At 42.5% G+C, this 72,089-nt stretch overlaps 1 protein-coding gene across 1 annotated transcript; it reads left to right on the top strand.

The window, feature by feature from the left end:
• Positions 1–12,317: 12,317 nt before the first annotated feature.
• LOC109888908 (carbohydrate sulfotransferase 8) lies at positions 12,318–71,010 on the top strand. Its single transcript, XM_031823120.1, has 4 exons — positions 12,318–12,543; positions 67,652–67,692; positions 67,825–68,234; positions 68,494–71,010. The coding sequence occupies exons 1-4, from the start codon at positions 12,345–12,347 to the stop codon at positions 69,200–69,202; spliced, it is 1,359 nt and encodes a 452-aa protein (XP_031678980.1). The 5' UTR covers positions 12,318–12,344; the 3' UTR covers positions 69,203–71,010.
• Positions 71,011–72,089: the final 1,079 nt, after the last annotated feature.

The raw sequence follows: 72,089 nt of genomic DNA, 5'->3' as shown, positions 1-72,089 counted from the left end.
GAATACACTATATATCTTATAAAGGAAAATAGCTTGGTTGAAATGATACATTTTTCAGAGTTCACGAAAGGGTACAAGCTGGGTACAAGGGTTCAAGTGCAACTTCTTTCAGATCAGGATGCTATACCATGTATGGAACTTGAGTGCAAGAAAAAGTGATGTTAAAATAGTATTTTCCAAAGCAATTTGATAACTGTGCCGCTTTCAATTTCCGCGCTCCCTTGGGAGCATGACATGACGCTAATTCACACTAACCTAATATAGCCAGGCGTACAAAAAACGCCTAAATCTAGATCCCCGACATTCTGGTCTTGACGAGAAGAGAGAAAAAAACTGTCAGGGGAGGTTCTCTTCTGAACTGTTCAGCCAATCCATTAAATGTGAAGGAGGAGTTAAGACGGAATGTAGCCTTCGAAACAGGCACTCTTCCATCCTGAAAACTGGAACTTACAGTTGTTGGCAACTCCGCTAAGGCTAATTCACAGTGATTTATTTCCCTTTTTCATTCCCCAACCTTATTTAGCATGGCTAAATGTTATTCAAAATCACATGTAATGGCAAAAATGATATGAGAGCTCATAGAAAGAATAATATAGCTGCAAGCAGCATTGAACTGAGCCCTTGTTCGGGCGGTGTTCGGCGCTCGACATCACCGACCTTCTAGCCATCGCTGATCCATTTTTCATTTTCCATTGGTTTTGTCTTGTTTTCCTTCGCACCTGGTTCCAATCCCATCAATTACATGTTGTGTATTTAACAATCTGTTTCCCCTCATGCCCCTGCAAGTTATGTTCTGGTGTGCGACGGGTTTTGCACCCACTTTTATTATTTTGTATATTTTGGTTTTCGGAGTTTTGTGAGCACTTATTAACTTCTTATGGTATAGGGGACGCTTGCGTCCCACTTGGCCAAAAGCCAGGAAAATGCAGCGCGGCAAATTCAAATAAAATTATATAAAAATCTAACTTTCATTAAATCACACATGTAAGATACTAAATTAAAGCTACACTCGTGAATCCAGCCAACATGTCAGATTTTAAAAAGGCTTTTCGGCAAAAGCATAAGAAGCCACTTAAAAAGATGAGAGAGGCCTGTAATTTTCATCATAGGTACACTTCAACTATGACAGACAAAAATGAGATTTTTTTTCTCCAGAAAATCACATTGTAGGATTTTTTATGAATTTATTTGCTAATTATCTACCCCTGCGTCAGGGGTACATTCGGTCCTCCACTTCACCTGCCTCCTCGAGTTTCTTTTCTGTGAAGAAGAAGGAGGGAGGTTTGCACCCGTGTATTGACTATCGGGGTCTGAATCAGATCACTGTGAGGTATACTTACCCGCTACCGCTCATAGCCACAGCGATAGAGTCAATGCACAGGGCGTGCCTCTTCACCAAATTAGATCTCAGGAGCGCTTACAACCTGGTGCGTATCCGAGAGGGAGACGAGTGGTAGACGGCTTTCAGGACCACCTCTGGGCACTATGAGTACCTTGTCATGCCGTACGGGTTGATGAATGTGCCATCAGTCTTCCAAGCCTTTGTAGACGAGATTTTCAGGGACCTGCAAGTGTAGTGGTGTATATTGATGACATTTTGATATACTCGCTACATGCGCTGAGCATGTGTCCCTGGTGCGCAGAGTGCTTGGTCACCTGTTGGAGCATGACCTGTACGTCAAGGCTGAGAAATGCCTGTTCTTCCAACAGTCCGTCTCCTTCCTAGGGTATCGCATTTCCACTACAGGGGTGGAGATGGAGAGTGACCACATTGCAGACGTGCGTAATTGGCCGACTCCCACCACGGTAAAGGAGGTGCATCGGTTCTTAGGGTTTGCCAACTACTACCGGAGGTTTATCCGGGGTTTTGGTCAGGTAGCGGCTCCCATTACCTCACTGCGCTTGCAGTGATCAGCTGAGGCGGACAGGGCTTTTAGTCACCAGAGGGCTCTGTTTACCTCGGCTCCCGTCCGAATCCCTCTTTGGCGTTCAGAGTGGAGGTGGACGTGTCTGAGGCTGGGATAGGAGCTGTGCTCTCTCAGCGCTCGGGTACGCCACTGATTCTCCGCCCCTGTGCATTCTTCTCGAAGATGCTCAGCCCGGCGGAGCGAAACTATGATGTGGGGACCGGGAGCTGTTGGCTGTCTTCAAGGCCTTGAAGGCGTGGAGACATTGGCTTGAGGGGGCTAGACACCCTTTTCTCATCTGGACTGACCACCGCAGTACATCCGGGCGGTGAGGAGACCGAACCCTCGCCAGGCAAGGTGGGCCATGTTTTTCACCCGTTTTGTGTTTACCCTTTCCTACAGACCAGGCTCCCAGAACATTAAGGCAGACGCATTGTCCCGGCTGTATGACACAGAGCAGCGGTCCATGGATCCTACTCCCGTACTCCACGCCTCTTGCCTGGTGGTGCCGGTAGTGTGGGAGCTGGATGCATCATCTGCTGTCCGCGACCGGCTGATCTATTGGGCCCACACGTCACCCTCCTCTGGTCATCCTAGGATCGGTCGGACGGTGCGCTGTCTTAGTGGGAAGTACTGGTGGCCCACTTTGGCTAAGGATGTGAGGGTTTATGTTTCCTCTTGCTCGGTGTGCGCCCAGTGTAAGGCTCCTAGGCACCTGCACAGAGGTAAGTTACAACCCTTACCCGTTCCACAACGGCCGTGGTCACACCTGTCGGTAGATTTCCTGACCGATCTTCCTCCTTCACAGGGTAACACCACGATCCTGGTAGTTGTGGATCGTCCCGTCGTGTCCTCCCTTTGTCCTCCCTACGGCCCTACAGACTGCGGAGGCCCTGTTTACACACGTCTTCCGGCGCTACGGGGTGCCTGAGTATATAGTGTCTGATAGGGGTCCCCAGTTCACGTCGAGGGTCTGGAGGGCGTTCATGGAATGTCTGGGGGTCTCGGTCAGTCTTACCTCAGGTTTTCACCCCGAGAGTAACGGGCAGGTGGAGAGAGTTAACCTCTCAAAAGCCAGTGAAAATGCAGAGCGCCAAATTCAAATAAATTACTATAAAAATCAAACTTTCATTAAATCACAAATCAAGAAAGCAAATTAAAGCTACACTTGTTGTGAATCCAGCCAACATGTCAGATTTCAAAAAGGCTTTTTTGGCGAAAGCAAATGATGCTATTATCTGAGGATAGCACCATAGTAAACAAAGAGAGAGAGGCATATTTCAACCCTGCAGGCGCGACACAAAACGCAGAAATAAAAATATAATTCATGCCTTACCTTTGACGAGCTTCTTTTGTTGGCACTCCAATATGTCCCATAAACATCACAAATGGTTCTTTTTTTGATTAATTCCATTGATATATATCCAAAATGTCCATCTATTTGGCACGTTTGATCCAGAAAAACACCGGTTCCAACTTGCGCAACTTGTCTTGCTGCTTTTTGTTTTATGCTGCTCTGTCTGTATGCTACGTCTTGCTTGTCCTATGTTGCTCTGTCTGTATGCTATGTCTTGCTTGTTCTATGTTGCTATTGTCTATATTGTAATTGTTTTTAATAACCTGCCCAGGGACTGCGGTTGAAAATTAGCCGGTTGGCTAAAACCGGCACTTTTACTGAAATGTTGATTAATGTGCACTGTCCCTGTAAAAATAAAAATAAACTCAAACTCAAACGTGACTACAAAATATCTCAAAAGTTACCTGTAAACTTTGCCAAAACATTTCAAACGACTTTTGTAATACAACTTTAGGTATTTTTTTACGTAAATAATCGATCAAATTGAATTGAGCATGCATTTCATCCAGACATGAAAATACTGCCCCCTGTCACCAAGAAGTTAACCAGGATGTGGGTCGTTTTCTGAGGTCTTATTGCCAGGACCGGCCGGGGGAGTGGGCAGCGTTCGTGCCCTGGGCAGAGATGGCCCAGAACTCGCTCCGCCACTCCTCCACTAATCTATCTCCCTTCCAGTGTGTACTGGGGTATCAGCCCATTCTGGCTCCTTGGCATCAGAGTCAGACCGAGGCTCCTGCGGTGGATGACTGGTTCCGGCGCACGGAGGAAACATGGGACGCCGCCCATGTCCACCTTCAGCGTGCCGTGCTGCGCCAGAAAGTTGGCGCAGACCATCACCGCAGTGAAGCCCATGTGTTTGCACCGGGGGACCGGGTCTGGCTCTCGACCCGAAACCTGCCACTCCGCCTGCCCTGCCGGAAGCTGGGTCCGCAGTTTGTGGGGCCATTTAAAGTCCAGAGGAGAGTGAACGAGGTTTGTACAGGTTACAGCTTCCGCCCGATTACCGCATTAACCCCTCGTTCCATGTGTCTCTCCTCAGGCCGGTGGTGGCTGACCCGCTCCAGGAGTCTGAGGTGCGGGAGGTTCCCTTCGTTCCATACTGGATTTGAGACATCCGGCGAGGGGCCTTCAGTACCTTGTGGACTGGGAGGGGTATGGTCCGGAGGAGAGATGCTGGGTTCCGGGGGAGGACGTGTTGGATCCTTCCATGCTGCGACAGTTCCACCGTCTCCATCCGGATCACCCTGCGCCTCGCCCTCTGGGTTGTCACCAAGGTCGGTGTCGACGCGCAGCTGGAGGGGGGGGGGTACTGTCACGAAGTCGGTCCCTCTCGTTGTTCGGGCGGTGTTCGGCGGTCGACGTCACCAACCTTCTAGCCATCGCTGATCCATTTTTCATTTCCATCCAGTACGCACCCATTACAGATGAAAGAGACAGTTGCATGGAAGCATTGAACATCCTCCCTCATATAAATCTAACAATTGAAAACACTAATGTGCAAGTTTCAAGTTGTTAGAGCAAATATAATTTGAGTTATTAGGGTTTAATATTTTTTTTTTTTACAAAGACTCGGTAGTGTCGGTAGTGCATTGATTCTCGAAGAATATAATTTATAAATGCCTCATGAGCTTAGTTCAACTGTCACACTCCTTGAGAACCCAAAATATGAGCTTGTTTATCTCCAATGTTTGTAAACATTGTAAATGTAAACAAACACTGTATAGCCTCATAACATGGTTAAAACAATACTTTTGATATCATGGATGGTCAGTCCTTGCATCTATAGCTCTGTCTATTAATCTGAGAGTGGTTACATTTCTCCAGCAGTTTTCAGTAGCGATCAAAGCATGCCATTCCATTTATTTTTCAACTCGAATCAATGAGCCCAATTAGTGACAACAAAACCCAAACTTGAGAACGGTAGTATATATATATATATATATCAAACAAGTAAAAAAAATGGATGTAGCAACTACAGATTGCCCCTTTAAGTCTATCAAAAGGGTGTGAGTTTGAGCATGTGTCCATTAGGCCTATGAATTTTTAAAATTTATTAGCGTGAATTAGATTGAGCAATAACCCCCCCACTTTTAATCCATTGGCTGGGATCTGCACAATGCAGCTGTTGCAATAGCGCATTTTCACTTGCTGTCCTCTGGTTTCAAAAACAATGATTGATTGGCAGTTTAATCTTCTTAAATTAAACCATTATTGGTTTCAAATACACATTTAGATTTGTGAACAGCCACCCACAACAATGTGATTCACATCAATGCGCTACGTAGATATCATTAATAAGTGATATCCATATCGCCATAGGCTACGCCACTGCGGTCATCCTTACCTCCAAGTTCTTTTTCAAATTGGATCATCTTTGGACCCCGACAGCAGTTGCACCATTGGAACACATAGCCTACAAAAGCCTGTTCCTGCGCTTTCCCACGATCGATCAAACACATTTGGTGTCGTGATAGTGGTCTATGACTTGTGGTCAGACTCGCTCAGGTGGAACAAATTTAAACTTGCAAATGTAGTCAATGCTGATTTGAATGTCATTGAGAAAAGTGTGTCAAACATTTTTTCTGAATGTAAAAGTAATCCTTGAACTAGTTTTTCAAAAGTATCTAATCTGATTGCAACATTTCTTTGCTCGTAATGTAACGGATTACAGTTACAGTTTTTCGTGTGATCCCTTACATGTAACGGATTATATCCGTTACTCCCCAACCCTGCCTAGCGGCGAACACTAAACAAAAACTCAAAATAATAATTATTCTATAAACTTCTCGTTCACCATAGAGGGTTTATTGGAGCTGTCTTTTGTGACTGTGATTTATAAAAGTGTGCTTCAAAACTATGTACATTTGTGATTGCAAGGCATAGAAATAAAGTTAATTCTTGATCTAGATCTAGTCCTTTTGCGGCTGGTAACTAGACCTTGTTTTAAGAGATCAAGAAGTAATCTTATTTCTATGCCTAGCAATCACAAATGTACATAGTTTTAAGCACACTTTTATAGATTTATGGTTGAACGAGAGGCTTGTATAATCATGATTCTTTCAAGTTGTTTGTTTATCGTTGGCCGTCAGGGGGCTGCAAGTGCTGTGAACGACTCTTGGCGGAACGCTTGACTGCCGCGAGGGAGATTAGCACAATGCCATTTGCAAACTGCAAGAAGGCCCCCAAACGATTAGTTCTCAAACTCAAGTTTGTTGAGCAGAGGCAGGCTGAATGTCCATCGATAACATTCAATAATCAATTAATTGCATTCATTCTGACACCATGTGATCAATTATCAGTTCCAAACATATCGATTTTCTTTTCTATGTTGCATGCAGCATGATCTAGTTTCCTGCACGCACATACTCTATGATAGACAGTTGGTACATACTGTATGATAGGCAGTTGGCGCAGACTGTATGTTAGACAGTTGGTGCATACTGTATGTTAGACAGTTGGCGCAGACTGTATGATAAACAGTTGGTGCATACTGTATGATAGACAGTTGGTGCATACCCTATGATAGATAGTTGGTGCATACTGCATGTTAGACAGTTGGTACATACTGTATGATAGACAGTTGGCGCATACTGTATGATAGATAGTTGGTGCGACCTGTATGATAGACTTTTGGAGCAGACTGTATGATAGACAGTTGATGCATACTGTATGATAGACAGTTTGTGCATACTGTATGATAGACAGTTGGTGCATACTCTATGATAGACAATTGGTGCATACTGTATGATATACAGTTGGTGCATACTCTATGATAGACCGTTGGTGCATACTGTATGATAGACAGTTGGTGCATACTCTATGATAGACAGTTGGTGCATACTGTATGATAGACAGTTGGTGCGACCTGTATGATAGACTGTTGGTGCATACTCTATGATAGACAGTTGGTGAATACTGTATGATAAACAGTTGGTGCATACTGTATGATAGACAGTTGGTGCATACTCTATGATAGATAGTTGGTGCGACCTGTATGATAGACTGTTGGAGCAGACTGTATGATAGACAGTTGGTGCATACTGTATGATAGACAGTTGATGCATACTGTATGATAGACAGTTTGTGCATACTGTATGATAGACTGTTGGTGCATACTCTATGATAGACAATTGGTGCATACTGCATGTTAGACAGTTGGTGCATACTGTATGATAGACAGTTGGTGCATACTGTATGATAGACAGTTGGTGCATACTGTATGTTAGACAGTTGGCGCAGACTGTATGATAGACAGTTGGTGCATAATATATGGTAGACAGTTGGTGCATACCCTATGATAGATAGTTGGTGCATACTGCATGTTAGACAGTTGGTACATACTGTATGATAGACAGTTGGCGCATACTGTATGTTAGACAGTTGGCGCAGACTGTATGATAAACAGTTGGTGCATACTGTATGATAGACAGTTGGTGCATACCCTATGATAGATAGTTGGTGCATACTGCATGTTAGACAGTTGGTACATACTGTATGATAGACAGTTGGCGCATACTGTATGATAGATAGTTGGTGCGACCTGTATGATAGACTTTTGGAGCAGACTGTATGATAGACAGTTGATGCATACTGTATGATAGACAGTTTGTGCATACTGTATGATAGACAGTTGGTGCATACTCTATGATAGACAATTGGTGCATACTGTATGATATACAGTTGGTGCATACTCTATGATAGACCGTTGGTGCATACTGTATGATAGACAGTTGGTGCATACTCTATGATAGACAGTTGGTGCATACTGTATGATAGACAGTTGGTGCGACCTGTATGATAGACTGTTGGTGCATACTCTATGATAGACAGTTGGTGAATACTGTATGATAAACAGTTGGTGCATACTGTATGATAGACAGTTGGTGCATACTCTATGATAGATAGTTGGTGCGACCTGTATGATAGACTGTTGGAGCAGACTGTATGATAGACAGTTGGTGCATACTGTATGATAGACAGTTGATGCATACTGTATGATAGACAGTTTGTGCATACTGTATGATAGACTGTTGGTGCATACTCTATGATAGACAATTGGTGCATACTGCATGTTAGACAGTTGGTGCATACTGTATGATAGACAGTTGGTGCATACTGTATGATAGACAGTTGGTGCATACTGTATGTTAGACAGTTGGCGCAGACTGTATGATAGACAGTTGGTGCATAATATATGGTAGACAGTTGGTGCGACCTGTATGATAGACTGTTGGCGCATACTCTATGATAGACAGTTGGTGCATACTGTATGATAGACAGTTGGTGCATACCCTATGATAGACAATTGGTGCATACCCTATGATAGACAATTGGTGCATACTGCATGTTAGACAGTTGGAGCAGACTGTTTGATAGATAGTTGGTGCATACTCTATGATAGACAGTTGGTGCATACCCTATGATAGACAGTTGGTGCATACTCTATGATAGACAGTTGGTGCATACTCTATGATAGACAGTTGGTGCAAACCCTATGATAGACAGTTGGTGCATACTGCATGTTAGACAGTTGGTGCATACTGTATGATAGACAGTTGGTGCATACTCTATGATAGACAGTTGGTGCATACTGTATGTTAGACAGTTGGCGCAGACTGTATGATAGACAGTTGGTGCATAATATATGTTAGACAGTTGGTGCGACCTGTATGATAGACTGTTGGCGCATACTCTATGATAGACAGTTGGTGCATACTGTATGATAAACAGTTGGTGCATACTGTATGATAGACAGTTGGTGCATACTCTATGATAGACAGTTGGTGCAAACCCTATGATAGACAGTTGGTGCAAACCCTATGATAGACAGTTGGTGCATACTGCATGTTAGACAGTTGGTGCATACTGTATGATAGACAGTTGGTGCATACTCTATGATAGACAGTTGGTGCATACTGTATGTTAGACAGTTGGCGCAGACTGTATGATAGACAGTTGGTGCATAATATATGTTAGACAGTTGGTGCGACCTGTATGATAGACTGTTGGCGCATACTCTATGATAGACAGTTGGTGCATACTGTATGATAAACAGTTGGTGCATACTGTATGATAGACAGTTGGTGCATACTCTATGATAGACAATTGGTGCATACTGTATGATAGACAGTTGGTGCATACTCTATGATATACAGTTGGTGCATACTCTATGATAGACTGTTGGCGCATACTCTATGATAGACAGTTGGTGCATACTGTATGATAAACAGTTGGTGCACACTGTATGATAGACAGTTGGTGCATACTCTATGATAGACAATTGGTGCATACTGTATGATAGACAGTTGGTGCATACTGTATGATATACAGTTGGTGCATACTCTATGATAGACTGTTGGCGCAGACTGTATGATAGACAGTCGGTGGTTGGAACGCATATTTATCCTGCTGTTTTCATTGCGGCCAGCAAAGGTCAAACAAACTACTAAAATGAACAAATCACTCGGAGAAGAGAAACATGACTATCAAGCCAGTAAAAAGAGTCGTTCAAAAATAACAAATTGTTTGCCAACTGCACATCACTAATGTCAGCTAAGGAAATTATGAATCCATCTTCATTCTCTGAACATATAATTTTACATTTCATGATGTGGAGCCCAGCTGCAAGTGATAGTACAGTACAGTACATTGTGCTCTGTATCCTCTATGTGCATGTTTATCTAGCAATATGTTTGTTGACCTCTAAATGAACTGAGGTGAGGTAAAGTTTACATTATGGCCAAGAATAGCAGAACGTAAGAACTGTGAATAAGCATCTAAACTGCAATTGTATCACTTTTTATTTTTTCCCTTCACGAGCAGTTAACTCTTAAAGGGGAACTCCAACCACAAACTACACTGTGAGATATAGGCTAGGCCTTCTTGCAGAGAAACAGGCTTCAAACCACTACTGTTGAGGAGTTTGTCATGAATTGACGATGGCGAATCACACAGGTTTGTCTTTTTTATTTTCTCTTGTTTTTCCTCCAATAGAGCTTTGTACACGGATCCAAACCAATAACTCATTGGTAGTATTGCAGCAGCAGACAGCACAAGCTGCGCTCATCGGACCCACCCATTTTGTTCTTCAAATCATAACAGTGAATGTCACAATATTGATACAGCAAACGTGTTCTGAGTGGTTCAATATGACCAATCGTTTCCTATTTCAGAGTGCTGATGATCCAACTCTGGGATATATGGTGCGGGGATCCGCTGTGTGAGCTGTGGTTGTCTGTAGGTCATGTCATCAGATAACCCCAGACCTTGGTGCGAAAACGATTCGAAATCATTTCAAAAACTTTATCGGGGCTTAATTGAGCTTGTCTGGTGCACCGGAACCAATATAACAGTCCAAAACAATGTACAAACCCTGCCCATCTGGTACTCCAGGCAGGCTAAAGCATACTCTGTGTGTGTGTGTGCGTGCGTGCATGTGCGTGTGTGTGTGGAGATGCAGGCTGGATTGTGTTTCTCTGTCTGTCAGGAGTTCTCCTTCAGGAGAACGTTATTACTCTAACATTGTCAGACTGTCTATTCAGTCTTGTAATGCTTACCTGTTAGACATTTATCACCTGACCCCCCCCCCCGCCCCCTCCTAATGTTTCTAATCACAGTTCATTATCATCATCATAATTATTAAATAATGCAATCAAAATAACATGTATTATGTATCAACTTAGTCACGTGACAGTATAATTACAATTTATATTATTTTACTATATGCTCTTTATGAGCTCAGTGCGCTGCCTGCTTATTGAAAATGAACTTAATCTTGTGCTGAGAAGAATAGTTGGTTCAGAGGTGCTACTTAATTAGCAGGATGAGATTGATTTCCATCGTCAAAGCTTTCTGCTCGATGACTGTGAAGGGTGGGTGCACACTGCACATTTCATTTGCATGAACAAAATAACTGGTATAGAGCTTGGATGTATTGTAAGGAAATTATGAAATATAATGATAAAATATGGGGGCAAAGCCATAACCATGTGAACGAATATTCAAAATACTAATTCTATCTAAGTATAAATGTAAATGTTCCTAGTGACTTAAACCATAGAGCTTAAATCAACAAAGCACAACCACATGGAGCTAATTAGTATAATTGCCAAATCCAACACCAAATGGCTCCTTGTCCATCCACCCGGGAGGGAACATTGACTTGAATGGGAATGCCCATTTGATCCATTTTAATCTATGGGCTACACAAGAGGGAAAAGCAATCACCACTAGAAGAAGAGGGTGGTTGGATTCCAGGGAAAAGCAATCAACACCCAATACAAAAAAACCTGATGAAGCATGGGATAGGTGTAGGGATGTTTTTTTTTTTACCCAGAATTGTCTCGTTTCAGGAGACATCCTAATCACACCTAGTTGAACGTCCATATGTGTGTGCCTATGCATGCCTGTGTGTGTGGGGGTGTTTGTGGACATCTGATTTGTAAAGCTAGTCACACCTGCTGAGTATTCTTTGAGTGTGCGCCAGAGAGACAGATGTGCTCTACCTGGCCTCTTGGGAATAAGAAGCCCGCAGTCAGCAGGACGTTCTTCAAGGTTCCTGGATAGTAAACACACACACCCACCCACACGGACACGTGCTGTATTACTAACAATATTCACTCTCGGCTCTAACCACCTCTTTTCCCTGCAGACTCAACTCTCACTGCATCCAACACCAATCTGTGAAAGTACTCACAGTATTCACACTGCCAATCTGCTTGTCGCAAATAAATAATTGCCTCTCTAGATTGTGTTTTAATTGGGCATCTCCAGTCTATTTGACCACAACCTTACTGTACGCTTTGTTTTTACAAATTACACTCCTGATCTATTTTCACAAACCAATGGTCTTTTTACAGTCTGTTGCTTCTGGTCATATCTGGTGTAATTCACTGCACTCGTTTGCAATTTGAATACACAGCGTTATTCATTTGCTGTTACCTATTACGTATTCATTGTGACTAACCTATTTGCTTTTCTGCTGTTGCCATGTCTTTTTTAAAAACTATGTGCCGTAAATAATGTAACTATTACTCTCTCCCCGCCACAGGTTCCCGTGGCAGGGCCGAGGCTGAGCAGGTATGCTCTTGGGGGAGTGTAGATGTACCAGTAGGCTACTGGAGGCTCTGTGTGGCAGGAGGAGGGTGAGGGTGTCGATCATGAAGCTTCCCTGCTCCTTCTACTGCTCCCTCTGGTTCCTCCTGCTTTTGGGGGCCGGGTCTTTACTCCTCCTCGTACACCTCCAGGACCTCTCAGACATGCTCCAACAGCAGACCCCAGGTAACTGTGTGGGTGAGTGGGGATGTAGGTGAAGGTGTGTATGTGTGTGTGCGCGTGTGTTTGTTAGTTTGTTTATTGGTATAGGCAGTAATGAAAGAGAGCATGGTAGAGACAGATACAAGTAGACATAGACAGGTGTAGGGTGCGTGATGCGGGTGTCGGTGTATCTCCACATAGCTTTACTGATCTCAGATTAGATCATGCCATTAGAGTTTAGTTGTTTTTTGTGTCACAAACAATCAACACAGGAAAAAAAAGATGGGTGTGCATACAAACTGAAACAGAAAATACATTGGGAAGCATGTTTGGTATCATAAATGTCCAGTAAATGATAGCTTCTGGCCAATAGGAATACCATTGTCGCAATAGGAATACCGTTGTCGGAGCAATCATGATAGATAAGCTATTTCAAATTTAATCAGTTTTGTGCTCTACTATATTGCTGTGCTGTACTATGTCTATTCCCTGCTGTGTAATCACAAGTGGATGCTATGATCTCTGTGGCAAAAGTGTCTCTAGTAATAACAGCCACTTACTGGGAGCCAGCTGAGATTTCTGGGGCTGATTTGTTTTACTTATTGTCTGACACAGATGGGTGACGTAGAACCCAGACAGAGTCGGAGTGGATATACAGTTGAAGTCGGAAGTTTACATACACTTAGGTTGGAGTCATTAAAACTTGTTTTTCAACCACTCCACAAATTTCTTGTTAACAAACTATAGTTTTGGCAAGTAGGTTAGGACATCTACTTTGTGCATTTTTCCCAAAATTGTTTACAGACAGATTATTGGGTCTTCCAAATGGACCCAAATGGGTCTTACTTCCAAAGTTGTAGCAAAATGGCTTAAGGACAACAACGTCAAGGCATTGGAGTGGCCATCACAAGGCCGTGACCTCAATCCTATGGAAAATTTGTGGGCAGAACTAAAAAAGTTTGTGCGAGCAAGGAGGCCTACAAACCTGACTCAGTTATACCAGCTCTGTCAGGAGGAATGGGCCAAAAGTCAAATCAAATCAAATCAAATCAAATTTTATTTGTCACATACACATGGTTAGCAGATGTTAATGCGAGTGTAGCAAAATGCTTGTGCTTCTAGTTCCGACAATGCAGTAATAACGAACAAGTAATCTAACTAACAATTCCAAAAAACTACTGTCTTATACACAGTGTAAAGGGATAAAGAATATGTACATAAGGATATATGAATGAGTGATGGTACAGAGCAGCATAGGCAAGATACAGTAGATGATATCGAGTACAGTATAACATATGAGATGAGTATGTAAACAAAGTGGCATAGTTAAAGTGGCTAGTGATACATGTATTACATAAGGATGCAGTCGATGATATAGAGTACATTATATATGTATGCATATGAGATGAATAATGTAGGGTAAGTAACATTATATAAGGTAGCATTGTTTAAAGTGGCTAGTGATATATTTACATCATTTCCCATCAATTCCCATTATTAAAGTGGCTGGAGTTGAGTCAGTGTCATTGACAGTATGTTGGCAGCAGCCACTCAATGTTAGTGGTGGCTGTTTAACAGTCTGATGGCCTTGAGATAGAAGCTGTTTTTCAGTCTCTCGGTCCCAGCTTTGTTGCACCTGTACTGAGCTCGCCTTCTGGATGACAGAAGGCGAGTCACCCAACTAATTGTGAGAAGCTTGTGGAAGGCTACCCGAAACGTTTGACCCAAGTTAAACAATTTAAAGGCAATGCTACCAAGTACTAATTGAGTATATCTAAACTTCTGACCTACTGGGAATGTGATGAAAGAAATAAAAGCTGAAATAAATAATTCTCTCTACTATTATTCTGACATTTCACATTCTTAAAATAAAGTGGTGATCCTAACTGACAGGGAATTTTTACTAGGATTTTATGTTAGGAATTGTGAAAACTGAGTTTAAATGTATTTGGCTAAGGTGTATGTAAACTTCCGACTTCAACTGTAACTCTCTTTGGTATTGAATCTGGCTCAGTGCTGTGCTTTTGGTATCTTTTGGTATCTTATATTTTGGTTAAGATGGCATACCTTGTTTGTGGAATAGAATAATAATATCTGTGTTTGTTGACAAGAAAAGGCTGAAAAGCAGATCAGTGAAAGAAAAATAAATTGGAAAATGGCCGAGTTAGTTAGTAAATTACATATCACAGATCAATATAATGGCATAAAAGAAGAAACTTTTCAGAATCCAGTAGAACCCAGACAGAGGACATGTTATACAGTACATTTATGTTTTTTTCAATAATATGCTAATTATATCCATAAATCACGGTTTACATAGAAGGTCATGGCTAAAAAATGCTACAACAATGCCTGGAGAAATTATGGTAACTCTGCCAGATAACAGAAATACACATCATAAACGTTGACTAAATATACATGTTCTACATATACTTAGAAAGATACACTTCTTCTTAATAAAACAGCTGTGTTACATTTATTTTTAACTTTACAGATTTCGTTCACTAGGCTATAATGTGAGTCGGCGCTCAGGAATTAGCATTTTGGCTCCTCCACAGAAACCCAAATTTAACACATAAATGTTCCCTTACCTTTGCTGTTCTTCCATCAGAAGACCTGGAAGGGTTTATACTTACCAAAAACAGCTTTAGTTTTGAAGTCTGTGTCTTTCGGTTATCAAACACGACATATTTCGGTTGAAATGCAGCCAAAAAGTAAAGTTAGTTCGCACCAAAACATCGAAATTACATATTATATGTCGACTAAACTTGTCAAACTTGGTTCAGAACACAGCGTTAGCATGCTATATAGCTTCACCGCAATTCTCAGGACAAAGAGAAACACACGCATCGTTTAATCAATCTTGGAAGAAAGACAGAATGCGCGTGAGAGTAACCTGTTTTCTCGCGCGACCGAAAGGTTTCGGCCCGTCATTACTCTCGTGAGCGTGCGATTCACACAATGAGAAGCCCCATTGAAAGCGGACACCGCGCTGAAGGCATAGGAACTGTTCCCAGGACTGTAGGTGCTTGGGAAGGGTGGGGGCGATGACGTCAAAGTTGGGCCAACTTTTTGGATGACAAGAGAGAGTTTGGGAGAATGAGTGCCCTGAGAGTTCTGCTTTACTTACAGACATAATTTAAACGGTTTTAGAAGCTTTAGAGTGTTTTCTATTCAATAATATTTATTATATGCATATATTAGCAATTTTTTACAGATTTCTTTTCTGTTTACTATGGGCACGCATTTCACCAACAGGGGCAGTATTCTGCCCTAGCCTTAAGTTAGTGAGGGAGATATAAGTCTCCAGCTTCAGTGATTTTTGCAATTCGTTTCAGTCATTGGCAGCAGAGAACTGGATGGAAAGGCGGCCAAAGGAGGAGTTGGCTTTGGAGATGACCAGTGAAGTATACTTGCTGGAGCACGAGCTACGGGTGGGTGTTGCTATGGTGACCAGTGAGCTGAGATAAGGCGGGGCTTTACCTAGCAAAGACGTATAGATGCCCTGGAGCCAGTGGGTTTCGCGATTAATATGAAGCGAGAGCCAGCCAACGAGAGCATACAGGTCGCAGTGGTGGGTAGTATATGGGGCTTTGGTGACAAAACGGATGGCACTCTGATAGACTATACCTAATTTGCTGAGTAGAGTGTTATAGGCTATTTTGTAAATGACATTGACGAAGTCAAGGATCGGTAGGATAGTGTGGTGGTTAATTTCTTTACTATCAAATGAGGAGAGACAAACTTATCACACAAGTCAGAGTTATACTTAAACTTAATCTTTAATCACTTATTAATAAGGGAGCAGGTCAATACAACACACGCACACATATCAAGTGAATCGATTGAGTGCTCTACGATAATGATGGCTGGTCATGGCTGGTCGACGATTCACACTCAGATGATTCGTTGAGAGCCCCTAGACAAAAGTACAAAGGTATTTTATAGTCAACCTACATGACGAACAACAGATATATAGAATGGGTCACAAGGTTAAGATTTGTATGAAAGATATAATACATAGCAGACAGTATCTGCTGTGTCAACAGTTTTCATTGTGTAGAGACCAGTGTCTGGCCCCATATAGAACAGAAACATTAACTCTCATATGCTCTGGATTGCTCTTTAGGTTTTATCATAAAAATACATCATAAATCTCCTGTCATCTCCCAGAGGCCCATCCTGAGTAGAACACACACACAATAGTTATAAGAATACTCTATTCTGTTGCATAAAAACAACCATTTGATGCAATAAAAGTATTATAACATAGTCTTGCAATTGTTCACCATAATAGTCAGTTTTACGAGGGTATGTTTAGCAGCAGGAGTGAAGGAGGCTTTTTTTGCGAAATAGGAAGCCGATTCTAGATTTAATTTTGAATTGTAGATGCTTAATGTGAGTCTGGAAGGAGAGTTTCCATTCTAACCAGACACCTAGGTATTTTTAGTTGTCCACATATTCTAAGTCAGAACCGTCCAGAGTAGTGATGCTAGTCGGGCGGGTGGGTGCGGGCAGCGATCGGTTGAAAAGCATGCATTTAGTTTTACTAGCATTTAAGAGCAGTTGGAGGCCACGGAAGGAGCGTTGTATGGCATTGAAGCTCGTCTGGAGATTTGTTAACACAGTGTCCAAAGAAGGGTAGGAAATATACAGAATGGTGTAGTCTGCGTAGAGATGGATCAGAGAGCAATCACCAGCAGCAAGAGCGACATCATTGATATTTTCTGAGAAAAGAGTCGGCCCGAGAATGGAACCCTGTGGCACCCTGATAGAGATTGCCAGAGGCCTGAACAACAGGCCCTCTGACTTGACAAGCTGAACTCTATCTGAGAAGTAGTTGGTAAACCAGGCGAGGCAGTCATTTGAGAAACCAAGGCTGTTGAGTCTGCTGATAAGAATGGTGTGATTGACAGAGTCGAAAGCCTTGGCCAGGTCGATGAAGACGGCTGCACAGTACTGCCTTTTATTGATGGCTGTTAGGATATTTGTTTAGGATCTTGAGCGTGGCTGAGGTGCACCCATGACCAGCTCGGAAACCAGATTGCATAGGGAGAAGGTGCGGTGGGATTCGAAATGGTCGGTGATCTGTTTGTTAACTTGGCTTTCGAAGACTTTAGAAAGGCAGGGCAGGATGGATATAGGTCTATAACAATTGCGGCGGATAATTTTAGAAAGAGAGGGTCCAGATTGTCTAGCCCAGCTGATTTGTAGGGGTCCAGATTTGCAGCTCTTTCAGAACATCAGCCATCTGGATTTGGGTGAAGGAGATGCGGGGGGGGGGGGGGGGGGGGGGGGGGGGGGCGCTTGGACAAGTTGCTGCAGGGGGTGCAGAGCTGTTGGCCGGGGTAGGAGTAGCCAGGTGGAATGCATGGCCAGCCGTAGAAAAATGCTTATTGAAAATCTCGATTATCGTGGATTTATCGGTGGTGACAGTGTTTCCTAGCCTCAGTGCAGTCGGCAGCTGGGAGGAGGTGCTCTTATTCTCCATGGACTTTACATTGTCCCAAATTTTGGGGGAATTTGTGCTACAGGATGCAATTTTTTGTTTGAAGAAGCTAGCCTTTGCTTTCCTAACTGACTGTGTATATTGGTTCCTAACTTGCATATCGTGGGGGCTATTCGTTGCTATTCGATGCTACTTGTCTTCAGAGAGTTTATTAGAACACTCCTCAATGACCTTGCCAGGCCTTCAACACTATAGTCCTATGCTGTCTGACTCATGCACTAGGTAAGGAGGCCAGTGACTACTCATTAATCAGACAGCGTAACCAGTCCAGTGGCAGTACAGTATGGCCTCTCTCTCATAGCTGAGTAAACTGTCTCAGTGTGGGCCGTCCAAAATATCATCCCCAAAACATCTCATCTAAATTTATGAGCATCTGTTTGGCTTCCGTGCCCATATGGTGAGGGCAGAGGGGAGGTGAGGGGAGGGAGGGAGAGGAGGGGGGCTGAGGGGAGGGGACAGTGATGAGAAGGTCCAGGGGGGGATCAATATAATATTCAGCAGGTTGACTCAAGCCTGAGCCGGCCACCCTCCCTCAGCCTCTGACCCTCTTAAAATATCGCAGCTAGTGTGGTGGTTCTACACAGGCATGCGGGAAACATCACTCTATAAATGCATAGTCAAACCAATAATAATTCAGTTAATTGTCTAACTACCACTAACCTTCTTCAATCTATGTCAACTTCATGGTTTGGAGCTAAAAGTTGTATTCGACTCTCAATGACTGTTACGGTGTTACTGTGTCATTACACGTTGAATTATCCAATATATCTACCATAGCCTTAGGATACTTGGATGGGTTCTTGGACCAGCTTGGATATCCTCTAGCCCCAAACTCTAATTGATTAGCAGATCATTGATTCCACTGCTCTCAGGGAGGGAAGAAAGTTCACTATGATATTACAGAGAGTAATAATAACTCACATGCCGTTTCAAATGATTGTTCCTCTTCCAGTGCCGTTTGTAGGCATAAGCGGAATAAGCGCCGCATGGGGGCCCCCAACCAATATTTTAGGAAGTCATTCGTTGTCTCAAATAACTGTTGTTCAGGATAGCAGAATACACAATGTGCAATTAAAAAATGTTACCTAAGCTATCTAAGCCTTGTAGTAATCATGGCCGAATTACTGATCTGGCATGCAAGGCACATGCCCAGGGGCCCTGACCTCTAGGGGGCCCCTATTGATTTTGCAAGACACTCTTACTCAGATATCATATGCACATGGCAGAAGTCATGGCAAAATGTGTTTAACTGCAGGAAATTAGCTTTAATACTGCAAATATTTATCTTAACTCCATGGCAAAATGTTTAGCATTGCAGGAAATGAGCTTTAACACATGCATCGTTTTCTCTTGGCCCCATTGCAAAATGAGTAAAATTGCAGAAAATGTGCATTGAATATGAAACATTATCTCTATGATGCCAAGAGGGCCACTAAAATGTTTTTCCTGCAAGGTGGGGGGGACCCCCAACTAAATCAGGCTTCGGCACCCCAAAAAGCTAGAAATGGCCCTGTCCTCTTTAATTGAATCAATGCAAATCGTAATTTCCGAGCTTCTTGTGAAAACAGATCCTACTTTTCACTGTGCAGTATTTATAATCTAACTGGCATTTGAAGTGCCACTCTGTTATCTTTTCTCACTTTCACACTTTCTTTTCCCTCTATTCCCCCCAATTGAGGCCTACTCTCTCAGTACAGTATTTCACATTTTTTGAAACTCACAGAACACACCTTGTGCAAAGGAATCTACTACGCTACTGAAGTGAATATCCTCCAAATTATCATTTCATTTTACACTGACAGCACATTAATCAACAGCCCTCATCCAGACCATATACTATGAATTCATTTTATGTACTGTACTATGCATCTCAGAAACACATTGCAATTAGTCAAGGTAGATTCATTTATTTTTGTTATATTTCATTGTCTACCTGCTTTCTGAAAGACTACCTCGGGTAACTAACAACGGCCCTCCAAAAACCGTGGCAGACTTTTGTTCAGAACTTGGCGCTTTGAAACAGACTCTAAACAATGGGGCATTGCTGCACTCAGTTGAGGTGAGCCTGACAATGTCAAATCAAATCAAATTGTATTTGTCACATACACATGGTTAGCAGATGTTAATGCGAGTGTAGCGAAATGCTTGTGCTTCTAGTTCCGACAATGCAGTAATAACGAGTAATCTAACCTAACAATTCCACAACTACTACCTTATACACACAAGTGTAAAGGGATAAAGAATATGTACATAAAGATATATGAATGAGTGATGGTACAGAACGGCATAGGCAAGATGCAGTAGATGGTATCGAGTACAGTATATACATATGAGATGAGTAATGTAGGGTATGTAAACCAATCAAGTTTGCGGACGACACTACAGTCTCTCAAATCACTTCACGATGACGGAAGTGAGTGCTACGGGGCAGTAGTCGTTTAGCTCAGTTACCTTAGCTTTCTTGGGAACAGGAACAATGGTGGCCCTCTTGAAGCATGTGGGAACAGCAGACTGGGATAAAGATTGATTGAATATGTCCGTAAACACACCAGCCAGCTGGTGTGCGCATACTCTGAGGACGCGGCTGGGGATGCTGTCTGGGCCGGCCGCCTTGCGAGGGTTAACATGTTTAATTGTTTTACTCACGTTGGCTGCAGTGAAGGAGAGTCCGCAGGTTTCGGTAGCGGGTAAAGCACATTCAATCGCATCAAAGCTTTCCCAGCCTCTCTCTCTACACCTCTACCTACCTCTAACTCTCTCTACCTCAAGATATTTCCTCTTTCTCTGCAACTGATTGAATCCTCTCCCTTAAGTTTGACTATGGGTGTGTGAGACGTGAAGTGTGTCCTATTTGAGTCTAAACAAAAACATGTCACAGCAAGCTAAAACTTAATTTGAACAGCAAGATTTAATTAATGTTCACCGGGGGTGGTCCAACAACAGCCTCCCCCTACCCAGGGGTTGTCTGAGCCATTTCATTGCAGCCACCCTTCTTCAACACAATAACTACATTGAAATGCGTATTTATTCTAGCCTGTTTAAATATCTCTAGTGACATTCCCATTCACATTTTTTGTCATTGTTATGCCGTTCTCTCACATTGACAAGACATGTTAACGCTTCAATGCCCGTCTCTCTGTTAGTGCAGTGGTTCCCAAACTTTTTATAGTCCCGTACCCCTTCAAACATTCAACCTCCAGCTGTATACCCCCTCTAGCACCAGGGTCAGCGCACTCTCAAATGTTGTTTTTTGCCGTCATTGTAAGCCTACCACACACACTATACGATACATTAATTAAACATAAGATTGAGTGTGAGTTTGTCACAACCCGGCTCGTGGGAAGTGACATAGAGCTCTTATAGGACCAGGGCACAAATAATAATATTATAATAATCAATAATTTTCCTCTTTATTTAACCATCTTACATATAAAACCTTATTTGTTCATTGAAAATTGTGAATAACTCACCACAGATTAATGAGAAGGGTGTGTTTGAAAGGATGCACATAACTCTGCAATGTTGGGTTGTTTTGGAGAAAGTCTCCGTCTTAAATCATTTCCCACACACAGTCTGTGCCTGTATTTAGTTGTTTTCATGCTAGTGAGGGCCAAGAATCCACTCACATAGGTACGTGGTTGCAAAGGGCAACAGTGTATTACAATCTCTTACACACTAAAAGTGGTACTTGAGGCACACTCAGTGAAACCATTAACTCATGTACCTCATCTTCAGACCAAGTCTGCAAAACGGCAAGCATATTATCTGCTTTACACTCAGTTTGCAATTGTAAAACACACTTTTTGCAAAACACTAAAACACAGTTCTCTACATTAGACACAGCATTCAAAACTAACAGGTCTTGTGTTTCGTTTGGAAAACGCTGCCATTCCAAATGCCACACTCATTTACCGATTAGCTACACCCAGTGATCACATGTGAAAACACTTATAGCTCATTTCTAGACTAGAAATAGGCTTCAGGTTGGCTTTCTTGGTTTGGACAACAATGGAGGCCAATTTTGGAGAGAGAGTTAGAGGAAGAGGAGTGAGAGTAAGAGGGGGACGAGGACAAGGACGACGAGGAGGAGGAAGAGGACAAGGAGGACGAGGACAAGCCTATTTGTTTATCTTCTACTGTATTTGTTTTGTCTGTTACTGTTCATCCCGAAATCTGGATGAAAATACAATGTTTTGAGAAAGAAATACATTTGATTATTTCCCCCTTGAATTTCTGTTTATAGTGTAAATATATACTAAATATACATACATACTGTATATATATTTGTGCACATACATGTACGTGTGAGTGCTATGACAAACTGCCGTGGACTCCACTGCACACGGCACATGCAAAAGACACAAGATAGTAGTGTTTTACATTTGTCACATCCGTGTGTAGTTGGTGTGTATAAGAGTTAATCATTTGAGGGTTTGTGTGTAGAGTTTTTATGCAAAAACACAATTTCAAGAAGAGTTCAAATAGTTTATAATGAAGTGTTTGGTTTTGCAAGAGAGGTGTGACATTTTGCATGTTGTGTGTGTTTTGGGGTTTTGTGTGTAGAGTCTAGAGAACAGGAGCCATAGTTTCAGAAATCATGTGGAGGCAATTGTCAAAAACTGTAACAGCGCGATTTGCCAAGGCAGGATACTCTGAGCGCAGCCCAATCCAGAAATCTGTCAGTGGCTTCTGATTAAATTCAATTTTCACAGAACCACTTGTTGCAATTTCGATGTGGCTCTCTTGTTCAGATATCGGTAAGTGGACTGGAGGCAGGGCATGAAAGGGATAACGAATCCAGTTGTTTGTGTCATCCGTTTCGGGAAAGTACCTGTGTGATTGCACACCCAACTCACTCACTGTAATTCTAGATTTAGATCATTCAGGCAAGAAAAAACATCACCCAGATAGGCCAGTTGTGTGAGAAACGTATCATCATGCAAGCGATCCGACAAGTGAAAATTATGGTCAGTAAAGAAAACTTTAAGCTCGCCTCTCAATTTAAAAAAAATGTGTCAATACTTTGCCACCTTGATAATCAGCGCACTTCTGTATGTTGTAAAAGCGTTACATGGTCGCTGCCCATTTCATTGCATAGTGCAGAAAATAAACAAATGTTCAGGGGCCTTGCTTTAACAAAGTTAACCATTTTCACTCTAGTGTCCAAAACGTCTTTCAAGCCATCAGGCATTCCCTTGGTAGCAAGAGCATCTCGGTGGATGCTGGAGTGTACCTAAATGGCGTCGGGAGCAACTGCTTGCACGCGCGTTACCACTCCACTATGTCTCCCTGTCATGGCTTTTGCGCCATCAGTACAGATACCAACATGAGCAGCACCTACATTTGGCTACATACGAACCGTTAGGGGAATTCGCGTTAGAGGGTAATGATTAATGTGATTGGATGTTAACTATTGGACTAGGCTACCTGTATTTTACATTGTGTTGTTATTTCGCTGAACACTAGATGGTTTACATTTATTTTTGGCAGTGAAACGAGGCTACTCAGGTGAGAAAAAAACCTCACCCAAATGTATAGCCTCCTGCAAAATATAAATGGACTGTTTGAAAATGTGAAGAAAAACCCCCCCGTTAAAAATAAATAACATTTAAAAAAAATGTGAATCACATTTTTTTTTGCGTACCCCAGATGGCATTGCCCGTACCCCAGTTTGGGAACACCTGTGTTAGTGAGTATGATAGAAAATGTCTCTGTTACAATACATTGAGAATAAACTCAGTGTTGTTTAGAACTGCAGCCCACCTCAATCTAGGGATTTGTGAGCCCACACAAAGGTGGAAGTCTTTTCAATTCACACAGTTCAAGACTGAGGCTAACGGTTGCTTGGCCGTAACCATGCAACACCATTCATTTCACCCTTAGGGCTCTACTTTAACAAACCTAACCGTCAATTTAAGGGCTGGGCAGTAGTGCTATATGTTCGGGGGGGGTGTGTCAGAAATATTTTAGCTATTTTCACAGGCACAATTAATGGAGCAGTTGCTGTGGTTGGCAACAAAGAGCTGGGTTTTTGATGAATAAACAAGTTGTGGGAGTGTCAAGGTTTTGCCCCCTACCGGCCAATCAGAACGTCATCCATTTCTAAATATTTGGTTGCTTTTCTGTACTGCCTTGGAATCAACTCCAATTCCAAGGTTAGTCCGTTATAGTTAGTTATATTGCTTACAGAAACAAAATAACAAAAATGTAGACCTATCCTGTCTTTGCTAAATATGTTAACTTGAACCTTTTTGCAGTCCACATTATTCTATGTAATTGCATGGCTTCGATGTTAAAATATATACATAACATTGGCTATGATATAGGGGCTAGGCCAACTGTAAATTGCATTATGGCTGAGCATGGACATGCCAAATGTTGTCAAGCAAGCAAGATGAAATAACTTATTGAAAAGGCCTAAAAAGAGATTGAATAATTGGAATCAAATTCTAAACAAAACCAAGCAACAACTATTTTTAAACTAGTCTCTACACTTACAGGCACCATCATTCTTACCCGTGGGCACATACTATTAAAACAACGCAAACTACGGAAGGTTTAATGCGTATCTAAAATGTTAAATTTTCTGCCTGGTGATGTCAACAGGCAGGCCAAAACTCCATCCCACTAAAACAAACTAATTTCAGGCGGTCTGTTCAAACAGCTCTTAAATGGCATTGTCATCACTTTCACAATTTCACAGTATTATTCCAACCTCATAATGTGGAAATGTATATAAAACACAGAAAAATCACATTTTTGACTGCGCTGGTCTTTTAAGGCCATAGGATGGATCTTTTTAGATCCCAGGTCACGTACACATATACACTGGTATACGACTTCACACACCTAGACTTGTGTTGAATACGCTGACAGGAGACAGATAGAGGAGACATACACATATTCCTACCCCTGGGTATTGAGTGAGTCAGCGCATACTTCTAGGAAGGTCAAAGCTTCAAGGTATTGGTCCTCAAGAGACAAGAGTGATTCCCTTACGTCTCATATATATGTATGTCCTATCAAAATAGCTCATGGGTAATCATGAACTTGCGATTTTCTTTTTTTATCACTAGTTTCAAATAGATACAAGGTCAGGGTTGTGTTGCCAACTCACTCCGGGAGATGATAAATTCCTTCAACATTTTTCATATCTCAGTTCTTAATTTCATAATTTAGACAGTCAGAAAATCTCCAGGCCAAACAGGAATAGTTGGCATGGTTACGTCAAGATGCCAGTTTGATGGCTCTGTTGACATGCTCTATTAGAAAAGTGTCCTGTCTAGTATAATTATTGTTTCTAAAGTGCTGTGCAGAAATTGCTAAATATGTCGTCTTTCACCCTGTCACTAGGAATGTAGCATTTTTAATGTAGCTTACAGAAAGATGCACCGGCTACATGCTTTATGCTGCCTCTCCTTGAGACAAGTTTGATCATAACATCTGATCTGACTTATTATTAGCCACATAGTGTTACCAGCGATGTCTGGGACAAGCCACCCACAGAGAGAGAATAGAACATCAGGATGCCAGCATGCAAACACAGTCTGAGCACAAGAGTCTCCCATCCCCTCCCTTGCCCTCTCCTCTCCCCTTCTCTCTCCTCTCCCCTTCTCTCTCCTCTCATCTCCACTCCCCTCGCCCCTCCTGCCCACTCCAGTTCACTGGCTGAGTTCTGGAAGGTAGCTCTGACATTAGGCAGCCCCCACCACCTCCACTACATTGAGCGCAAACAAATCAGTTGGATTTGCATCCTAGCCTCCTAGTCAAAATTTACATTCAACCAACCTATGATAATTGTTTGCGATAACTGTTATGCTGCATGTACAGAATTATTAGCTCAGTTTGTATAGGTGTGTGTGAGATTGTAATACTACACTGCTCGTCTACCTTGCGCGCTGCAGATGTGGCTACCTTGCGAACTCTGAATATATTTATTTAAACCACTGAAAACCCTCCCACTTGCTGGTGAACAGATTTTCTTGTGCCGTTTTCATTCAATAGGGTTTTCAGTACATGTACCTTTTAGTTACAATTTTGTTGACAGACTCACTATAGTCAGGTTCAGAATATTAGGGATCAATGAAAGAAGCCCCCACTGGGCACAGACATCAATTCAACATCTATTCCATGTTGGTTCAGTGTAATTTCATTGAAATGACGTGGAAACAATGTTGATTCAACCAGTGTGTGCCCAGTGGGCCATATAAATACATGCATATTCGTCTCCGTTTCAGCACCAATTGGTAGATTTAAAAATCCTCTGATCTTGTAAATGATTTAGGCTTAGGAAACAACATTACATTTGGAGAGCCTTTACACATGTTTATTCTCCCTATTATAATTGTATGTATGCTAATCTTCCAACATTACCATGTGTTGAAGAACTGAATACGGTAACTTTCAGGATGAATCAGTATACCCTTGTCTATTGCCTGCACTTGCCTGCATTAAGCATCGGCCACAAACTGTTATGGCTTGGTCTGCACTCCGCTCCATAACGATTTAATTAGCCTGCATGTCATTTAAAAATATATATAATATGATCAACTGTTACTGATGATCCTCAGCGACAACCATACAGCCCTGACTGCATTTACAGAGGAAGCAAATGAAGGTAAACGAAACAATGTAATTAAATTAAGTGATATTGTAGGCTATACCAACTGAAGGGAACTTACAGGCCTAATAACCAATGGGAGACTAAAGGAAATGTTGACTAAAATGGGAGTGAATAGAGTACAGACCAAGCTGACTGGATAGAGTGTGAATGGAGGGGTATTGGACTGTGGTAACCTGTGGTAACCTGTGGTAACCAGGCTCCTCATTTCCATCTCTCCAGAGAGCATTTCTCAAGCCCTCCTCAGCTCCAAATGACAAATTCAGACACAATTCAGGAGGTTAGGATGGTCGGGGCGCTCATCTCCCCCGAAGCGTGCCCCTCTACTGAACTTCAAATAAAGAGTTCTTCCCTCATAGTCTGACTGCTGAGCCACGGCAGCGGTGCAATCAAAGGAATTGCTTCCCGGTCCAGGCAGGGCGTTCTTCACTCCATACTACCATCAGCGAGGAAACGATTAGCGTCGACTAACACATCTATTTCTCTCCCTCGTTGTCATCAAATATATATATATTTTTTATATGTCATCTGGACTCCTCAATAAGATTGTGTAGACTTGACACCTCCCCTAAAATAAGTTTGTCATGGACACACTATTGTGGATAAACTGCATTAGCCCACTAAAGGTCCTATGTAAGCGGACAAATCTCCAGTGTGACCTGGCCTTTCCTCCATCATCTAGTTCACCTCTGGAGCAGGACTTTTATGACAGGGGCCTCCCTAAGTGCTTTTTCATTTATGGCGTCTCCTCTCCAAATCGACCACATTGCACCAGCTCATAAAGATGTATCTGTGGTGCTCGGCACTGAACAACTAGAGCACTATAGTCATCTTTCGGTTAGTCATCACTGAAGTCATCTGCGGGTTTCCGTAGTTTCCTCGAAATACAAATTAACATGATTTTTTCACGTACCTGCAGTCGAGTCACTAAGATGGTTTTGAACAAAGAGGACAAAATGACGGACATGAACAAAGAGTGTGAATTAAATTTTCGTTTCAATCTAGCGTCTAGACACATCATTGGTTTCGTCCCAAATGGCACCCTATTCCCTATATTGTGTACAACTGTTAACCGGAGCCATATGGACCCTGGTTAAAAGTATTGCACTAACTTGGGAATAGGGTGCCATTTGGAATGCATAGACAGTAATCAAATTGATGAGCGCAGTCTGAAGTCTTCATAGAATCATACAGTCACACAGTGATTGATTGGGTGAAATGCATTAGTCTGGCTTTTAGCTGAGTCTGGACCACAACACATTATATCATGCTGTTAGCGAATCTCAATAAAAATGACTTCCTGCCATGCTGTCTTAATTGTCTTTTTCACTTTTCTGACACTGGACTCCAATTCAATTTATGGCCATTTCCTTATGAGTGAAGAAGTGAAGACGTCTGCATTTTGGTAGTGGTGTACAATTTGATTTAGTCATTATTTCTGAGACATTTGTGCATCTAAATCAGAGTGCTGACTGTATACTATAATGACTATTATAAATTGGGTGGTTCGAGCCCTGAATGCTGATTGGCTGACAGCCGTGGTATATTAGACCGTATACCACGGGTATGACAAAACCTTTATTTTTACTGCACCTAATTACGTTGGTAGACAGTTTATAATAGCAATAAGGCACCTCAGGGTTTGTGGCATATGGCCAATATACCACGGCTAAGGTCTGTGTCCAGGCATTCCGCGTTGCGTCGTGCTTAAGAACAGCCCTTAGCCATGGTATATTGGCCATATACCACACCTCCTCTGGCCGCATTGCTTAAAAAGACTACACACAAAAAACTGTTCCAAAGGGTTATTTGCGGAAGGATAGGGTTCTACCATGAACCCTTTTCATCTGAAGAACCCTTTTTGGAAGAGGAGGGTTCTTTCTAAGGGAAAGGGTTCTAGACCCTTTAACATACTTCGAGTAGATATTCACCTCATAAGAAGGAATTCCACTCGACCACGCCCACACATGGGAGAAAACAAAACATGCTGGAAAGCTACTGGGTTGTTCAATTTACATGTAACCAGGTCAAAAATCCTGACCTACATTTCACAATGCTACCACGGAGGGAAATGGAGCCTGCAAGAAGAGCCCTATGGCTTCAGGCTTTTTGTTGTGGGAGAGTGGGAAATGTGGGGACAAGGTGTCCAAGTGCGCTACATGTAGCTATGTGTGTGGAAAACATTTCATCACAGGTAAGACATTCATTTATTTAGAATAGTCCGTTTGTTACTCAATTCAATACTTGTAGCTGTATAGTCTGTTTGATTGTGTTGTTTGTCTTGGCTAGCTTAATGTTCCGGTCGGTACCTAGCTAGCACTCACTCATGTGACTGCTAGCCATAGCCTTCGGAAGTAGGGATACTGAGGTGCTGCAGCACCACCTGATAAATCGACGTTTAAAAAAAGGTTATAAACGTTTTTATTAAAAAATAAGAAATCTACGAAATTTGTGAACTACGCCTTTATTACTCCTGTATGAGTGGAGAAAAATACTCGTCAGCATCAACCCCCCTGAGCATTAGTTTAAACTTTGACATCAGGAGTAATCTGATAAGTTTAAAAAGATAGGTTTGAGAAGGTTTTAAACTATACCTGCAGTGCCTTCAGAAAGTATTCACACCCCTTGACTTATTCCACATTTTGTTGTGTTATAGCCTGAATTTAAAATATATTAAAATTCTAATTTTGTGTCAATAGCCTAACACACAATACCTCATAATGTCAAAGTGGAATAATATTTTTAGACATTTTTACAAATGAATTAAAAATGAAAAGCTGAAATGTCTTGAGTCAATAAGTATTTCACCCCTTAGTTACGGCAAACATTTGCTTAAGTCACATAATAAGTTGCATGGACTCACTCTGTGCAATAATAGTGTTGTTGTGGAAATTCTACAAAGTCAATCTTAAATAAAAAAAGGTTTTTATTATCAGCACGCTGGAGAGGTTCCAACCAACTCAATGCACAAAGTATACATGTCAAATAGGAGCTCTGCCGGGGCAGTCCCTTTAGTTATCTTATATACTGCTTAGACAGAAAGTAATATTTGCATGATTTAGCTTATTCATCATTAACATTTGCTTCATTCATGTGACCGACCAATACTGGTTCATGCATGTGACATACCAATACCTCATTAGGCTTCTTCTCTCTAAGCTGAGACCTGAAAACAGATATATTTCGTTCTCAAAACAAGGGTCTGGGCGTACTGCCAAATTGCAGATACTGATAGTGAGGATTCGTTCAATCAGTTATTTGCATGAACACAGAAATTGCTTATTAGAAAAGCAACGACATAGAACACAGAAATTGGTTAATAGAAAAGCAAACACATAACATTTTCATCACATTCCCTCATCTTATCACCCAATCTGTGATAATTATCATTACATTTTAAGGTAGACATTAGGTTATAGCTTCTATCAAAAGGTTCTATACTTCTATTAAAAGTAAGGGAAATCAACACATAAAACCAGACACTTAATTTCAAATACTTCATTCTGGGTTGTACAATCCTTCTTGTAAAACCATGGCTTAAGTAAGACCTTTGCTTCATACAGTTACACATATGCTTTGTTACACAATTTCATTTATGGATTCTGGGAATGACATTTCAGCTGAAGCTTTTGTCGCGAGTGGCATGTTTAACTTCTTTGGGCTGGGGGGCAGTATTGAGTAGCTTGGATGAATAATGTGCCCACAGTAAACTGCCTGCTACTCAGGCCCAGAAGCTAATATATGCACATTATTAGTAGATTTGGATAGAAAACACTCTGAAGTTTATAAAACTGTTTGAATGATGTCTGTGAGTATAACAGAATATCTTGAGATATGGCAGGCGAAAACCTGAGAAAAATCCAACCAGGAAGTGGGAAATCTGAGGTTTGTAGTTTTTCCAAGTGATTGCCTATCCAATATACACTTCCATTAGATGTCAACAGTCTTTATAACCTTGTTTCAGGCTTCTACTATGAAGGGGGAGCGAATAAGAGCTGTTTGACTCAGGGGTCTGGCAGAATGCCATGAGCTAAGTCATGTGTGCGGCTGTGAGAGCGAGCTCCGTTCCCTTTCATTTCTAAAGACAAAGGAATTGTCCGGTTGGAATATTATTGAAGATTTATGATAAAACATCCTAAAGATTGATTCTATACATAGTTTGACATGTTTCTACGAACTGTAATATAACTTTTTTGACTTTTTGTCTGGACCTAGTGCTCACGCCTTGTGAATTTGGATTTGTTAAAGATAAAGTAATGGTTAAAAGCCTGAGTAAAATACTCGCTGGCACGAAAATAGGCATGAATGATCAGTTCCCGAGGGAGATTGCAGAACGGCACAAAGTTCTGTATCCGTTCTTCAAGGAGAATAGATTAAAAGGGAGGCGTGTAGCTCTCGTAGTCGATTAATTGTATATTGACAACCAAATGTTCCGAGACACAAAGACTGCTCCATGGCTATTCTAAAAATGACAAGTTCTCATAGAGGAGTCAAATAATGGAACATCCAACTAGCCATGGTAGGGTTTGTAATAATAATTTGAAAATGATAGAAAAGCAATAAAATAATTTTTAAATAAATAAAGTACAACTACACTGTACCTTTCAAGATAGGGAATGTTGTAGAACACAAAAGTACTAATTCAACATGGTGGAGATAAAAACACAGCAAACAGAAGACATAGAAGGCACAGTATGTGGGTATGTGTGGATGTATTGTGATGGAAGGTGTGGTGTGTGTTTTTGGTGTTTGGAAAACTCTGGTGTCAAGTGAGTGAGAAAGGAAATGGTTGCATATCCCAGAATCAATGTGTATCTGCGGGCAGGGGTTGAGAGAGAGAGAGCGCTTTCAATTTTGTGCAGATGAGGGATATACAGTTGAAATCTGAAGTTTACATACACTTAGGTTGGAGTCATTAAAACTCGTTTTTCAACCACTCCACACATTTCTTGGTAAACTATAGTTTTGGGAAGTCGGTTAGGACATCTACTTTGTGCATGACACATATGTATATGCATTCATAAATCTCTTTCTTGTGTTGGGCCGTGGAAAGTAACAAACGTTGAGCATCTGAGCTCATGGTTGAGTGTTGGATGAAGGGATTGAGTGTGTGTGTGTGTGTGTGTGTGTGTGTGTGTGTGTGTGTGTGTGTGTGTGTGTGTGTGTGTGTGTGTGTGTGTGTGTGTGTGTGTGTGTGTGTGTATCCCACATCTGTTGCAAGGGAGTATGGATGTTAGGGACAATAAAGGAAGAATCACAATAATAATTTATAATAATTTATAATATTTACCTGGTTCAAAGATAGATATTATATTCCTTATTTTTTACAGGGAACTCATTCAACAATGAATGAAAAGGTGAGTTGAAAATGGTCTGGAGGGGGTGAAATATATACTTCTCCCATGGGCAATGAAACTCAAAAGGGGTGATGATATTAACAGTAATTTTGATCTGAATGTGCAAATTGTCCAAAGAGATCCACAAAGTAGATGGATAATTTTAAATATGTTATTGGACCATAAACAGATATCGCTCATTAATTAACCTTTACGGGGAAAACTTCAATCCATTTGGAGTAACTGTCAAACATTACCAACTTATATTTTTTCCTTTTACTGGCAGGAATGTGAAGAAAAACAATTTGCATATTTACCAAAGGGCCCCAGGGAACCAGTAATTCCGCCTTTGGGCACATGACTCACATCGTGAGTCATAGGTCCCAAAAAAAGAACAACGTTCAGGGGCAGCGCACTCTCTTGCTCCTTCTCTTGTTCTGAATCATACATAGGACTGTTGATAAATTATAAACTTCTTCCTAATTATCTAGTTTTTACATAGCCCATTTAAATCTCACCCAATGTTTCTAGTCTTTCAAATTAGGGTGATCAGGCCTTTTCCAGGAAGTCAGAACAGTGGTCAGAGGTCATTCAACCCCATTAAGTATGTTTGTTTCCCTGTACCTCAGGCATTATTTAAAGATATTTCAAACATTTTTTGTATCAGGTTTACATTGGGTGTTTCAGTACATTTCTTATCAAGGTGGGTTGTGTGTGGGTGCTGGCATTTGTGTGGTAAAAACAAACAAAATGGCCAGGCCTTACTTCATTTGGGAGCTCCCTCAACAGCTGGATCCAGGCACCTTTACACTGCACAGTCTGCACCTGCCTCAGGAAGCCCCTCAAAGGGAAAGACAAATAACCATTGGCAAACATATAAAAAAAACTTAGCAGACATTCCATCAGGCCTGTAAGAAAGAAAATGAACATCTTGATCAGTCCTAAAAAAGTATTTGTCTTAATCAGGTTTTCTGCATCTTCGGCGGGAAGTCTTGATAAACCCATGCATATACAGAATTATACTTCAGACACATCAGATGATAGTGTCCCGTCAAGCTGAATAGGCACCTTCTAAAGTAAACAATCCCAGAGCCCCTCTCTTGTAATCATTGTTATTTTGACCTGTTGCATTGACATACAGTTCTGTACAAGCTGTCCCTGGGAGATAGAGTATTCAAAATATGAAACATGTTGTTTAACAAATCAGCTAGGACCTTCATAAAGTTGGTGCTGGCTTATCAGCTCAACTTCATTCTGGACACAGTTCCACATAATTGAAACAGATTATTGTTTTAGTGCTACCCAAACTATAGAATTGAGAAATAGTAAAAAAAATATATATAATTTTCATAACTCTGTCCCACATTTCCCCACTGTCCCTTACTCCCACACCTGTTTTTGAGTTCAGTGTGTACTGGTAGCTATCTATTGTTCAACAGGAAGCTTACACCAGATGGCGGCCTCATAAATCAAATCAAAGTTTATTTGTCACGTGTGCTGAATACAACAGGTGTAGGTGGACCTTACAGTGAAATGCTTACTTACAGGCTCTAACCAATAGTGCAAAAAGATATTAGGTGAACAATAGGTAGGTAAAGAAATAAAACGACAGTAAAAAGACAGGCTATATACAGTGGCGAGGCTACAAAAGTAGCGAGGCTACATACAGACACCGGTTAGTCAGGCTGATTGTGGTGGTATGTACATGTAGATATGGCTAAAGGGACTATGCATAGATGATGAACAGAGAGTAGCAGTAGCGTAAAAGAGGGGTTGGCGGGTGGTGGGTGGGACACAATGCAGACAGCCCGGTTAGCCAATGTGCGGGAGCACTGGGTGGTCGGCTCAATTGATGTAGTATGTACATGAATGTATAGTTAAAGTGACTATGCATATATGATAAACAGAGAGTAGCAGCAGCATAAAAATAGGGGTGGGGGGGTACACAATGCGAATAGTCCGGGTAGCCATTTGATTACCTGTTCAGGAGACTTATGGCTTGGGGGTAAAAACTGTTGAGAAGCCTTTTTGTCCTAGACAAGCAGAAGCGCTTGCCATGCGGCAGTAGAGAGAACAGTGTATGACTGGGGTGGCTGGGGTATTTGACCATTTTTAGGGTCTTCCTCTGACACCGCCTGGTGTAGAGGTCCTGGATGGCAGGCAGCTTAGCCCCAGTGATGTACTGGGCCGTACGCACTATCCTCTGTAGTGCCTTGCGGTCAAAGGCCGAGCAATTGCCGTACCAGGCAGTGATGCAACCAGTTCAGGATGCTCTCGATGTTGCAGCTGTAGAACTCTTTGAGGATCTCAGGACCCATGCCAAATCTTTTTAGTTTCCTGAGGGGGAATAGGCTTTGTCATGCCCTCTTCATGACTGTCTTGGAGTGTTTGGACCATTCTAGTTTGTTGTTGATGTGGACACCAATGAACTCTCAACCTGCTCCACACAGCCCCATCGATGAGAATGGGGGCGTGCTCTGTCCTCCTTTTCCTGTAGTCCACAATCATCTCCTTAGTCTTGGTTACGTTGAGGGATAGGTTGTTATTCTGGCACCACCCGGCCAGGTCTGTGACCCCCTCCCTATAGGCTGTCTCGTCGTTGTCGGTGATCAGGCCTACCACTGTGTCGTCTGCAAACTTAATGATGATGTTGGAGTCGTGCCTGGCCATGCAGTCATGGGTGAACAGGGAGTACAGGAGAGGACTGAGCACTGAGCACTGGGAGCTCCAGTGTTGAAGATCAGCGTGGCAGATGTGTTGCTACCTACCCTCACCACCTGGGGTCGGCCCGTCAGGTAGTCCAGGATCTAGTTGCAGAGGGAGGTGTTTAGTCCCAGGATCCTTAGCTTAGTGATGAGCTTTGAGGGTACTATGGTGTTGAATGCTGAGCTATAGTCAATAAATAGCATTCTCACATAAGTGTTATTTTTGTCCAGGTGGGAAAGAGCAGTGTGGAGTGCAATAGAGATTGCATCATCTGTGGATCTGTTTGAGTGTTATGCAAATTGGAGCGGGTCTAGAATTTCTGGGATAATGGTGTTGATGTGAGCCATTACAAACCTTTCAAAGCACTTCATGGCTACGGACTTGAGTGCTACGGCTCTGTAGTCTTTTAGGCAGGTTGCCTTTGTGTTCTTGGGCACAGGGACTATGGTGGTCTGCTTGAAACGTGTTGGTATTACAGACTCAATCAGGGACATGTTGAAAATGTCAGTGAAGACACCTGCCAGTTGGTCAGCACATGCCCGGAGCACATGTCCTGGTGATCCGTCTGGCCCCGCAGCCTTGTGTATGTTGACCTGTTTAAAAGGTCTTACTCACATCGTCTACGGAGAGTGTGATCACACAGTCTTGCGGAACAACTGATGCTCTCATGCATGCCTTAGTGTTGCTTGCCTCGAAGTGAGCATAGAAGTGATTTAGCTCGTCTGGTAGGCTCGTGTCACTGGGCAGCTCACGGCGCTGCTTCCCTTTGTAGTCTGTAATAGTTTGCAAGCCCTGCCACATACGACGAGCGTCGGAGCCGGTGTAGTATGATTCAATCTTAACCCTGCATTGACGCTTTGCCTGTTTGATGGTTCGTCGCAGGGCATAGCAGGATTTCTTGTAAGCTTCCGGGTTAGAGTCTCGCACCTTTAAAGCGGCAGCTCTACCCTTTAGCTCAGTGCGAATGTTGCCTGTAATCTATGGCTTCTGGTTGGGGTATGTACAGTCACTGGGGACGACGTCCTCTATGCACTTATTGATAAAGCCAGTGACTGATGTGGTGTACTCGCAATCGGAAGAATCCAGGAACATGTTCCAGTCTGTGATAGAAAACAGCCCTGTAGTTTAGCATCTGCTTCATCTAACCACTTTTTGATAGACCGAGGCACTGGTGCTTCCTGCTTTAATTTTGGCTTGTAAGCAGGAATCAGGAGGATAGAGTTGTGGTCGTATTTACCAAATGGAGGGCGAGGGAGAGCTTTGTACGCGTCTCTGTGTGTGGAGTACAGGTGATCTATAATTGTTTTTCCTCTGGTTAAACATTTAACATGTTGATAGAAATGAGGTAGAACTGATTTAAGTTTCCCTGCATTAAAGTCTCCAACCACTAGCAGTGCCGCCTCTAGGTGAGTGGTTTCCTGATTGCTTATTTCCTTATACAGCTAACTAACTGAGTGCGGTCTTAGTGCCAGCATCTGTCTGTGGTGGTAAATAAACAGCCACAAAAAGTATAGCTGAAAACTCTCTAGGCAAGTAGTGTGGCCTGCAATTTATCACAATATACTCTACCTCAGGCGAGCAAAATCTAGAGACTTCCTTAGATTTCATGCACCAGCTGTTGTTTACAAATATGCACAGACTGCCCCCCCCTCATCTTACCGGAGTGTGCTGTTCTCTCTTGCCGGTGCAGCGTATATCCCACTAGCTGAATATCCATGTCGTCATTCTTCCACGATTCCGTGAAACATAGGTTATTACAGTTTTTGATGTCCCGTTGGTAGGATATTCGTGATCGTACCTCGTCTAGTTTATTGTCCAATGATTGCACATTGGCGAGTACTATTGACGGTAACGGCAGCTTTCCCACTCACCTTTTCCGGGATCTGACCAAGCATCCGGCTCTTTGTTCTCTGTACCTTCTCTGTACCTGCATCTTGCAAATAACGGGGATGTTGGCCCTGTCGGGTGTTTGGAGAATGTCCTGTGCATCTTGCTTGTTGAAGAAAAAATCTTTGTCTAATCTGAGGTGAGTGATCGCTGTCCTGATATCCAGAAGCTTTTTTTTTGCCATAAGATACGGTTGCAGAAACATTATGTACAAAATAAGTTAAAAATAACGCGACAAAAACACATAATAACACAATTGGTTGGGCGCCCATAAAACTGCTGCCATTTCAACATCTTAACATCATTTTAACATCTGTTTGTCATGTGACTTTGTATTGAAACATTTACTTCTTCAAATTACAAAAATATTCCATTATTAGAGTGCTATCTCAAAGCCAATTACCATTCACTTTGTTACTTTCACTAGTCTCCATATCTATATCCTTCAACTAGGCCTCCCTTCTTCCCAATAGGAAGACCTCAATCTACTACTAATACCAGTGGCGTGCCGTGGGCCTGGGGCCTGGGCCTTCAGTGAGGTCCTACACAGTCCCACCCGAATTAATCCACCTCTTATTACCATCATTATGATGCCATGGCTCTGGACACTATACAGTGCCTTGCGAAAGTATTCGGCCCCCTTGAACTTTGCGACCTTTTGCCACATTTCAGGTTTCAAACATAAAGATATAAAACTGTATTTTTTTGTGAAGAATCAACAACAAGTGGGACACAATCATGAAGTGGAACGACATTTATTGGATATTTCAAACTTTTTTAACAAATCAAAAACTGAAAAATTGGGCGTGCAAAATTATTCAGCCCCCTTAAGTTAATACTTTGTAGCGCCACCTTTTGCTCCGATTACAGCTGTAAGTCGCTTGGGGTATGTCTCTATCTGTTTTGCACATCGAGAGACTGCATTTTTTCCCCATTCCTCCTTGCAAAACAGCTCGAGCTCAGTGAGGTTGGATGGAGAGCATTTGTGAACAGCAGTTTTCAGTTCTTTCCACAGATTCTCGATTGGATTCAGGTCTGGACTTTGACTTGGCCATTCTAACACCTGGATATGTTTATTTTTGAACCATTCCATTGTAGATTTTGCTTTATGTTTTGGATCATTGTCTTGTTGGAAGACAAATCTCCGTCCCAGTCTCAGGTCTTTTGCAGACTCCATCAGGTTTTCTTCCAGAATGGTCCTGTATTTGGCTCCATCCATCTTCCCATCAATTTTAACCATCTTCCCTGTCCCTGCTGAAGAAAAGCAGGCCCAAACCATGATGCTGCCACCACCATGTTTGACAGTGGGGATGGTGTGTTCAGGGTGATGAGCTGTGTTGCTTTTACGCCAAACATAACGTTTTGCATTGTTGCCAAAAAGTTCAATTTTGGTTTCATCTGACCAGAGCACCTTCTTCCACATGTTTGGTGTGTCTCCCAGGTGGCTTGTGGCAAACTTTAAACGACACTTTTTATGGATATCTTTAAGAAATGGCTTTCTTCTTGCCACTCTTCCATAAAGAGCTGTAGATCTCTGCAGTTCATTCAGAGTGATCATGGGCCTCTTGGCTGCATCTCTGATCAGTCTTCTCCTTGTATGAGCTGAAAGTTTAGAGGGACGGCCAGGTCTTGGTAGATTTGCAGTGGTCTGATACTCGTTCCATTTCAATATTATCGCTTGCACAGTGCTCCTTGGGATGTTTAAAGCTTGGGAAATCTTTTTGTATCCAAATCTGGCTTTAAACTTCTTCACAACAGTATCTCGGACCTGCCTGGTGTGTTCCTTGTTCTTCATGATGCTCTCTGCGCTTTTAACGGACCTCTGAGACTATCACAGTGCAGGTGCATTTATACGGAGACTTGATTACACACAGGTGGATTGTATTTAACATCATTAGTCATTTAGGTCAACATTGGATCATTCAGAGATCCTCACTGAACTTCTGGAGAGAGTTTGCTGCACTGAAAGTAAAGGGGCTGAATAATTTAGCATGCCCAATTTTTCAGTTTTGGATTTGTTAAAAAGGTTTGAAATATCCAATAAATGTCGTTCCACTTCATGATTGTGTCCCACTTGTTGTTGATTCTTCACAAAAAAATACAGTTTTATATCTTTATGTTTGAAGCCTGAAATGTGGCAAAAGGTCGCAAAGTTCAAGGGGGCCGAATACTTTCGCAAGGCACTGTATTATCTCTATTTCAGCTTAATACTTTCCACACTACACAACTCACATCCATATTCACTACACTCACACAACTCCCCTCCACATTGTGCTATTACTTGACTTAGGACTAGTGGTACCCTCCTCCATTTTTATGTTTAGTTATATTGGTTTTATTATTATTTTTCTATTTTTGTACAAATTCATTTAAATTGACTTACTGAGATTCAGTCGCCGCGTCCTTCAGTTGTTTGTGGATGATGTGTCTCCTCCTGGGCAGGTCACCGTAAGGGTCTGGTCTGGGCGGGTCTCGTGGTCTTTTGGTCAGATGGGAATTTCCCTCACACTTCATAAAATACGCCACCGGTTTTCCTCTCATGCCCCCACTGGAAAGCTCTGCAGGCAGAATCAATCATCCTGCTCATTGATACCAAATTGGTGTGGAAATTCTAAACAGGGACACAAAGTCAATCTTAAATTAATCATTGTTTATTATAAGCGCGCTGGAGAGGTTCCAACCAACTCAATGCACAAAGTACATGTATCATGGTTCGTTCTGCGTTGTGTACTTTTAATTAGGACACTGCCACAACTGGAGGTCTGCTGGTTGGATTATTTTGATTTGCCCTGCACACGAAGAGGAAACTCACGATATTTTAGCCCTTGGCACAGTCACAGCTCTCAGGCACCTCGCTAGCCAAGGTCAGGCAAAAGAGAGCGCCAAAAAGAAATAACAACAATAATAACAATTTCACAACAACTACCTTATACACACAAGTGTAAAGGGATGAAGAATATGTACATAAAGATATATGAATGAGTGATGGTACAGAACGGCATAGGCAAGATGCAGTAGATGGTATCGAGTACAGTATATACTGTACATATGAGATGAGTAATGTAGGGTATGTAAACATATAAAAGTGGCATTGTTTAAAGTGGCTAGTGATACATGTATTACATAAAGATGGCAAGATGCAGTAGATGGTATAGAGTACAGTATAAACATATGAGATGAGAAATGTAGGGTAATGTAAACATTATATTAAGTGGCATTGTTTAAAGTGGCTAGTAATACATTTTTTACATAAATTTTTCCATTATTAAAGTGGCTGGAGTTGAGTCAGTATGTTGGCAGCAGCCACTCAATGTTAGTGGTGGCTGTTTAACAGTCTGATGGCCTTGAGATAGAAGCTGTTTTTCAGTCTCTCGGTCCCTGCTTTGATGCACCTGTTTCTGACCTCGCCTTCTGGATGATAGCGGGGTGAACAGGCAGTGGCTCGGGTGGTTGTTGTCCTTGATGTTCTTTATGGCCTTCCTGTGACATCGGGTGGTGTAGGTGTCCTGGAGGGCAGGTAGTTTGCCCCCGGTGATGCGTTGTGCAGACCTCACTACCCTCTGGAGAGCCTTACGGTTGTGGGCGGAGCAGTTGCCGTACAAGGTGGTGATACAGCCCGACAAGATGCTCTCGATTGTGCATCTGTTCTCGTCTGAAAACTTGATGATTGAGTTGGAGGCGTGCATGGCCATGCAGTCTTGGGTGAACAGGGAGAACAAGAGAGGGCTCAGAATGCACCCTTGTGGGGCCCCAGTGTTGAGGATCAGCGGGGTGGAGATGTTACCTACCCTCACCACCTGGGGGCGGCCCGTCAGGAAGTCCAGTACCCAGTTGCACAGGGCGGGGTCAAGACCCAGGGTCTCAAGCTTGATGATGAGTTTGGAGGGTACTATGGTGTTAAATGCTGAGCTGTAGTCGATGAACAGCATTCTCACATAGGTATTCCTCTTGTCCAGATGGGTTAGGGCAGTGTGGTTGCGATTGCGTCATCTGTGGACCTGTTGGGGCCGTAAGCAAGTTGGAGTGGGTCTAGAGTACCGGTAGGGTGGAGGTGATATGGTCATTGACTAGTCTCTCAAAGCACTTCATGATGACGGAAGTGAGTGCTACGGGGCGGTAGTCGTTTAGCTCAAGTTACCTTAGCTTTCTTGGGAACAGGAACAATAGTGGTTCTCTTGAAGCATGTGGGAACAGCAGACTGGGATAAGGATTGATTGAATATGTCCTTAAACACACCAGCCAGCTGGTCTGCGCATGCTTTGAGGACGCGGCTGGGGATGTCGTCTGGTCCTGCAGCCCTGCGAGGGTTAGCAAGTTGAAATGTTTTACTCACGTCGGCTGCAGTGAAGGAGAGTCCGCAGGTTTTGGTACCATGTCAGTGGCACTGTATTGTCCTCAAAGCGAACACAGAAGTTGTTTAGTCTGTCTGGGAGCAAGACATCCTGGTCCGCGAGGGGGCTGGTTTTCTTTTTATAATCCGTGATTGACTGTAGACCCTGCCACATACCTCTTGTGTCTGAGCCGTTGAATTGCGACTCTACTTTGTCTCTTTCCAGTCCACGTGATCAAAGCAATCTTGAAGTGTGGAGTCAGATTGGTCGGACCAGCGTTGAACAGACCTGAGCGCGGGAGCTTCCTGTTTTAGTCTCTGTCTACAGGCAGGGAGCAACAAAATGGAGCTTTTCCGAAAGGAGGGCGGGGGAGGGCCTCATATGCGTTGCGGAAGTTAGAATAACAATGATCCAGGGTTTTACCAGCCCTGGTAGCACAATCGATGTGCTGATAGAATTTAGGGAGTCTTGTTTTCAGATTAGCCTTGTTAAAATACCCAGCTACAATGAATGCAGCCTCAGGATATGTGGTTTCCAGTTTACAGAGTAAAATAAAGTTTGTTCAGGGCCATCGATGTGTCTGCTTGGGGGGGAATATATGCGGCTGTGATTATAATCGAAGAGAATTCTCTTGGTGGATAATGCGGTCGACATTTGATTGTGAGGAATTCTAAGTCAGGTGAACAGAAGGATGTAATGATGGTGAGTTGACGTTGCTCTTATATCCAGTAGTTCCTCCCAACTGTATGTAATAAAACCTATGATTACCTGGGGTACCAATGTAAGAAATAACACGTAAAAAAAACAAAATACTGCATAGTTTCCTAGGAACGCGAAGCGAGGCGGCCATCACTGTCGGCGCCGGAAGTACATTGTAAGGTCCCTCAGTCAAGCAGTGAATTTCAAACACAGATTCAACCACAAAGACTAGGGAGGTTTTCAAATGCCTCACAAAGAGGTGCACATATTGCTAGATGGGTACTTAAAAAAAACAGCCATTGAATATGTATTTGAGCATGGTGATGTTGTTATTAATTACACTTTGGATGGTATATCAATACACCCAGTCACTACAACAATATAGGTGTCCTTCCTAACTCAGTTGTTGGAGAGGAAGGAAACCACTCAGGGATTTCACCATGAGGCCAATGGTGACTTTAAAACAGTTACAGAGTAATAGCTATGATAGGAGAAAGCTGAGGATGGATCAACAATATTGTAGTGAAAAAAAGGAAGCCTATACAGAATACAAATATTCCAAAACATGCATCCTGTTTGCAATAAGACACTAAAGTAAAACAGCAAAGAATGTGGAAAATATATTAACTCTGTGTCCTGAACACAGAGCATTATGTTTGGGGCAATCCAACACAACCCATCACTGAGTACCACTTTTCATATTTTCAAGCATTGTGGTAGCTGCATCATGTTATGGGTATGCTTGTCATCAGCAAGGCCTAGGGAGTTTGTTAGAATAAAAAGAAACCAAATAAAGCTAAGCACAGGCAAAATCCTATAGGGAAACCTGGTTCAGACTGCTTTCCAAGACACTGGGAGACATTCATTTTTCAGCAGGACAATAACCTAAAACACAAGGCCAAATATACACTGGAGTTGCTTACCAAGATGATATTGAATGGCCTAGTTAAATCGCCTTCAAAATCTATGGTAAGACTTGAAAACCGCCTACTTGACAGAGCTTGAATAATAAAAAGAAAAGTTTCAATCCAGGTGTGCAAAGCTCTTATAGACTTCCCCAGAAAGACTCTCAGCTGTAACCGCTGCCAAAGTTGATTGTATTGACCCAGGGATGTGAATACTTATGTAAATTTGATATTTCTGTATTTCAATTTTCAATACATTTGCAAACATTTCTAAAAACATGTTTTCAATTTGTCAATATGGGGTATTGTGTGTAGATGGGTGAGAAAAAATGAATTTAATACATTTTGAATTCAGGCTGTAACACAACAAAATATGTAATGAGTCAAGAGTTATGAATACTTTCTGAAGTAACTGTATATCTGGTATTCCCTTAATCATTTTACATATACAATACTGACATAGTTGATATCTTTGCCATGATTTCTGTCTTTCAAATTAGTATTTTCAGTGATTTTATTGAGCAGAGAGTAGAAGAATAGAAGTGAGTATGAGTGAACCGGCAGTTTATTGTATGGTACGCAGCAAATTGGCCAGTTTTACCTAGTGTTGATTTTTCAGTGTAACATTTCTAGTGTTGATTCAGGATTTAAATTAACTTAACACTCAGGTGTGTACAAGAACCCCACTGTTGGTTTGAACCTTAACAGGCCCAGGACCACAGCAAAAGTGTTTTTTCTCACTACTTTCATTTAGGGCTCCCGAGTGGGCGCCCTGCATCACAGTGCTAGAGGCATCACTACGGACACCCTGGTTCGAATCCAGGCTGTATCACAACCAGACAGGATTGGGAGTCCCATAGAGCGGCACACAACTGGCCCAGTGTTGTCCGGGTTTGGCCGTCATTGTAAATGAGAATTTGCTCTTAACTGACTTGCCTACTTAAATAAAAAGTTTCAAATCTATATGTCCAACCCATATATTAAGCATCACAATGAAGTTCAACATTTTATTTTTAGGACAACCAAGGCTACAAGTATAACACACAAACAAATAGACAAACAGTCGCATTCTTGAGTTTTATTGACAAATGTCAATGAAAAAAAAGTCCAGACAAGCCCCCCCCCCCCCCTAAGTGGGAAATTAATATACGACAAAAAACTGTCGTAGAGAAAAATAGATTACAAATGTACATGTTTGAGTGAGTCTCAGCTTTTCATAGATGGGAATATATCTGTCTGTATACATCTGTTTTTCCTTTTGTGAGGAAAAACTCTTATTCTTATTGGCTGGGACCTGGCTCTCCAGTGGGGAGGCCATTGCCCTCCCAGGCCCACCCATGGCTGCACCCCTGCCCAGTCATGTGAAATCTATAGATTAGGGCCTAATTCATTTATTTCTATTGACTAATTTCCATATATTAACTGTAACTGTAAAATATTTGTAATTGTTGCAAGTTGCATTTATATTTTTGTTTAGTAATTATTTGTATTCGGATTCTACAGATGTTTTCACTTTGGGATCCACCCTTGTCTCACAAAACCCCCTATAGCTCAGCCCCCGTTTATCACACAGACTAATGGTTGGTTTCAGTCTGTATCTCAAGCACACAATGTTTAAAAGGGGTTAGAAGTCCAAAAAGTGCCAGTGATACAGTGGGACTCATAACCAGAGTTGAGTGTGATTGTGTTCATTTTGACCATGATTATCATATTTCCCAGTATGTTAAATTGCAGGTTGATTTTCAGAATTGATTGTTTCAATATCTGTGTTTTTGCATGTACATAGATTGGTCTATTAAATCTAATGCTACGCAAAGATAAATAGTGTAATGAGCCTGGGTTTATAAGCGCAGAAATCGACTCGAGCATGGTTTTGCGGCACAGTCGATAGCGCGCCGGACCTCGGGCTCAAAGGTCGAGGGTTCGAGACCTGCTCCCTGCTGTTTCATTACATTGGGGGCTGGTCGTTTCATTACAATAACATTCATTTTTCTAATCTAATCCAAAGTGTTAGTAGTTGGACGTATTGCACGCATTACTGAGATGGTTGATCCAGTTTAGATGATTTAGGTAGTATCATTAATGAATATTCCCTACCCTGGCAGTCACTCTGAATGCGGTTGATTATGGGTTCCAATTGTTGGATATTTTCACTCGGTCTGGATTCCAAGTAAGGGATAATCAAGGAGGGGCTATGCGTTCTTTGGAAAATAATGAACAACATGAAAGGTGTGTTCCACGAAGCCTAGCAGAGTGGAACTGACCTTCCACGTAGTTGCATTATTTTCCAGAGAACGCATTGCGTCCGAGTTAATTATCCCTTTTATACCAAGGCTATAATTTAACACATTTGACCATAGAAATGTGCTCAACATCCACTGAAGTAGCTAGCAAGTTTACTAGATAGCTACAGTAGTTACCGTGGCATTCAAACAAACAGCTAACCAAACCATCTGTCCTAGTTTGCTATTATGAAAATCGAATTCAACAATACCAATACTGTTTTTTCAACTTTTCCTTTCAAAAGCAGCTCAAACAAAACATGTAAAAATTAACTATAGCCATTGAATTCTAACCTGCAAATATTTCATGCGTTATAGGGAAGTAATGCACGCTCTAGAATGCCCGTCAAGAAAATCAGAAAGGAGTATTCAACAATGCTATGGTATAATAGGAATTACACATAACTTTGCAAGGGTTCTACCTAGTGTTCTACCTAGCACCAAAAAGGGTTCCTCTATGGGGACAATTACCTTTGTTGTCTTGTAAGAGTGTAGATAGATGACTGCTAACGAGGACATGTATTTCTAATTTAATATCTAGCTGTATTTTTACAACATTGACCCAACATACAGTAGATCAGTTCTTTGAAGTATTGTGAAGCAATACTTACTCAAGCTTACTCAAGCTATATTAATCGTCTTTAGTGTAATTTCTCTAAATAAATAGACTCCCTTGTGTTGTGAGTCCCTGATGATTAGAATAGAAGATGTGACTGACAGGGTTGATGTGAAGTGCTACACAATATATACAAAAGTATGTGGACACTCTTCAAATGAGTGGATTCAGCTATTTCAGCCACACCTGTTGTTGACAGCCACGCAATCTCCATAGACACACATTTGCAGTAGAATGGCCTTACTGAAAAGCTCAGTGACTTTCAACGTGGCACCGTCATAGGATGCCACCTTTCCAACAAATCAGTTGGTCAAATTTCAGCGCTGCTAGAACTGCCCCGGTCAGCTGTAAGTGCTGTTATTGTGAAGTGGAAACATCTAAGAGCAACAAGGGCTCACCCCTGCGAAGTGCTGGGCCACACAAGCGCAACTAACGGGACTGCCGAGTGCAACGGGACTGCCGAGTGCTGAAGCACGTAGCCTGTAAAAATCCTCTGTCCTCGTTTGCAACACTCACTACAGAGTTCCAAACTGCCTCTGGAAGCAAAGTTAGCACAAAAACTGTTCGACGGGAGCATCATGAAATTGGTTTCCATGGCCGAGCAGCCGCACACAAGCCTAAGATCACCATGCGCAATTCCAAGCGTCAGCTGGAGTTGTGTAAAGCTCACCATCATTGGACTCTGGAGCAGTAGAAACACGTTCTCTGGAGTGATGAATCACGCTTCACCATCTGGCAGACAATTCTGGGTTTGGCGGAGGCCAGGAGGACGCTACCAGCCCAAATGCATAGTTCCAACTGTAATGTTTGGTGGAGGAGGAATAATGATCTGGGGCTGTTTTTCATGGTTCGGGCGAGGCCCTAAAGTTCCAGTGAAGGGAAATCTTAACGCTACAGCATACGATGACATTCTAGACGACTGTGCTTCCAAATCTGTGGCAACTGTTTGGGGAAGGCCTTTCCCTGTTTCAGCATGACAATGCCCCTGTGCACAAAGCGAGGTCCATACAGAAATGGTTTGTCGAGATTGGTGTGGAAGAACTTAACTGGACTGCACAGAGCCCTGACCTCAACACCTTTGAGATGAATTGGAACGCCGACTGCAAGCCAGGCCTAATCACACAACATCAGTGCCCGACCTCACTAATGCTCTTGTGGCTGAATGGAAGCAATTCCCCGCAGCAATCTTCCAACATCTAGTGGAAACCCTTCCCAGAAGAGTTGAGGCTGTTATAGAAGCAAAGGGTGGGACCAACTCCATATTAATTTCCCATGATTTTGGAATGAGATGTTCAACGAGCAGGTGTCCACATACACTACATCACCAAAAGTATCTATACAGCAGGCTAGTTGATTGATATACAGTAGAGAAGTACTACACTACACAAGCTTTTGGATTTATATTGTACAGAGAGTGCCTGTTTGGGTCCTCTGCCATAAATAATACCTTTGTTCTCAAATAGTCCATAGAGAATCCTCTTGAAAGTAATCCGCACTGCATTGTCAACAAGTTAGCAACTCGACTGCCTGTACGAAAATACTGACTCTCTTCCTCACTTTGTGGATCATGATCAAATGTTTCTGGTGTAATTTTTTTAGAAACTAACTCAATGATTTGTCACTGTACTAGAATCATAAAGGAAGGTTCAGCATGGCAGCTTTATTCCTTTCAATCATATTTATTGCCAATGCATTTCAGGAACAAACTGCAGGCTTGTAAAGTGTCCAGCTTTAAATACGGTGTAATGCATTTCTCGCAGCAATCATCCAGTCGTTTACCTAAACATTTGACCTCCTCCCTGCTGTTTTATTCAGAAGGTGTTTTATCTCAGAGCACGTCCAATCGTATCGCTTGTTGTTGCCTTGAATAGACATCCGCTCAACCACAGTCAAATGAATAACAAAAAGCCCAATGAATAATACAGTATAGATAACTGTGTGGGTGTGACTGAGTGGAAAAGAGCCACACACACCATGAGCTTGCTTTATAAAGGTTCACACACCCTTTTCTATAGGTTAAAACACAGAAACCAGACACAGTTAACCCACATTTGTGGCAAAATGGCTTAAGGACAACAAAGTCAAGGTATTGGAGTGGCCATCACAAAGCCCTGACCTCAATCCTATAGAAAATGTGTGGGCAGAACTGAAAAAGCGTGTGCGAGCAAGGAGGCCTACAAACCTGACTCAGTTGTACCAGCTCTGTCAGGAGGAATGGGCCAAAATTCACCCAACTTATTGTGGGAAGCTTGTGGAAGGCTACCCAAAATGTTGAACCAAGTTAAACAATTTAAAGGCAATGCTACCAAATACTAATTGAGTGTATGTAAACTTCTGACCCACTGGGAATGTGATGAAAGAAATAAAAGCTGAAAGAAATTATATTATCTACTATTATTCTGACATTACACATTCTTAAAATAAAGTGGTGATCCTAACTGACCTAAGACAGGGATTTTTACTAGGATTAAATGTCAGGAATTGTGAAAAACTGAGTTTAAATGTATTTGGCTAAGGTGAATGTAAACTTCCGACTTCAACTGTACATGGTAATGACCCAATAGTATTGGAGGAAAGTTGAAAGAAAAAAAAAAACAGACCCCTCTGATGCTGTATGCTAAATTGTGACATGGCATAACGCAACTAATTCTGTGTTGTACAGCCTCTCTCCACCAGGTGTAGCACTCCTCTTGCATATTAAAAACAAGAAAGGGACAGGGTAAGGGGGGATACCTAGTCAATTGTACAACTGAATGTACTCATTTTTTGCGTCATCACTGCAAGCCATCATGACTCAAAAGCCGCGACAGCTGCTGTTTACTTCTGAAGACAGCTTTAGCACAGCTGTGACACACGCCTCTTGGAGGGAAAGCAACACCCTGCTACAACTCACCTCAGTTATGTGATTGTAGGTGTGGGTAAGGATGACAGAGAATATTACCATTTACGGGGAATTTTATTTCCCCAATACAGTAATGTGGGGAAAAGGGGCTGGACGGAACCAAGCCAAAGAAAGTAAAAGTTAAGAGTCCCCTCTCCTACCTTACCTGCCTACCCACCGTTTAGCACCTCCTAGCGCACTAACCAAAATACAGGGGGTGGTCCGCCCAGGTCTTAACTAGTGTGCATAGACAGTAAATACTATGGGTTATGTATGCCCGCAGGCCTCTTGCCTAAGCACTCCCAAAGTGCCTTCCTTTCCCCCCTGGGAACAAAAACAGAATAATTACTAACAAAGTCAACAATTTCAATATTCAAAAACACTGAGTCCTTTTGGCATACAGACACCTCAGAAGTAGCGGCTACAAAAGACTTTCAACAAAACTGTTACTAGGCAACAAACAACACAGGACATCAAAGAAGCTCTCTCTTCCTGACAAAGGAACACAGGCTTTTATCCAGCTGCAGAAGGAGTTGGTAATTGAAAACAGCTGTTTCCCCTGACGAGAGGGAGGGTTCAGAGCTCCAATCATCGATGGTGCCGACCAATCAGCTGCTTAGAATCCAGGAAGCCATTTCCTGAAATACACACACAAACCCACAACACATAAACTGGGGAACGTAACAGCCGCCCTAAAAACCCGATTCAAATTTGATACAAATCTTCAATGACACATTATATAAACTCTTTATAGTGTTTTAATTGCATTTTAGAGGTGATAAGTTGGACAGATCGGTGAAAAAAGCAGTTCCCCATCACGCAGTAGGTTTCGCTTCCCCACCCACCATTTTTAAAAAGACTCAACAGAGCTTCTTCAATCATGCAGAGATTTTTATTGCATTTTTTCAACCTTTATTTAACTAGGCAAGTCAGTTAAGAACTAAATCTTATTTACAATGACAGCCTACCGGGGCTCAGTGGGTTATCTGCCTTGTTCAGGGGCAGAACAACAGATTTTTACCTTGTCAGCTCCGGGATTCGATCCAGCAACCTTTCGGTTACTGGCCCAACTAGGCTACCTGCCACCCCAAAGATGGGCAGCATGAAGGTCTCGCTATTGATTTTTCTAGAAAGGGGAGAAATTGTGCTTTACAACGGTATTCATATTACAGTTGACCTGGAAGTATTACATTTTTGGGGCAATTGTACGTTACAGCGTGATGTAAAAAATTGCATTAGCTAACTATACTCACGACACACCAGTCACAGCCATCATGTCGTATGTTTGATGTATATAATCCATTCCTTGCCATTAGGAGTTGGCACCAACTTTATTTTAAGCAAATTTTCACTCCTATGCTGGGCAAGTGTGTGTGCATTTCAGACTTGACAACATGTCCACAACACATGGCAGCTCTGGGCAATTGGATTATCCTATTTACACTTTGTAGTCAATTTTGACACTAGAATTCATGTTTCTGACTCATATCGATGCCACATAGGCCTTTTATAACCAGTGCAGTTGGTTCTAGAAGGCAGTTCCCCTTTAATGCCAAATAATCCAATCAGTCCACCATCAAAATGATTTGTTAAAGAAATTAATCAAATGTAGACATAAGTGTGAGATGATGGTGGGCGCATGGGTCTCCAGAGCTCGTGGGCCCTCCCTCCTTGCGAGGGCTGAGGGGGTTTCAGCTACGATAGTGAGACAAACACAAAACACATCTGAGTCCTAAACACACCAACAGCTCTGTGCGATCAGAAACTCACTCCAGTCCCATTTTATAGGATGGGAGGGAGGGAAAGAGGGGAGGATAGATGGGGCGAGGGAGGGAAGGAGAAATGGAGGGGGTAAGTTTGGCAGGGTGTTGCGATGTGGAAGAGAGTCCAAAGTGTTGATTAATTCTATAAAGACCTGGCAGAGACACAGTAGACTGGACACCCTCCAGCACTGTGACCTGTCCACACAGTGTCGTGACACAGAAACTCTGTCTGAACAGATGGCTGCACTGGAAGGACAGTCTAGACTATACAGTGCATTCAGAAAGTATTCAGACATTGACTTTTTCCACATTTTGTTACGTTACAGCCTTATTCTAAAATGGATCAAATAAAAACAATTCCTCATCAATCTACACTCAATACCCTGTAATGACAAAGCGAAAACAGTTTTTTAGAAATGTTTGCACATTTATTAAACATGAAAAACATAAATACCTTATTTAAGTGTTCAGACCCTTTGTTATGAGACTCGAAATTGAGCACAGGTGCATCCTGTTTCCATTGATCATCCTTGAGATGTTTCTACAACTTGATTGGAGTGCACCTGTGGTAAATTAAATTGATTGGACATGATTTGGAAAGGCACACACCTGTCTATATAAAAGGTCCCACAGTTGACAGTGCATGTCAGAGCAAAAACCAAGTCATGAGGTCGAGGGAATTGTCCAAAAAGCTCAGGGACAAGATTGCGCCAAAGCACAGATCTGGGGAAGGGTACAAAAAAAATTGAAGGTCCCCAAGAACACAGTGGCCTCCATCATTCCTAAATGGATGAAGTTTGAAACCACCAAGACTCTTCCTAGAGCTGAGCAATCAGGGGAGAAGGGTCTTGGTCAGGGAAGTGACCCAGAACCCGATTGGCGCTCTGTCACAGTGACTGAGTTCCTCTGTGGAGATGGGAGAACCATCGAGAAGGACAACCATCTCTGCTGCACTCCACCAATCAGGCCTTTATGGCCAGACGGAGCCACTCCTCAGTAAAAGGCACATGACAGCCCGCTTGGAGTTTGCCGAAAGGCAACTAAAGACTTTCAGACTTTCAGAAACAAGATTCTCTGGTCTGATGAAACAAAGATTGAACACTTTGACCTAAATGCCAAGTGTCACATCTGGAGGAAACCCTACGGTGAAGCAGTATGACAGATACAACGACACAGAGTTACACATGGAGTAAAACAAACATACAGTCAATAATACAGTATAAACAAGTCTATATACGATGTGAGCAAATGAGGTGAGAAGGGAGGTAAAGGCAAAAAAGGCCATGGTGGCAAAGTAAATACAATATAGCATGTAAAACACTGGAATGGTAGTTTTGCAATGGAAGAATGTGCAAAGTAGAAATAAAAATAATGGGGTGCAAAGGAGCTAAATAAATAAATTAATTAAATACAGTAGGGAAAGAGGTAGTTGTTTGGGCTAAATTATAGGTGGGCTATGTACAGGTGCAGTAATCTGTGAGCTGCTCTGACAGTTGGTGCTTAAAGCTAGTGAGGGAGATAAGTGTTTCCTGTTTCAGAGATTTTTGTAGTTCGTTCCAGTCATTGGCAGCAGAGAACTGGAAGGAGAGGCGGCCAAAGAAAGAATTGGTTTTGGGGGTGACTAGAGAGATATACCTGCTGGAGCGTGTGCTACAGGTGGGAGATGCTATGGTGACCAGTGAGCTGAGATAAGGGGGGACTTTACCTAGCAGGGTCTTGTAGATGACATGGATCCAGTGGGTTTGGCAACGAGTATGAAGCGAGGGCCAGCCAACGAGAGCGTACAGGTCGCAATGGTGGGTAGTATATGGGGCTTTGGTGACAAAACGGATTGCACTGTGATAGACTGCATCCAATTTGTTGAGTAGGGTATTGGAGGCTATTTTGTAAATGACATCGCCAAAGTCGAGGATTGGTAGGATGGTCAGTTGTACAAGGGTATGTTTGGCAGCATGAGTGAAGGATGCTTTGTTGCGAAATAGGAAGCCATTTCTAGATTTAACTTTGGATTGGAGATGTTTGATATGGATCTGGAAGGAGAGTCTACAGTCTAACCAGACACCTAAGTATTTGTAGTTGTCCACGTATTCTAAGTCAGAGCCGTCCAGAGTAGTGATGTTGGACAGGCGGGTAGGTGCAGGTAGCGATCGGTTGAAGAGCATGCATTTAGTTTTACTTGTATTTAAGAGCAATTGGAGGCCACGGAAGGAGAGTTGTATGGCATTGAAGCTTGCCTGGAGGGTTGTTAACACAGTGTCCAAAGAAGGGCCAAAAGTATACAGAATGGTATCGTCTGCGTAGAGGTGGATCACAGACTCACCAGCAGCAAGAGCGACCTCATTGATGTATACAGAGAAGAGAGTCGGTCCAAGAATTGAACCCTGTGGCACCCCCATAGAGACTGCCAGAGGTCCGGACAGCAGACCCTCCGATTTGACACACTGAACTCTATCAGAGAAGTAGTTGGTGAACCAGGCGAGGCAATCATTTGAGAAACCAAGGCTGTCGAGTCTGCCGATGAGGATTTGGTGATTGACAGAGTCGAAAGCCTTGGCCAGATCAATGAATACGGCTGCACAGTAATGTTTCTTATCGATGGCGGTTAAGATATCGTTTAGGACCTTGAGCGTGGCTGAGGTGCACCCATGACCAGCTCTGAAACCAGATTGCATAGCAGAGAAGGTATGGTGAGATTCGAAATGGTCGGTAATCTGTTTGTTGACTTGGCTTTCGAAGACCTTAGAAAGGCATGGTAGGATAGATATAGGTCTGTAGCAGTTTGGGTCAAGAGTGTCCCCCCCTTTGAAGAGGGGGATGACTGCAGCTGCTTTCCAATCTTTGGGAATCTCAGACGACACGAAAGAGAGGTTGAACAGGCTAGTAATAGGGGTGGCAACAATTTCGGCAGATAATTTTAGAAAGAAAGGGTCCAGATTGTCTAGCCCGGCTGATTTGTAGGGGTCCAGATTTTGCAGCTCTTTCAGAACATCAGCTGAACAGATTTGGGAGAAGGAGAAATGGGGAAGGCTTGGGTGAGTTGCTGTTGGGGGTGCAGTGCTGTTGACCGGGGTAGGAGTAGCCAGGTGGAAAGCATGGCCAGCCGTAGAAAAATGCTTATTGAAATTCTCAATTATGGTGGATTTATCAGTGGTGACAGTGTTTCCTATCTTCAGTGCAGTGGGCAGCTGGGAGGAGGTGTTCTTATTCTCCATGGACTTTACAGTGTCCCAGAACTTTTTTGAGTTAGTGTTGCAGGAAGCAAATTTCTGCCTGAAAAAGCTAGCCTTGGCTTTTCTAACTGCCTGTGTATAATGGTTTCTAGCTTCCCTGAACAGCTGCATATCACAGGGGCTGTTCGATGCTAATGCAGAACGCCATAGGATGTTTTTGTGTTGGTTAAGGGCAGTCAGGTCTGGGGAGAACCAAGGGCTATATCTGTTCCTGGTTCTAAATTTATTGAATGGGGCATGTTTATTTAAGATGGTTAGGAAGGCATTTAAAAAAAATATCCAGGCATCCTCTACTGACGGGATGAGATCAATATCCTTCCAGGATACCCCGGCCAGGTCGATTAGAAAGGCCTGCTCGCTGAAGTGTTTCAGGGAGCGTTTTACAGTGATGAGTGGAGGTCGTTTGACCGCTGACCCATTACGGATGCAGGCAATGAGGCAGTGATCGCTGAGATCTTGGTTGAAGACAGCAGAGGTGTATTTAGAGGGCAAGTTGGTTAGGATGATATCTATGAGGGTGCCCGTGTTTAAGGCTTTGGGGAGGTACCTGGTAGGTTCATTGATAATTTGTGTGAGATTGAGGGCATCAAGTTTAGATTGTAGGATGGCTGGGGTGTTAAGCATGTTCCAGTTTAGGTCGCCTAGCAGCACGAGCTCTGAAGATAGATGGGGGGCAATCAGTTCACATATGGTGTCCAGAGCACAGCTGTGGGCAGAGGGTGGTCTATAGCAGGCGGCAACGGTGAGAGACTTGTTTTTAGAGAGGTGGATTTTTAAAAGTAGAAGTTCAAATTGTTTGGGTACAGACCTGGATAGTAGGACAGAACTCTGCAAGGCTATCTTTGCAGTAGATTGCAACACCGCCCCCTTTGGCAGTTCTATTTTGTCTGAAAATGTTGTAGTTTGGAATTAAAATTTCAGAATTTTTGGTGGTCTTCCTAAGCCAGGATTCAGACACAGCTAGAACATCCGGGTTGGCAGAGTGTGCTAAAGCAGTGAATAGAACAAACTTAGGGAGGAGGCTTCTAATGTTAACATGCATGAAACCAAGGCTATTACGGTTACAGAAGTCGTCAAAAGAGAGCGCCTGGGGAATAGGAGTGGAGCTAGGCACTGCAGGGCCTGGATTCACCTCTACATCGCCAGAGGAACATAGGAGGAGTAGAATAAGGGTGCGGCTAAAAGCAATAAGAATTAGTCATCTAGAACGTCTGGAACAGAGAGTAAAAGGAGGTTTCTGGGGGCGATAAAATAGCATCAAGGTATAATGTACAGACAAAGGTATGGTAGGATGTGAATACAGTGGAGGTAAACCTAGGTATTGAGTGATGAAGAGAGAGATATTGTCTCTAGAAACATCATTGAAACCAGGAGATGTCATTGCATGTGTGGGAGGTGGAACTAATAGGTTGGATAAGGTATAGTGAGCAGGACTAGAGGCTCTACAGTGAAATAAGCCAATAAACACTAACCAGAACAGCAATGGACAAGGCATATTGACATTAAGGAGAGGCATGCTTAGTCGAGTGATCAAAAGGGTCCGGTGAGTGGAGAGGTTTGTTGGGGGTCACGGCGATTTAGACAGCTAGCCAGGCCATCGGTAGCAAGCTAGCATAGGATCGAGGTCTGTTATTAGCCACCTCTTGCGTTCCGTCAGTAGATTAGTGGGGTTCCGTGTGGTAGAGGGGATTAATCCAAATCACACAACAACAACAAAAATAAAAACAATAGATATAGTTATAGAGGCCCAAGAAGAAACATAATAATAATAAAAAAAATTATAATAAATTGTCCGATTGTCTATTCAGATTGCAGCCGATAAGACAGCTAACGGTTAGCAGGCCGCAGATGGGCGTTCAGGTAACGTCGCGATGGAGGAGCCAGCCGGATAACTCCTTCGGGTAGATAACGTCGGCAGTCCAGTTGTGAAGGCCCGGTGGGGCTCAGCGTAGGCAGTAAAACAGGTCTGGATAGGTGACTGCAGCCCAGGAGTGATTGATGGAACTCAGGAGTGATTGACGGAGCTGGCTAGCTCCGGAATAATTGATGTTTGCTCCGGAATCGACAAAAGCCGATAGTCACACGGATAGCAGCTAGCTAGCTGTGAGATCCCGGTATGAATGTCCAGAGTTAGCGGTTGAAATCCAGGGACATGAAGAGAAAAATTGGTCCGGTATGTTCCGTTTCGCGCTGCGCTGCGCCGTACAAAACTGGCGATAGATTTTCGAGCTAAAGGATAGCTGATGACCACAAACCGTGGTTAGTTGAATACTAACGATTTGCCAGTAAAGAAGCTAACTAGTTTCTGGATTAGCTTCTGGATTAGTTTCTGGATTAGCTTCTGGATTAGCTTCTGGGCTAGCTTCTGGATAGCTTCTGGCTAGTTTCTGGCTAGCTTCTTGGAGTTTCTGGCTAGCTTCTTGGAGGATTACAGATTTGAGGTAAATAATACTTTTTTATAAATATAAATTGGTGAGGCGGTTTGCAGGAGAGTGTTTTGAAGATGAGTTGATGGAAAATTTAAAAAATGTATGTGAAGAAAGTTGTAAATATATATATATACGGGACACGACAAGACGAGGACAAAAGACGTCTGAACTGCTATGAAATAATAAATAAATAATAAAGACATTTCAAATGTCATATGTCTATATACAGTGTTGTAATGATGTGCAAATAGTTAAAGTACAAAAGGGAAAATATATAAACATAAATATTAGGTTGTATTTACAATGGTGTTCGCACTTCACTGGTTGCCCTTTTCTTGTGGCAACAGGTCACAAATCTTGCTGCTGCGATTGCACACTGTGGTATTTCACCCAATAGATATGGGAGTTTATCAAAATTGGATATGTGGGTCTGTGTAATCTGAGGGAAATATGTGTCTCTAATATGGTCATACATTTAGCAGGAGGTTAGGAAGAGCAGCTCAGTTTCCACCTCCAGCTCCTCGGGTCTCTCTCTCCGCTGAAGGGGTATCTTTTATTGATGGAAAGGTTATAAATATTTGAGTGCATTTCAGCGTGACTTGAAAGGCTTCCGGACCACAGCACTGTGTGCTGTTTGTTGAAAGAGCCATCTCTGTCACAGTATCTCCTGCTCAGTGCAGAGGTAATGAGTCGAGGCACTGAGTTGGAATAGAGCACCTGAGGAGCTTTCATAAAGTAGAATTACTATAAATCTATGGAAGCTTCAATGTCCACAGACAGAGGATAACGGGATCTGACTAGTCATATGAGCATGTGCACTTTTAGGGACAGAAACCAACTGTATACAGTACCAGTCAGAAGCTCGGACACACCTACTCATTCAAGGGTTTTCTTTATTTTTTTACAAATGTTCTACATTGTAGAGTAATAGTGACGACATCAACACTATGAAATAACACCTATGGAATCACGTTTAAACAAATCAAAAATAATGACATTATATTTTAGATTCTTCAAAGTAGCCACCCTTTGCCATGATGACAGCTTTGCACACTCTTGGCATTCTCTCAACCAGCTTCACCTGGAATGCTTTTCCAACAGTCTTGAAGGAGTTCCCACATATGCTGAGCATTTGTTGGCTGTTTTTCCTTCACTCTGTGGTCCAACTCATCCCAAACCATCTCAATCGGGTTGTTGTCGGGTGATTGTGGAGGCTAGGTCATCTGATGCAGCACTCCATCAATCTCCTTCTTGGTCAAATAGCCCTTACACCGCCTGGAGGTGTGTTGGGTCACTGTCCTGTTGAAAAACAAATGATTGTCCCACTAAGCGCAAACCAGATGGGATGGCGTATCGCGGCAGAATGCTGTGGTAGCCATGCTGGTTAAGTGTTCCTTGAATTCTAAATAAATCACTGACAGTCTCACCAGCAAAACACCCCCACGCCATCACACCTTCTCCTCCATGCTTCACGGTGGGAACCACACATGCAGAGATAATTCATTCACCTGCGTCTCACAAAGACACGACGGTTGGAACCAAAAATGTCAAATTTGGACTCATCAGACCAAAGGACAGATTTCCTCCGGTCTATTGTTCATTGTGTTTTAATCAGTTATTTGGTATTTTGTTTTGTTTTGTATTTTACCCCCTTTTTCTCCCCAATTTCCCGATATTCAATTGCGATGCAATTACGATCTTTTCTTAGCGCTGCAACTCCCCAACAGGCTTGGGAGAGTGGAAGGTCGAGTCATGCGTCCTCCGAAACATGACCCGTCAAACCGAGCCTCTTAACACCCGCCCACTGAACCGGGAAGCCAGCTGCAACAGTGTCGGCAGAAACACCACTCAACTGACAACCGAAGTCAGCGTGCAAGCGCCCGGCCCACCGCAAGGAGTCGCTAGAGCGCAATGAGCCAAGTAAAGCCCCCCGGCCAAACCCTCCCCTAACCCGGACGACGCTGGGCCAATTGTGTGCCGCCCTATGGGACTCCTTATCACGGGTCTGTAGTGACGCCTCAAGCACTGCGATGCAGTGCCTTAGACCGCTGCGTCACTCGATAGGCCCATATTTAGTATAGTTTTATCAAAAAATTATAACTTTTTTAAAGTTTTACATTTTTATGAAATTCACTGAGGAGGATGGTCCTCCACTTCCTCTTCCGAGGAGCGTCTACTGGTCAGAAGATACTGTAATACAAGCAGTGCTGTGTGAGAAATCTGAATAAAAGACCAACTCATGCCCTTAGGTTTTCTTTACTATTTGTTGTTGTTGAAGCAAAGGCATCTGAGCAATAAGGCATACTTCAGGAATATTGCACCCAATGGACCAAAGTTGAGCACATTAAAAAGTGAGTCAATGTTTGTTGGTGTAGATTTCAGTCTCAGTTCTTATTAGCCAGGGTACAGTGTCTAATGGAGACAGGGATAACTCATATCTTAAAAAGATCTGGCAAGCATGTACAGAATTTATGTTTGGTGGGATTAATACTGGGAACATTAAAGATCTCAGTTTAGGTCGTTAGCGAGTCAGGTAAATAAATCCCTGTGAAATTAGAGTAAGCAGCTCTGCAAGGCTTTCCTGGTAATTTGACATTGACGCGTTACCATAAGTTAACATGCTTTACTCTGTGATGCAGGACACTTTGCTTTGGAAGATCAGAATATCTTCCTGACGTGGTGTGACTGGCTGGGTAGAATTTTGAAACCAAATGGAAATGGTTTCATTGCATAAGTGCACTTAAACACATTGACATACAGTATGCATGCAGTGGATACAGTATGCATACATACACATTCTCAGGTTATTTGCCATTGTCGAGGAGAAAATGGGAACACTATGTCACACTAGCAAAAAAACACCAGTAGCGTATAGTAGCCTAAATTGTTGTTCATACATTGTTCTCTTAACTGATGAATGGTCACATGACTGACATTAACATGGCTGTTCTTCTGTGCACACAACAGTTGACTGAGACCAGGTGAGCTGGAGCTGCAGCTCTACTTTAACTCGTATCAAGGTTATGTGGGCCAATGTGGGATGACAGCAATTATGCAAAGTACTAAATTCAATCGACCACTGCTCCGCTCTGGCTGACGCATTAATAAAATAGAAGATTATGCATTAATATATTGTCGATTCTCTTTGATTACTCCATGTTTTCATGCAGAAAGTAGCTATATACAGTGCATTCGTAAAGTATTCAGACCGCTCAACTTTTTCCACATTTTGTTACATTACAGCCTTATTCTAAAATGAATTAAATAAATAAAACTATTATGAATCTACATACAATACCCGATAATGACAAAGGAAAACATATTTTTTTTAAACATTTTTGCTACTGATTCAAAATTAAAAGATTAAAATATCACATTTGCATAACTATTCAGACCCTTTGCTATGAGACTCGAAATTGAGCTCAGGTCCATCCTGTTTCCATTGATCATCCTTGAGCTGTTTCTACAACTTGGTTGGAGTCCACCTGTGGTAAATTAAATTGATTAGACATGAATTGTCTATATAAGGTCCCACAGTTGACAGCGCAAGTCAGAGCAAAAACCAAGCCATGAGGTCGAAGGAATTGTCCGTAGAGCTCCGAGACAGGATTGTGTCAAAACACAGATCTGGGGAACTCCAACATTCTTAAATAGAAGAAGTTTGGAACCACCAAGACTCTTCCTAGAGCTGGCCGCCCGGCCAAACTGAGCAATCGGGGGAGAAGGGCCTTGGTCAGGGAGGTGATCAAGGACCCGATGGTCACTCTGACAGAGCTCTGTTCCTCTGTGGAGATGGGAGAACCATCCAGAAAGACAACCATCTCTGCAGTACTGAGTAGTACTGAGTAAAGGGTCTGAATACTTATGTAAATGTGATATTTCTGTTTAGAATTGTTTATAAATAGCAACATTTTCTAAAAACCTGTTTTTGCTTTGTCATTATGGGGTATTGTGTGTAGATTGATGAGGGGGGAAACTATTTAAGCTATTTTAGAATAAGGCTGTAACCTAATAAAATTTGAAAAAGTCAAGGGGTCTGAATACTTCCCGAAGGCACTGTACATCCTTAGTACAAGAAACAATATCCACCGAATGCATATTTCATACAGCAGTGAGTTGGTGTGCTTGTCACATCGAGATTAAACATCTCTGTATCTGCCTTTGTGCTTTGTCATCTTTTTATGTTTTGTTGGTTTTCATTTTGTCTCTAGATCTTTTGTCTTTGCATCCGTGAGTCATACGTAGGGCTGTGGCAGTCATGAAATTGTCAGCGGGTTATTGTCATGCAAAAAAAACTGGCAGTCTCACGGTAATTGACCGTCAAATAACAAACACATTTAGCATCTCCAGGCTCCTCACATAAAGCCGCAACAAGGAGCGTTTACATTTTGAAACAGGTCCTATATGATAGATTTATAGTTATTTGGAAACTTGAGCTGTAAATGATACAAACCTTAGAATGCCTTAGAAATCAAAAGATATATGGGCTGCATGATGTGACTATTGGCTATTGAGGATTTGAAAAGTCGCTGTTCTCTCATCAAGTGATCATATTTTAACTCATCAGACTATTCTCAATTGAATGTTTTTCACTCATGGCTACTGCGGTAATTTACCTGCGCCATTCTATATGCCATGGGCTCTCCAACCCCGTTCCTGTAGCTACCCAGTGCTTCTTTTGGGAAAACAAGTGAAATCTGTTCGGGAATATGAATGGTAACATGTTTTCACAATGAAATATATTTCTTAAACTGTTGACAGCCCCTCTCTGCACGGTGGTGAAAGGAATGAACGAGAGAGGGGAGCAGATTTAAACTCAGTGGTGAGATATTCTGTAGTTAAAAGGTAATGTGTCAGTCTATTATTATTTTAGATTATTAAAAATGCCCTATTACTAGGCTATTCAAAATCAAAAACAAATTCACTAAAATAGTAGGCTAAATCTGAATTTGTTTAATTTAGTCTAGACCAATTATTACACCAAAGATATCTTAAATCAGTATTATTTAAAATGTTTTTCTGCCATGTGTAATAGGCGGGAGGCTATTTCTTGTATAACGGCACAATCATTTTGAGGGGGGTGCTTATATTTAGGCCTATAAAGTGCTGTCCTTTTCTTTGTGTTAGGCATTGAAACAACATCCACAATGACCAAGTTTTTTCACTCAGTTTCATCCTAATTGTTTAACTTCTTTCTTCAAATTGATCAATCGCAGTGAGGTGAGCTTTAAAAGCTCATACTGTTTTGATGATAAGTGTTTGATGTGATTTTCCATAGCATTTGCATTGATGACAGAGTGGTTAGAGGGACAATAGAGCCCTGAGTACCAGGCCATTAGACACCTGATGATCGTTAGTAAATTGGGTACTACGAATGCATGTCCAGAGCGAATAAAAGGAGATTACCATGACTCAGCGGTCACGTAGAATTTTACTGCATTCATGGCTCATGGCTGCAGGTGTGGTGGTAATATTGGCACCACACCAGCCCTAGTCATACATCACACACCAGTGAAGAAGTGCTCTGATAAACTACTGGTAATCCCTCTAGAAGATAACATGTGTAACAATGTGTGTGTTGGTGGCAGGGAAGTCAGGCACAGGAGAATCGAACTTGGTATAAATGGAGTCGTTTAGTAAACTTAACAAAAACTCCAAAACCAAAATACAACATAAATAAAAGTGGGGACAAGAACCCGTCGCGCCCCAATACACGAACATACAAACAATCTCCGACAAGGACATGAGGGGAAACAGAGGGTTAAATACACAACATTTAATTGATGGGATTGGAACCAGGTGTGAAGGAAGACAAGACAAAACCAATGGAAAATGACAAATGGATCGGTGATGGCTAGAAGATCGGTGACATCGACCGCCGAACACCGCCCCAACAAGGAGAGGGACCGACTTCGGTGGAAGTCCCTCATCCTCCCTCATCTTAAACAGCACCAGCCGCCACTGATCTGCACGAGTGTCTTTGTGTGTCTATACAAGTGACTACTCTTGTACAGACCCCCCCCCCCCCCCCCCACCACCACCACCATACACTTGAGTCTATGGAGTTGTGCTGCCCTTTCTTGCTCAGGGGTGAGAGAGAAGATGAATGCAGCGTGAATGCAGTTAGTCAACAAATGAGTTGATGGAATTACATTTGTTAGGAAAACTGGGTAACTGATGTTTTTCAAGTTGAAACAATGACACTGTTTTACAGTAGATTTTAATTGAGAGAGTAGTTAGTATGGTGAGGATTAGAAAGAGAAGAGTGCAGAGTTATGGATGTTACTCATAGAGTCTGTCTGTAGACTGACAGTGGAGAGACCTTCGACAGGTGGTTTAAATCTGGTTCTTGCCTAGGAAGTAAGTAATTGGCCCTTCAGCTCAGCTCAGCTCCCCACGACACACACACACACACAGTAAATATAATATAACATATGACATTTAGCAGATGCTTTTATCCAAAGCGACTTACAGACATGCATGCGTGCATACATTTTACATATGGGTGGCCTCAGGAATGTTTATTTAACTAGGCAAGTCAGTTAAGAACAAATTCTTATTTACAATGACAGCCTAAGAACACTGGGGAGGAACAAAATATTTTTTTCCTTGTCAGCTCGGGGATTCGATCTAGCAACCTTTCGTGGTTAATGGCCCAACTCTAGCCGCCCCAATCTAACCCACAATCCTGGCGTTGCAAGCTCCATGCTCTACAAACTGAGCCAGATTACAAACACACACACACACACACACAGTACACACACACACAGTACACAAACACCCCTCTCTTTCAGTCTGTCACCAGTAGCAGGCCTCCACAGGTCTGGCATATAATCGATCCTGTGATGACCCTGTGTAGGTCAGTGTGATGGCATTGACACAACCTTCGTGTCCTCCCTGTTGACACGTGCTGTCAGTCAGTTCTAGGATTGAATGGCCTGGTTACCAAGATTTACCGGGATTTACCGCCCAAAACCACTCCCTTTTCCCGCGATAATTAACTGCAAGAAACTGGTAAATGATTTATATGAACAGCATGGTGTGAAATGGAACTGTTAAATTATATGCAATGTCTAAATCTGTCTTCTCTATCATCTCTTGATGATGAATCATCAACACTCATGGTGGGGACAGACAGCCCATCTCAGTATGGTACGCAGTTCACAAATACTTCATCGCATCACAGTAACTTTTTTTCTTGTGACAGGTAAGCCTGCATTTGCTGTAGCATAGTCTATGCCACAGTAATATAAAGACTGAATGCGCATCTAATTTACTCATCTACATCTGGCTTTTGGGGGTCACCTTGTTTTTTTTATTGTAAAGATTTGTATTTATATACTCCAGCTGCAAAGTAAAAAAAAAAAGCCTTATCACTGGAATATCATCGCTTTAAATCAGGGCACGGAGCACTCTTTTGCAGTCTTTCGATCTCTCCATTAACTCCATTAAAATTGCATCCAAAATAGATCATCCTGTTCTAGATTGATATATAGCCCTTTACAGTGACTTCGAAAAGAATTCAGACCCCTTGACTTTTTCTAAAATGTATTAAATAAATCAAAATCCTCAGCAATCTACACACAATACCCCATAATGACAAAGTGAAAAGAGGTTCTTAGACATTTAAAAAAAACGTATTAAACATAAAAACAGATGCCTTCAGACCCTTTGCTATGACACTCGAAATTGACCTCAGGTGCATCCTGTTTCCATTGATCATCCTTGAGATGTTTCTACAATTTGATTTGAGTCCACCTGTGGTAATGTGCCGATCGTCCGAAGAAGTCGACCAAGGTGCAGCCTGGTAAGTGTTCATGATCTTTAACACTCAGAACACCAAACAAAAACAACAAAAGGCTTCACAGAGCGCACAAAAAAACAAGATCTCACAACATAGGTGGGAAAACAGGCTACCTAAGTATGATTCCCAATCAGAGACAACGATAGACAGCTGCCTCTGATTGGGAACCACACTCGGCCAAAACCAAAGAAATACAAAACATAGAATGCCCACCCCACATCACACCCTGACCTCACCAAATAGAGAAATAAAACGTCTCTCTAAGGTCAGGGTGTGACAGGTAAATTCAATTGATTGGAATGATTTGAAAAGGCACACACCTGTCTATATAAGTTCCCACAGTTGACAGTGCATGTCAGAGCAAAAACCAAGCCATGAGGTCAAAGGACTTGTTCGTATAGCTCCGAGACAGGATTGTGTCGAGGCACAGATCTGGGGAAGAGAACCAGAAAATGTCTGCAGCATTGAGAGTCCCCAAGAACACAGTGGCCTCCATCATTCTTAAATGGAAGAAGTTTGGAACCACCAAGACTCTTCCTAGAGCTGGCCGCCCGGCCAAACTGAGAAATCGGGGGAGAAGGGTCTTGGTCAGGGAGGTGATCAAGAACCCGATGGTCACTCTGACAGAGCTCTATAGGTCCTCTGTGGAGATGGGAGAACCTTCCAGAAGGACAACCATCTCCACAGCACTCCACCAATCAGGATTTTATGGTAGAGTGGCCAGATGGAAGCCACTCCTCAGTAAAAGGCACATGACAGCCTGCTTAGAGTTTGCCAAAAGGCACATAAAGACTCTCAGACCATGATAAACAAGATTCTCTGATGTGATAAAACCTAGATTGAACTATTTGGCCTAAATCCCAAGCGTCACTACTGGAGGAAACCTGGCACCATCCCTATGGTGAAGCATGGTGGTGGCAGCATCATGCTGTGGGGGTGTTTTTCAGCGGCAGAGACTAGGAGACTAGTCAGGATCGAGGCAAAGATGAACGGAGCAAAGTACAGAGAGATCCTTGATGAAAACCTGCTCCAGAGCTCTCAGGACCTCGGAAGGTGAACCTTCGCCCCCAGTCTAACAGGACAACGACCCTCAGCACATAGCCAAGACAATGCAGGAGTGGCTTCGGGACAAGTCTCTGAATGTCCTTCAGTGGTCCACCCAGAGCCCGGACTTGAACCCTATCGAACATCCCTGGAGAGACATGAAAATAGCTGTGAAGCAACGCTCCCCATCCAACCTGACAGAGATTGAGAGGATCTGCAGAGAAGAATGGGAGAAACCCCCCAAATACAGGTGTGCCAAGCTTGTAGTGTCATACCCAAGAAGACTCAAGGCTATAATTTCTGCCAAAGGTGCTTAAACAAAGTACTGAGTAAAGGGTCTGAATACTTATGTTATATTTCTGGGGGGTTTTCTCCAGTTTTTGCCTTGTCAATATGGGATATTGTGTGTAGATTGATGAGGGGGAAAAATTGTCAATCAATTTTAGGATAAGGCTATAACCTAACAAAATACATAACAAGTCAAGGGGTCTGAATACTTCCCGAAGGCACTGTATGTATTTGAGCAGAACTGAAAACCAGTCAAACAGAAAGCATGATTCAATACTGGGGACTGAGTCACTAGACATTTTGACAACAGTCAATGTCTTTCACATTGTGTTGATAATCCATCATAAAATAATATTTTTTTTGTGAGGGAAGTAGACACCCAAGAGATGGAGGAATACAACAGAAAACATCATTAGTCACCATAGCAGATGTTCAAGACATCACGTGCACATTAGAGATGTTACTGGTGAGAACTACAGCAACTACAGCGCAGGCTACCTTTTAAATACAGTCATATAATGATACATATAATGTTGCATCTAGAATGTATAACGACACTGTGCTAAATTTCTCATGAACTATTTCAAAAACAAGTACTCAATATTGTGTTACTTCTCTATAGCACCAGGCAGCTGCAAGAAAACTAAATAAATAAATCCAGGGCTATTGGGCTGCTCCACAAGGGGGTGACTGATACTTTACATAACAATGACAACCTTGCCACTCTTTACTAGAACACACAAACACAGAGCGCCTGCTAATGTCTTTGTACCAAGGGTAATGGGGGATCCAGGTGGCTTTATAGCAGTTGACCTGGGATCATCTTAACACTGAAGGTTCCTGCTTTCTGACGGCTGCAGTGTCAGAAGACCCATGAGGAATCTCTCCTCCTCTCAAGAGGTCAACCACGTCTTACCCTGACTTCTAAGAGACTGAGTTTTGACTGAGTTTGGCACGATAAAGGAAAAGCAAAAAAACAAGCAACTGTATGAAGGGATATATTTTGAGCATTATAAAATAACGTATTGCAGATGAATGAGGGTAACAAAGACATACAGTGCCTTCAGAAAGTATTCAGACCCCTTGACTTTTTCCAAATTTGGTTACATTACAGCCTTATTCTAAAATGGATTAAATAGTTGTTTTTCTTCATCTACACACAATACCCCATAATGACAAAGCAAAAACTGTTTAAAAAAACTGATCACATAAGTATTCAGACCCTTTACTCAGTATTTTGTTTAAGCACCTTTGGCAGCAATTACAGCCTTGAGTCTTCTTGGGTGTGACGCTACAAGCTTGGCACACCTGTATTTGGGGAGTTTCTCCCATTCTTCTCTGCAGATCCTGTCAAGCTCTGTCAGGTTGGATGAGGAGCGTTGCTGCACAGTTATTTTCAGGTCTCTCCAGGGATGTTCAATAGGGTTCAAGTCCGGGCTCTGGCTGGGCCACTGAAGGACATTCAGAGACTTGTCCCGAAGCCACTCCTGCATTGTCTTGGCTATGTGCTTAGGGTTGTTGTCCTGTTGGAAGGTGAACCTTCGCCCCCAGTCTGAGGTTCTGAGCGCTCTGGAACAGGTTTTCATCAAGGATCTCTCTGTACTTTGCTCCATTCATCTTTACCTCGATCCTGCCTAGTCTCCCAGTCCCTGACTCTGAAAAACACCCCCACAGCATGATGCTGCCACCACCATGCTTCATGGTGCCAGGTTTCCTCCAGACGTGACACTTGGCATTCAGGCCAAAGAGTTCAATCTTGGTCTCATCAGACCAGAGAATCTTGTTTCTTATTGTCTGAGTGTCTTTATGTGCCTTTCGGCAAACTCCAAGCGGGCTGTCATGTGCCTTTTACTGAGGAGTGGCTTCTGTCTGGCCACTCTACCACCAAGGCCTGATTTGTGGTGTGCTGCAGAAATGGTTGTCCTTCTGTAAGGTTCTCCCATCCCCACAGAGGAACTCTAGAGCTCTGTCAGAGTGACCATCGGGTTCTTGGTCACCTCCCTGACTAAGGCCCTTCTCCCCTGATTGCTCAGTTTGGCCGGGCAGCCAGCTCTAGGAAGATTCTTGGTGGTTCCAAACCTCTTCCATTTAAGAATGATGGAGTTCCCCAGATCTGTGCTTTGACACAATCCTGTCTCGGAGCTCTACGGACAATTCCTTCGACCTCATGGCTTGGTTTTTGAGCATTTTTGCGTAGAAACATCTCATGGATGATCAATGGAAACAGGATGCACCTGAGCTCAATTTCTAGTCTCATAGCAATGGGTCTGAATACTTATGTAAATAAGCATTCTTTTTATTTTTAACACATTTTCAAAAATGTATAAAAACCTCTTATTGTGTGTAGATTTATTTAATCCATTTTAGAAAAAGGCTGTAACGTAACAAAATGTGGAAAAAGTCAAGGGGTCTGAATACTTTCGGGAAAGGCACTGTATATTTTGATGACAAAGCAGTTTTTGGCATCCCTACTCACCAATCCTGTAACAATTCCTGTCCTATTATGCATAGTCACTTTTCCCAGTCTAAAGAATATCACTTGGCAAGGCACACACACACAAACACAGACACACACACCTCTTGCCTCTCTATCAAAACCCAATCTTGTGATAAAATGGACCCTCCTCCTATAGCACAATCGGTAATAGACACCATCTCTCCTCCAGGCTCTCTCTTGATAACTATTTCAGCTCAGCTAGAGAAACTTGTTACCAGCAAAGGACTTTTTGTAATACGTAATGTAGGATTCTATCAATCTCTCTCAAACTCAACCCCCCCCCCCCCCCCCCTGTCTCTCTCTAGGTGCAAAGTTGATGGTTGCTCCAAGGTGGCCAATTCCAAAGGTACGATTATTGGATCAGATCAGATCACTGTTGTCTCAGTTCACTCAACATAATGTAATGGCACCATCTTGTGGATTCTTGAGAAACAAGCACTATATGAGCTTCTGTTAACAATTGTTCTGTGTGCCACAGGAGCAGTCCTTTGACAGTGCAGTCGTTATAGGCATCAACCTGGGTGGAGGTTTCCATGGAGCACCAGGGGTAGAGATGTCCTCTAACCCCAGCCTCCCTACTCCTAGCCCCAGACAACCTCCAGCCTTCCAGTGGCTGCCCCACCCAGCCACCCCAACCTCTGGGGACCAGCAGGCCGTGAGCACCGGGCAACCCCTCACCAAACGCCACAGGAAGCTGCTGTTAAAGAGCGGGCCTGTAACCCCTAGTGGTGCCCGCTCTGGTGAAGAGGACAGTCGGCTACAGGGCCTGGCGCAAACCCAGGCGTCCCGTCGCCGCCTGCTCAGGGAGGTCTGCGCCAAATACCAGCCGGGTGTCACCGAGCGCCCTGTGTCCCGCCGGCAGGTGTCCCGCGTCTACGTGGAGGACAGGTGTTGTAACTTTAGTGGTTCATTTCATTGAGAATTATTTACAGATATTATTTACAGTACATAACTTATATGTATAATTGTATTTCATTGCAATTCATGTTCCCGGCTGATCTTGAGGTCCCCCCCCCGTCCATATAATTGAATTCATTGTGATCTAAAAAGGCAGAACTGATCCGAAATCAGGATTCCTAGATACATACAGGACACAGCCCCAGATAACTATGAATATATTTGTGTTGTACTGTTGAATAAATAATAGGTCAGGCCTGCTGTACTGTGAGGTGCCCAAAGCCGGCTGCTCCAACTGGAAACGGGTGCTGATGGTCCTGGGCGGCAGCGCCACCTCCACGCACATCATCGCCCACGATGATGCCCACTACGCCAACCAGCTCCGCCGACTGGACGCCTTCGACCAGGCGGGCGTGGCCGAGCGCCTCCGTTCCTACACCAAGGTCCTCTTCGTACGGGAGCCCTTCGAGAGGCTGGTTTCGGCCTTCCGCGACAAGTTCGAGAGCCCCAACTCGTACTACCACCCGGTGTTCGGCCGGCCCATCATCTCCCGGTACCGGGCCAACGCCTCACGCTCCGCCCTGAGGACCGGCGCCGGGGTCACCTTCAGAGAGTTTGTCCAGTACCTGTTGGATGTGAGGCGGCCCGTGGGCATGGACATCCACTGGGAGCCGGTCAGCCAGCTTTGCAGCCCCTGCCTGCTACGCAACGACTTCATCGGGAAGTTCGAGAACCTGAAGGAGGAGGCCAACTTCCTGCTACGGAGCATCGGGGCACCTAGAAACCTGACTTTCCCTGACTTTAAAGACAGGAACCCAAAGGCAGAAAGGACTTCCTCCTCCATCACCCAGAGATACTTTGAACAATTGAACTCCACAGAAAGACAGAGGGCCTATGACTTTTATTACATGGATTATCTGATGTTTAACTACCCCAAGCCCTTTAAAGACCTGTACTGAGGTACTGGCTGGATTGCCCGGTTGAGGTTATTAATATGAACACTACGGAAGAGATTATTATCCTGTGGGACTTGAATAAGCACTACAGGCACATTCATGTCAAATATTATTTTTACAGGTCTTATTTACAAATGGCTAAAATAATGATTTAATGTAATTACTTTGGACATAGGTTGTAGGCCTACAGCTTTTTTGTCATAAAGATTTGTATAGTGTGTCAAATGCATTTGCATTGATTGGCAGACCAGTGACTTCTATGAAGTGACCTGTACTTTGGGTAAAGAATGAGTGATCTGTTATTGTTATTGTTTTTCAGCCTTGTTACGTGAAGGTATACTTTTTGGTCCTCTTCAATAATGTGTATTCTTATTCTGCAGCCGAAGTTCATGAAAAGAAGGGAAAGAGAGAGGCTAGATATACTCTCCCAGAGCAAAGGCTAGTGTTTGCAGATACTGTAACGGATTTCATAGCTACTGCTTACTGATGAGAAATCAAATTGAATATAATTCAATTTGATTTCAAAACAACACTTGCTTTTATTTCATTTTTATTTAACTAGGCAAGTCAGTTGAGAACCAATTCTTATTTACAATGACCCCCCCCCCCCCCGCACTGCCCTATGGGGCTCCCTATTACTCAAATACAGAAACACATTAAATAAGGGACAGGAAAAATATATCAACGCAGGTTTCTTAAAACTATGGGTCGGGACCCAAGGTGGGCCTTGGGAATGTGAGATATGGGTCGTGAGTTGAGAGAATACATCTATAAATCACACACTATTTCTTCTTAATTTGGGTCACGGGAGGACAGTCAATTTATAATTTGGGTCTCGAGCTGAAAATGTTTAAGAATCTGTGAATAGAGGAGGAAATAGTGGCATTACTATATAGTATGTTGGTTCATTGCATATAGCTTTCCAGATGTATCGGAGGTTAAATTATCTTTGAATCTGTTGGCAATTTATATTGAAACATATGATTTTGTTTTATAGTACCAGTCAAACGTTTGGACACACCTACTCATTCAAATATATTTTAGATTCCTCCTTTCCTGTGGCGGTCCTCATGAGAGCCAGTTTCATCATAGCGCTGATGGTTTTTGCGACTGCACTTGAAGAAACTTTCAAAGTTCTTGAAATTATCCGGATTGACTGATCATAAAGTAATGATGGACTGTCATTTCTATTTGAGTTGTTCTTGCCATAATATGGACTTGGGTCTTTTACCAAATAGGGCTATCTTCTGTGTACCACCCCTACCTTGTCACAACACAACTGAATGGCTCAAATGCATTAAGAACGAAAGAAATTCCACAAATGAACTTTTAACAAGGCACACCTGTTAATTGAAATTCATTCCAGGTGACTACCTCATGAAGCTAGTTGAGAGAATGCCAAGCATGTGCATAGCTGTCATCAAGGCAAAGGGTGGCTACTTTGAAGAATTTCTAATATAAAATATATTTTGATTTGATTAACACCTTTTTGGTTACTACATGATTCCATATTTCATTGTTTTGATGTCTTCACTATTATTCTACAATGTAGAAAATAGGACAAAAATTAAGAAAAACCCTTGAATGAGTAGGTGCGTCCACATTTTTGACTGGTACTGAATATGGGCCTAATGTTACAATACAAATGATTACACTGTAAAAGAGAATGTACAATTGTTCTACATGTCTGTGCAGAAGTGTTTCATCTACAAACGTGATTTCAATCCCCTAGCCTTAACACTGCCAATTTTCATTTGTTTGGGTTTTCAAGCGCCTTTACTATGAATAAATGTTAAGTAATTTAAAAAAAACATGTATCTATTGTTTTTCCACATCTGGTTTTAGGAAAAGTGACAAATGTTAACATTTCCCCCACTTCAAATGACAAATTTGACACTTTATTTATCTAATCTGAGTTAAAGTGTCGTGTCTCATTCCCCTGGCCTGTGGGTCACTCTTAGCCTCACTCCCCCTCTTTCTTTGTCTCTCATCAGGCCGGGGCCCCCAGGCACAGCGTCAGGAAATACATGGTGCTCAGAGGACTCAGAACCATAGATGGACACAGTTTGGCCAATTGAGATAAACATTACGACACAGGCACATGGATGCAAATGAATTGGTTTCACTCTTCTGAGCAGTAATAGATCTACAGTATGTACCATATTGAAGGTTTTTCAATATTCCTTGTCTGAGTCAGTGTAAGTTCATCAACTAAGATAAGGTTCAGGGTTACAATTTAACTTAGGTATCACTAAAACTGTTGGTGGTATGTTGCGAATCTGCCTTAGGTTGGAGCATAGGAAATTAGGTTACTGAACAAAAATATGAACGCAACAAGCAACAATTTCAAAGATTTTGCTGAGTTACAGTTCATATAAAGGAAATCAATGAATTGAAATAAATGAATTAGGCCCCAATAATCTATGGATTTCAATTGACTCTCTTGACACAATGATGAAAATAGTCTTGGCCTCTAAACCTTCAAGCTGCATAGTGGACCCTATTCCAACTAAACTACTGAAAGAGCTGCTTTTTCTGTGCTATGTTGATTATAATAAATGGCTTCCTATCCACCGGAGGTGTACCAAATTCACTAAAAGTGGCAGTAATAAAGCCTCTCTTGAAAAAGCCAAACATTGACCAAGAAAATTTTAAAAACTATCTGCCTTTATCGAATCTCCCCTTCCTCTCAAAATGTTTTGAAAAATCTGTTGCGCAGCAACTCACTGCCTTCCTGAAGACAAACAATGGATACAAAATGCTTCAGTCTGGTTTTAGACCTCATCATTGCACTGAGACTGCACTTGTGAAGGTGGTAAATGACCTTTTAATGGTGTCAGACCGAGGCTCTGCATCTGTCCTCGTGCTCCTAGACCTTAGTGCTGCTTTT

Source organism: Oncorhynchus kisutch, linkage group LG4 (assembly GCF_002021735.2).
Source record: "Oncorhynchus kisutch isolate 150728-3 linkage group LG4, Okis_V2, whole genome shotgun sequence".
Lineage (NCBI taxonomy): Eukaryota > Metazoa > Chordata > Actinopteri > Salmoniformes > Salmonidae > Oncorhynchus > Oncorhynchus kisutch.
This window is presented reverse-complemented; position numbering and strand designations above follow the sequence as displayed.

Bases quoted from the DNA above. Each gene is read 5' to 3' on its own strand.
- LOC109888908 (XM_031823120.1), top strand. From the start codon at position 12,345: ATGCTCTTGGGGGAGTGTAGATGTACCAGTAGGCTACTGGAGGCTCTG. The intron at 67,693-67,824 runs GTACGATTATTG...TGTGTGCCACAG, and splicing joins CAAGGTGGCCAATTCCAAAG to GAGCAGTCCTTTGACAGTGC. The intron at 68,235-68,493 runs GTGTTGTAACTT...AATAAATAATAG, and splicing joins CGCGTCTACGTGGAGGACAG to GTCAGGCCTGCTGTACTGTG.